The sequence below is a fragment of the Triticum urartu genome, chromosome 4A, assembly GCF_056163025.1.
Source record: "Triticum urartu cultivar PI428250 chromosome 4A, HENAU_Tu73, whole genome shotgun sequence".
Taxonomy (NCBI): Eukaryota; Viridiplantae; Streptophyta; class Magnoliopsida; order Poales; family Poaceae; genus Triticum; species Triticum urartu.
Window position 1 is genome coordinate 191,287,477 of NC_141876.1, and position 72,089 is coordinate 191,359,565.

The window sequence follows — 72,089 nt, forward strand, 5'->3', positions numbered from 1 at the left end:
TCCGTTCTGCGGTACGCCAGGCCTCGTTTCCATCGCCTATTCCATCCAAGCCGGTTGGCTCCCGATGAACAGCACGCATTCCGTTGCCTCCCAATGAACACAACGTATTTCGTTGCCTCCTGATAAACATGACAACGATGCAGTTTCTCTGTTCCGACCCAGCCATGTACACGAGCCCTGGCCATACGTATGCACGAGTAGGCATTCGAGACCCCGCCCGTATGTACGTATGTTGCCGTATTTACTTTCTTGCAACATGGCCACTGTACGTATGTGTACATACTACGTGCACACCTCTACTACCACACGTGCGTGCCTCTACATCGACCAGTATGTACGTACACATTTGCGACCAGAATGACAACGCTACGTACGCTTCAACCAGGTAGGTCCCGACTGTCAGGCACTTCCTTGCGTGCGAAGATGTAGCTGCTGGGTCCCAGCAGTCAGGGGGGGTTTTTTTTCATGAAATACGGTGGCCCGTCTGGTGGGTCTCTGCTGTCAGGTGGAGGAATCATTATTTTCCGCAAAATAAGGAGGCACTTCCTTGCTGCGGTCGTGGACCCAGTTGTCAGCCTTTCCATTTACAGTACTCTTCCGATGGAAGTCGTTCCTTGACCACGTTGACCACGCCGCAGCAAGAGCACCAAGGTTGTGGACGACGGCGAGGCCTAGGAAGGGGACGACGCGGAGATGGGGAAGACACGGCAGTGGATGCCCACGCAGAGAGGAGTATGAGGGTTCACTAGTTCGGCTTCGGTGTGAGGCTGCCATCGCCACAGAATAACAGGGGGTGTTGGTGAGTGGAAGGATGGCCAGGCCAGCGATGGGAGTAGTAGGGGGCGGTGAGGCCTCCGCGACAGCATAGCCGGCCACGGGAGGCAGGATCAGGCGGCACGACTGGCGCTGCTTTGGGCGGCTAGAGCGAGAAGACCAGAGGTTGAAGAAGCACTACGGTCGTTGGATGGACATCGTACGATCACTTGAGCTAGAATCATTCATATTGACTAATTTGACAAAGCCCCCCGTCCCCATCAACTTCCACTATGTTGGGTCGCCGCTAGCAGGGGAGTATTCATTTTTTTTGTGCGTAATAAGGAGGCACTTCCTTCCGGGCGAAGATATAGCTGGTGGGTCCGAGCTGTCAGCGGGGGGAATTTTTTTTCACGAAATACAGAGGCCCTTCCGGTGGTCCCAGATGTCAGATGCATTTCCTTCTATGCGACCGTTGACCCAGCTGTCAGCCTCTCCACGTACAGTCCACTTCTGATGGATGTCGTTCGTTGACCACGTTGACCACGTGTCCACGCCGCGCCGAGAATACCATGGCGGTGGACGACGGCGAGGCCTAGGAATGGAACGACATGGAGCCGAGGAAGACTCGGCAGTGGTTGCCCACGCGGTGGGGAGTACAAGGGTTAACCGACAGGGGGTGTTGGTGAGTAGAGGAATGTCCTGGCCAGCAATGGAGTAGGATGGGGTGGTGCGGCCTATGCGGCAGCACAGCCGGCCACGGGAGGCGGGAGCAGGCAGTCCCATCGGCGCTGGTTTGGGCGGATGGAGCAAGAAGATCAGATATTGAAGAAGCGGCAGGGCCGTTTGATTAACATCCAACGGTCACTGCTGCTAGAATCGTTTGTGGACTAAGTTGACAAAGTCTTTCATACACGTCAACCTCGGTAAATGGGAAGAGAATTGTGGGTATGGTTTTGAAGTCAAACTTGAAGTAGAAAAGACATGGGGAATTTTTTCAAGTGTGTTTATGGATGATTCCGAAAAAATGGAATATTTGATAATAGCTCACTAATATTGGGAGGATGTGTTATAAAGAGAAATCACCATGTGAGTTCCCTTGGTTTAAATAGATCAAAGATCTATGAAATTTATTTAGTTGAGCTTTAAAAAATTAAATGACATGATGGCATGATGACATGATGCGATGCAAAAATAAATAAATAGAGCAAGCAAAAATGAAACACACGATGATCATGAAAAAATATGGAAGTCTTCTGGAGCGTCGGTCTTGGGGTGTCACAACTCTCCCACACTAACAGAGATCTCGACCTGATATCTAAGGATGGCACCGGGGAGAAACGGAAGAGGAAGAGGTAAAATAAGTTGCTTCTTTGACAAACGAGTGAAACCAATGAACCTTGAGAGGTTGAAAACTTGAAAGAAAGAACACAACAGAGTTGAACGAAATTGAGAGCACTCTGATAGCAAATAGAAATAAGGAACATCATGTGAACCTTGGAGGTTGCAAAGCTATGAATGACGAGCACAATGGACAAGAAGGAATTGAAACCACTCTGGTTGAAACGAGATAAACAAGGAACAAGGAAGAACAAATTCGAACAACGCTCTGGTTGAAAGGAGATGCAAGACTTGATAAGATGAAAAGAACTTGAGCAGAGGACACAACACTCCTACTAAACAGATAAGCAAGGAAAAGAACATGATATTTACAAAATGAGATGATGGGTCGAAGAGGTTAACATCACAATGCCTCCCGAACTAATGTAAGAATGGAATCAAAAGAACGGAGAAGAAAACAACATGTTCTACCTGAAGTGAATTTAAGAGAGCATCCTCAAACATAAGGATTGCACGGAGTTGTTGGAAGATCAATACAAAAGGATATGATCCTCATGGGCTTATGGGCTTATGGAGACATCTCAAAATTTTGAGGTGCCAACCAGCCACTACCAAAAGATCGATTAGCTAAGTTGAATGAAGAGATGGAAAAACTTCTTTCACCGCGAGAATGGGAGGAAACTTGGATCATTGATAAACACCATAATAGCAACATTCCTTAGGGAAGGCTTTAGGTGAAATATAACCCAAGATAACTCCAATGAAGAGATTGATGGGTTGCAAAGGATCTCCTGAACAAATAGAAAATGATGGGTTTAAATATCTCATTCTTAACAACTTGTGGAACTTGAAACACGAAGGGAAATTGTCAAGAATGACATAACAACACCTCAAAAGATAAGGTAGAAAGAATTGCACTTCAGGATGCACGATGAAGAATGCTTGAGTTCCTCCAACAAGAATCTTGATGAACACTTCGAGAATGAAGGAAATCCTTTATGAATCACCATGTTGAGCCTCCATGAAGAACCTCGGATAGGAAATGATAACATAAAAGAATGGAAGGTTGAAGCGAACAACATTGAAGCCTTGCAATGATTGGATGGAGCTTCGCAATGATATAGCCGAGAAAACTTGGAACTCCGGAAAAAAGTAAGATGCAACAATTGAAATCGAGAATTTTTATGAACCTCCGGAATAAGGAATAGAATTTACTCGATGAAACAAGAATAAGAATTAAATTATGCTTATCCTTCATCAATTAAATTGATGACCCACAATGGATTTGGCATACCACTCATTCTCATTGAAAAGGATTAAGGAGAGATACAACGCAACTTGGTAAGGTCTTCAACTAACCACCGGTAGGACTTGAAAAGAAATAAATGAATTGATACTAACACAAGGGAAGAGAAATCTTGAACGAACCACCATAAGAATTGAAAATTAATGTAACAAAGGCACAATTCACTTGGAAGAATTAGAAAACGAATAAAGATATTTGATAGAATTTAGATACGTGAGAATGAAGAGATCACGAGATAACTAGAGAATACTTGAACGATGCACCAGAACAATTGGGGAATGAGAGCTGAACATTGAGAACGAATAAATCTGAAACGATGGCCTTCGTCGGAATAAAATGGAAAGAACTCATGAAATGCTTCGGATGGGTATGAAAAGAATTCTCACGATTGGAAATGATTTGAGAGGATGGCATGAAGCTAGAACCACGAATCCTGAAGAGAACGGACAAGGATTTAAGAGAAACTCTCCTTCAGTCTTCAACATTGAGAATCACGACAAGAAACACCACCAAAATTATTGAGACACTCCGGAACAATGAAAAATATTAATGTTGAACCAAAGATGAAAAGACTTTGAAAGCGATCTCGGAGAAGGCATTTGACTCATGAAGATTCATTCTTATGTCAAACTATGAAAAGAATTTGAGAATAGCTCCGGGAAAAAAATTAGAAGAGTCAGGTAAGATCCTAGGAAAGACCTGTGGGTTAGGGCCCACTCAAAGACACACCGTTGAACGATTTTTAATGAGAGGCTGCACCGGTTGAATTAAATAGCCTGAATGAGATAACAACCATGAAATGGAACAAGCGGATCACGTATCTTCTGAGATGTCTTAAGCACTCCAGTTACAAGTATCACGCGGCTGTAGTCGGTCTTTGAGTGTATTTGCATGATGTATGAATTCTTTATGTATTGTGTGAAGTGGCGATTGTAAGCCAACTCTTTATCCCTTCCTTATTCAGTACATGGGATTGTGTGAAGATTACCCCTCTTACGACAAAACTACCATGCGGCTATGCCTCTAACTCGTGCCCCGGCATGTGGGTGTTGCAAGTTGGTATCAGAGCCATCCCCAACTTAGGAGCCCCCTGCTTGATCGAATCGCTGACGTTGTTGACTCTAGAACAAAATGTTTTGAGTCTTAGGATTATATATATCGGAGAGTAGGACTCTTTTTACTCCTCAGTCCCTTCCTTGCTCTGGTGAGGCCTCCTGACGTAGAAGTTTTGACTTCCCTCTCCTCAAATTTCACAATTTTTTTAGGATCACGCGGGTATCTTGGAATCGTTCCGATAGTTTTGTGATGAGAAAATTGTTCTTGGTGCCTCCTAACATTTAGGGGTTGTGGCAGTGTCCCGGGGAGTTAAGCTCCGAGGTGTTGTCATCGCAATTTTATCACTGCAGTTCTGGAATACCTGAGTTCGCCGACATCGAAAATCTCTTTTATGCAGTTGTTGGTGAGATAACCTCGACGCCACCCAGTACTGGGGTGGGAGTTCGGGAGTATTGCCATAACTCGTATAACGGATGCTTTTCGAAGGTTGAGGTACATGGTTTCCGAAGGTTTCTTGGTTATGTGTTGAAGGATGGATACAACTGGATGTAGGAATTGTTAGTTTGGGTGAGATATTAAGCTTCCCCTGTATCCCCAACACCTGATTGCATAAGCAGAAAGTTTCGGGAGTTTTATAGGTGGGAATTCAAGTAGCTCTAGTATTTCTTCCCGTATATATTTGGTTTGTGATTGGGTAATCCTTACCACTTATTTTTTCATATCCGTACCTTGTTGCTTTATTCATCTACCTTTATCTAAGTAGCTTCTCAACTTAATGGACGTGTGATGATTTACTTTGGAATCCATTCGTTCATCCTTGTTCGAATGTTTATTGTGAAGACTGTATGTTGCAATTCCTATCCATTGATTCAGCTTGAATATCTGTCTTTCAAAAATTCTAACGGATATGACCCAATTCAGGATGGCTCCTCCAACGCGTCAGAATCTGGACCGCAATGATGGGGACCAGTCGAACCCTTCGCCACCACCTCCACCTTCGGAGGCATGGCAAGCTGTCAACGCCAACACTCAGATGCTTTTGAAACTCTTGCAAGAGCGCAACCAAGGTCAAGGCAACCAAGGAAATCAAGGCCAAGGCAACAATCAATCTCAGTTTGCTACCCTCAACCAGTTCCTAACAAACCAGCCGAAGTCTTTCAGCAAATGTGTCGAGGCCACAGACGCCGACAATTGGCTCATGGACATTTGCAAGCATTTTGAATGTAGCAATGTCAGACCTGAGGACTTTGTCAAGTTTGCTTCGTTTCAACTCAAGGACCAAGCTGCTGAGTGGTTTCAACAATACAGATATTCCAAAGGAGGTCGTGTGATTACTTGGGATGATTTCCGCCGACACTTCAAATATCATCACATCCCACCAAGTGTTGCTGAGAGCAAGCGTGAGGAGTTCCGTAATCTCAAGCAAGGCAGCATGTCCATGTATCAATACAATATCCAGTTTCAGAAACTTGCTCGCTTTGCTAAACAAGACGTTTCTGATGAGAAGATTATGATCTATCAATTCAGAGGTGGCCTCAGAGAAGACCTGCAGTTACCTCTCGTTCTTCTTGAGCCGACTAAGTTCGATCAATTCTATAACATGGCACTAAAGCAAGAAGTTGCTCCGCTCAAGTGTGAGGCTTCTAAGAAGAGAGTCGGGGACGCAGTTCAGTCTTCTTCTTGCTCACAAGTGGAAGCTAAGAAACAGAAGTTCAGTCTTCTGCTTGATACGTCTCCAACGTATATATAATTTTTGATTGTTCCATGGTATTATATTATCTGTTTTGGATGTTAATGGGCTTTATTTTACACTTTTATATTATTTTTGGGACAAACCTATTAACCCAAGGCCCCGTGCAAATTGCTGTTTTTTGCCTATTTCAGTGTTCCGCAGAAAAGGAATATCAAACGGAGTCCAAACGGAATGAAACCTTCGGGAGCGTGATTTTTGGAACAAAATGATCCAGAGGACTTGGAGTGGACGTCAAGAAACGAACAAGGTGTCCACGAGGCAGGGGGCGCGCCTACCCCCTGGGTGCGCCCTCCCCCCTCGTGGGCCCCTCGTGGCTCAACTGACCTACTTATTCCTCCTATATATGTTCACATACCCCGAAAACATCCAGGAGCACCACGAAACCCTATTTCCACCGCTGCAACATTCTGTACCCAAGAGATCCCATCTTGGGGCCTTTTCCGGAGATCCACCGAAGGGGGTATCGATCACGGTGGGCCTCTACATCAAATCCATGGCCCCGCCGATGATGTGTGAGTAGTTTACTTCAGACCTTTGGGTCCATAGTTATTAGCTAGATGGCTTCTTCTCTCTCTTTAAATCTCAATACAAAGTTCCCCTCGATCTTCTTGGAGATCTATTTGATGTAACTCTTTTTGCGGTGTGTTTGTCGAGATCCGATGAATTGTGGGTGTATGATCATGTCTATCTATGGAAGGTTAATTAGAGAAATATTCAACAGAACTCACCACAAAAACCCAAAATGTCAATGTCCACCACCGTGTTGCATAGCTATTGTTCTTTTGGGATCATCATTGCATACTTTTAGAGCACCGTTGAAGAGGACATGACTACCTTTGGTACGACCAAAAATATTGCATACATGTATATTTGTGAGGTGATTTCTAATGCAAATTATGCAATAATTTATTTATGTCATCCAGGACAAAAATACTTCACAGACTTTTGTGCCATGTCTAATTGCAGGTGTATGGGACATTTATGCATCCACATATGAAGATAAGACAAAAAGAGAAGTTTATGTGTTGTTCAAAAGGTCCTCTCACGTCACATTTGAGCCAAGAGAAGATAGAGTCCAAGTCTTTCACGTTCTGGATTCAGATTCGTACTACACAGACATACCTAACTTCAAACGTCAATAACTCTTTCATACGGACTTCGAATTGGGTGATTCTTTTTTTTTTGGAAAGTAGATTTCGTGCACTTTCCAACACAATTGGATTCACCTTCAAATTCGTCCGAAGTATTGAGTTATGGACGAAACAATCTGACATTGCAGCAGAATCCAAGTCAAACTACAAGTCCAAAGGTCACCTTCACTTGGGCCCATGAGACTTGTACGACCTAGAGTTGATTTTAGGATGCCTTGGGACGTCCTCCCACATCCTTGGCCATCACCCCTTGCTCCTATATAAGTAGATCCATCTAGTAGCTTTTTCCTAGGGTTTTGTTTAGATTAAAAGTTCGGCATAGCTGCAACTTCGCGTACTTCGTTTGTGTTCAACGACCGAACAAAGGCGTCACAGTACCTCACCTTCATTAATAAAGCTTTCCTCTTTTGTTCGCAATACCCAAATTGCAATCTCAGTTTCTTGCTTGTTCTTCGTTTGCTCGCAAGAAACAGACCCTCGTGGTCAGGTTGATCGTGCTCCGGCGTGGTCAATAACCCCTCGAAAGTTGATTTAGCGATTGCTAAGGCGCGACGTCTCGCACGTTCATAGTCGGATCATCAAGGTCGACTCCCACAGAAAACGATAGCCACCATCTCATCGAAACATCGACTGCCTCGCACCGCCCACATAAGTCACCATTGCCAATTGCAGATGGCGTTCCAGGTCTTCCATCCCCGCCGAACGCGGCAGAATGCAAACATCCGCCCGCGCCAACGAGGGCAGACCGGTGGACACCATGGGAGGGAAGCCGGGTGCAACTGGCAAGGACAGCGCCGGAGGCGTGTCCTGCCTAGGCTCCATCAGCCTCCTCCCCATGGCCGGCGCCGGTGGCGGTGCCGGCAAGGTCCGGCGGGTCTTGGACACCCTGTCGATCACAACCCAAGGCAACTCCTCCACCAAGATCGAACTGCGTGGCACCGTGCACTAGGAGGACACATGTCCCAAGAAACCACAACGGATGCAGAGCGACTCGTTCATGCAATCACGACGCCAGTACCCTTCCTAAAAGCACCTAAAGCAGAGGTCATACAAATCCGGCAAAATCAGACGCCTTTCCAAGGAGGAAGACGACACGCGGCTCCTCTACCTCCTGCTGGCGCTGCCAGAGCACAACGGCGCCTCCAACAGGCCTTGCGGGTCGGACCTAGCCTACGCCACCCTGCCGCCTGCGCCAGGGCCTCCATCTCGGCCTAGACTGCACCAGCCGACAACGAGTAAGCCGACCCGGGCGAGCCGGACAGCCCGAGCCCCGAGACCACCAGCCTCTCATGCTGGAAGGCGAACGACACCGAAGGGGTGGACGCCGGAGCCAGAGTGGCTGACAGCGGTGGGAGCTGAACACCGGCGCCAGAGTGGCGGAGGGCTCTAGGCGAGGGCTCTCCTTAGGAAAATAATAATCAGCTTGTGGAGGTGGAGTCAGAGTGCAGGCCAACACCAACCCGATTACAAATAACATACCCTCTAAGAAGAAATGGGGGCTTTATATCCCTTAAACACAGAGTGGTTGAAAAGCAAAACAAACTTAGTCAAAAGTATCAGACAAATAGCAGTGACCCGGGAACGAAGGCCGTTCCATGGATGATGGATGACGAAGAGAGTTCCCCTACAAGCGAAACGTTATCTTCAACCGTGTGCTTTTAGATGGACAATGTGCCTTTAGATGGACTATCGACGTCTCAGAGCGCATCCAAAACACGAGAACAGGGGAAACACAGCCAACTGTAGTTATCTTCAGTATAAAGAGCCTGAGGGGGCTATGAACATGATGCCATGTTTTTTTAGTCAAATCATTACCTTAAATGTTATCTCACGTTATATCAAAACTTTTCTGGACATATGTGATAAGTACAGGTCAAGGGGCAGACTGAACAGAAGTGAATTAATCTACAGAACAGGCCTACAAAACTGGAAGTCAAATGTTTTCGAATAAGCAATTTTTTTCCAACGGATAGGAGCAGCCTGCTCTGGAGTTAAAAATGAACCTGCAGTAATATGTGACCTATCTTGCCTTCATGTCATCCCTTTTCATGGTTGATCTATTGTCCGACCTCAAAATTCAGGCCCAAGGTGGATGGTCCTCTTCCCTATTCTGTGGGGGGTGTGGCTTCCAACCTGGTTTATCATCCCAGTACATGTCATAGTATATGTGCCCAATTTCACGGAACTCGACACAACACCATATGCCTGTATACCTCTTCACACGATTCCGAAACTGCGTCTCCACAGCCTGGTTTTTCGGAATTAGAGAAAAATTAAGAGTGCAAGCTTCCATCCAGAAATTTAATCAAAACTGAGGTAAATGATCAGCAGCTTACCGCATCAGCAAAACCTCTGAAGGCATCAACCATAGACGAGAAATGTATGATCTTGATATTCTTATACGATGAAAAGACATCCAAAAGCTGCAAAAAAAGAGGGAGGGAGGGGGGGGGGGGGGGGGGGTCCTTCAGCATAAAGCTCTTAATCAAACCCTGTAATAGATTTTGTTCATTATATATCTTAGGACTCCCAGTTTGTATCTACAGGAATGTTGTTAGGTGTATCAATCTCTGTACACCTTTATATTTACTTCTTTCCAAAAATATGTATGCCACTTTCCTCACTGATGGACTGATAGTGAAACAGAAAACCCATATCGGCACACCTTCAAATTATAGCAGTAATCGCGAGTTAGCAGGAAATGCATTAATTTATTTGCTTCAATTTTATATTAGTTTTTTCCTTGTTTTCATATATTTGATGACTGATCTATGCATATGCATACGAATGCATAACTCTCCTAGAAAGGAAAATAACAATTCGTAAAGGAGTTGATTGGGAGCAACTAATCAAACAAGATTAAAAGAAACATACAGGACATTTTACAATGTGACAAGTGTGACCAAGTGAATGATGTGTTGCGCTGAACTGAAAGCAGACACAACAGTAGGTTCCTCATAATTTACCATTTGTTCGGTGCTATTCCTTGGCAATAGAAGGGCTCTGTGTTTATTGGATCCATTGGCTGTGGAGCATCTGGTGCTATGCTCATTGCAGAGCCGCACCTCAAGAAACGACTCTTTCACCTGAATCAATACTCCAAACAGAAACTATTAGGGGACAAGCCATCTTGTTTCCGGGATAAAGGTGAAATGCCTGCAAACAGCATAGTGTTACCTGTTTAGGCAATGATGGATTCTCAAGAAATGTATATTCTCTGAAATCAATACGTGGCCCAAATTCCTCCTCAGGCAAGTCCTTCAGCATAACATGTACCTATACATGTAAATCACTGAGCTGAAGTAGGAAAATGTTGCTTCATGGTTGATGTACAAAAATAAGTTAGATACCCCCTCCATTCCAAATTAATATAAGTTCTAGGTTTATCCAAACTTAAACTTACTGAAGTTTGACCAAGTCTATATTAACATCTACAACACCAAATTAGTTTCATTAGATTCTTTATAAAATAAAGATTTGTATTATAAATATTTAATGTTGTAGTTCTTAGCAGATTTTTCATAGATTTGGTCAAACTTTAAAAGTTTGACTTTGGACAATCTTAGAATTTTAATTAATTTGGAACAGAGGGAGTACCATATAGAAGCAACTCTAGCAAATTTCCTAAACTCCCCCACCCTTAAAAAACTGCCAATATGAAGGTTAGAGGGCAAAAAAAAAACTGTAGTCGATCAGTTCGGACTTTTGGTTGCGTTGGCTAGTGCATGAAGCTTAACATGGTATCAGAGCTACGGTCTTGAGTTCAAGTCCTGGTTTGCGCAATTTATTTAAAAATTGCTGATAGCCCCCCTTTGTATCCACGTAGAGGCCTCTTGAGTCATATGTGAGTTTTTCACGCCGTCGCTCTCTTCCGGTTGCACGTGTTGACTTGTCTTCCCCGTCACACGTGAGAGGGGGTGTTACAGTATATGTGGATTGTACTAGCCCTTACCATCAGTTCGGGCTTTTGGTTGCGTTGGCTAGTGCATGAAGCTTAACAGCAGGTTCCGCTTAGTCACGGCCAGCATGACCACACCGTGTGGTGATGCCCAACGTCCGTGTGTATGCCGACACCTCGGTCCCACACATCCCCGACCCGACTCCAGACCTCTCCCACCAATTCTCACCCCCCCCCCCCCCCCCCCCCGCGCGCGCGAAACTATCACGATCTCTGAGACATCTCGACACTCTCGAAGACGTCCCAGATGTCGTGGCGCCATCTGCGGAGACGTCCCAGATCTCGCTGCACTCTCGAAGACGATGCAGCATGGAGGTGCTTGAGAGCTCGCACATCCACCTCGTGTGTGCTTGCGAGTCACGCGGATAGCTTGGATCGAGCCACGCGGATGGCCTAGATCTTGCCATCCCGAAGCCTGCAAAGGCCGTTAGGGGGGAAGCTGAGGGGCACGTACTTGCCGCGGAGTCTGTAGGCGGAGCAGTCATAGGCCTGGGCGGCCATCTCCGGCAACAGGGAGTTCAGGCCTGGGATGCCACCCTGAACTCTGGCGGTCAGATGCCGAGCCACACGCACACCCAGTTCTAGGGAGCCGAATCTCTGCAACCCACTTGCCCCACTGCCGCTATCACACAATGTGGTACATCTTCGGCGCCCCCCCCCCCCTCCCCCCACCGTGCCCCGCCGCGCCGGGAGGAAGAGACAGACCTGATGAGGAACCAACGGTGTGGTGGTGGCTCTGCAAGCTTCATGGCGGTGAAGCTGCTAGGGACGTTGCTTTGGCGGTAGTACACGCTGGAACCGAGTGGCGGGATGGTGACAAGGGGCACCAGATGGGAGTACACAGTATTGAGCGCATTGGCGTTACCGGGGGAGCGCAGTTGGGACAACACCGTTGAGCGCACCTCCCGGGGAAGCTGACCGGAGACGGTGTGCAGAGGCTGGCGTAGATGGATGCCAGAGTTTAGGGTGGGCTGTTCTGGGTTTTCACGGGCGGGGTAGGAAGCTCATCATCGAAGGACATCGTATCACCCTTGCTCAGCATTCTCAAGGAAGGACATGACATCATGGTGTGCACGCTTGGGCTGCAACGCTGAGAGTGTCGAGGAGCTCATGCAGGCCGGGATTTGCTCAGCCTTCACCACCGCGCTCAAGGAGCTGCTCACCCAGAGGGGATGCCTGCAGGCCCGTGTGCAGGAGTTTACGATGTGCAGATTCAATGGCGGAGCGGAGGTTACAAAGGGGGAAATGCCAGCCCCAGTGACAAATGGGTCCAGCATGGCAGAAGCAATATAAAGGCTATTTTCTTAGGGTGTCTGAGTTTGCGTGATTGCACGGCAGCCTTAATAAAAATTTAAAGGGTGCTTGGTTTTAAAGGCTCTAAATTTAGGGAATCTGATAGAGTTGCTCTAATTCAACTCACAAGCAAGGCTAGTGTATGAGTATATTTCTTCTCCAAAGTTCAAACTGAAGAGACATGTCCCCAGATATATCAACTGTTACAAACCACTTTATAGACATCCTGTAGTGCTCACTGCACTTGTCTGCCCTATCTATCATGTGAAGTACGACCAACTTTATTTCACTCTATTGTCAACTGGTTTGGTTGAAAGCACTATGTTCTATCAACAGTTTCTCTGTTCAACAATATTTAGCATGCCTCCAAAGAATATGTTGCACTTCCACATTTGTAGGCATAATAATCAAAGGCTTTTTACAATGATAGACCCTCGATGATAACTGATCGAAAGATTAAAATAGTATCTTCGGATTGGGTTCAACAAAAAATGGTGCGAAATTCTGTAGTGTGAAGACACAAACTTATGTACTCCCTCCATAAAGAAATATAAGAGCGTTTAGATCACTACTTTAGTGATCTACACGCTCTTATATTTCTTTACAGAGGGAGTATTTGTAAAATGAGAAGTAGAAACCAATTGAGCAGCTACCGTGAAAGCTGTTATATTCTTGCCTGATAGTCATACAATTTTGTTTGCGGCAAAGTGTGAAGGATAATCCAGGTCATTTGACCGCCAGAGGCAGCCATATATGAGTAGTTTACCAGATCACAAAAGAAGGCATTCCTAAAATCAAGTTCTCCAAATCCAGAAGACAGGATTGTAGAACTATCCTTTTGCTTTTGGGCAAATACTTTTGAGCGATCTTCTACATCATCTATACCGAACTGTCATGTCATCACATGATACAACTTCACTTAAAGCTATATTTTTTTACTCTTTTAATTACTCAGTTGAGTTGACCAACAGATGAACCTATTTGTGACAAGCTGTCTGAAACTGTAACTCTTACAGCAACTAGTTACATAAGGGTAGTTAAATATAGCATACAAAATGATAAAGGGCAATAGGTACCTTCCTGACAGCATACATACTAGTATAAATAAAATCATGAGAAACGATTTTTGCTCCTCGAGTAATTACCTCAAATACATGATCCATTGGACAGAGAAAAGGTTGTCTAGTCATTGTGCCTTCCATAACTCCAGGATGCCCAAACCACATCCTATCAAGCCTGCACCATAATGGAGGCATTACCTAGAAGTACCAAAAGTGGTCAGAAAAGGATGATTCACATGCTTGCACAAAGCTCAACAAACAAGATAATGTTATAAAAGGTTCACACTATAACCCCTGAACTATTCGGTTTTGTTCAATCAAACCTGAGTAGCATCAAAAGGAAACTTCACTGACCAGGGTCCGCTTTAACAAGGAAGCCATAGCCAATGCCGTTCTTATTTGCTTCATCTGAAGAGTTTCAAGCAAGTGACTCCTCAGATAGTAAACACACAACTTTTAACAATAGAAGTGCACCCATAGAATTGGTGAAATATAGATATGGCAGAAGATACCTGGTAATTGACCAACGCAAAATGAGATTCAATGGTATGGGCACCATCTAACAGCATTCGTTTGGGAATATTAGGCCTAAATGATAGGAAACCTCCTGCAACATGAGACCACATAATATATGGGCATGATAAAATTGGAATGAGGTAAAAAAATATTATCTATGCAGTGGGAAATGCACCATCCACTGAAGCCTAACAATAATAATAAAAGCGAAAGTGATGTTTGAGGACTGAATCGTGATCTATGAATGATAATTGTCAGGGAAATAGCAACTTGTATTTCCATGAGGCCATAGGATGATATATATATACCCGTACAGGTGTGGTAAATATGCAAATAAAGACCTTGTATGCCGGTTGTAGAAAGCCACGGTGCATATCACCATGGTGCAGCATCGCCCGAACCGGAGGCCAACTAGTCAGCGTCAACAATGAAGTCACGGCTGAAGTCTGGCATGTGCAAAATTATGTTGTACACAACGTCATCTTGAGGGCTTAAAAGGCAGTGTCGGCCTTCATGGACCAGCAGTAACCCTCCTTGAGGAGCTTTCTGAGGGGTGTCGCGGTGGTGCCCAAGTTTTGGATGAATATCCTGTGGTACCCCGAGAAGCCAAGGAAGCCAAGAAGTGCCTGCACCGGCTTGGGTATTGGCCAGTCCACCACCGCTTGCCCTTGCTACAGTCCATCGCAACATTGGCGGCTGACATGACGTGGCACAGGTATGCAACAGATGTTGCACCGTATGTGCACTTGGACTATTTGAGCAAGAGCTCGTGCTGCTGTAGAAGTTGCAACACTGAGCGAACATGTCGAAAATGATCAGCCCAAGATGAACTAAATATCAAAATATCATTGACAAAGACAAGCACAAAGTGGCGTAAGAAGGCCACAGCACTTCGTTTATGAGAGCTTGGAATGTCAACGATGCGTTCATCAAGCCAAAAGCATGACAAGGAACTCAAACAAGCGTTCATGTGTGTGAAATTGGGGACATCATCCAGATGCATGCGGACTTGGTGGTAGCCTGAGCAAAGGTCAAGCTTGGTGAAGAACTTGGCGCCACGGAGCTCGTCCATCACCAGAATTGGGAATTTAATTTTTTGCGGTATGTTCGTTGAGGGCACAGTAGTCCACGCAGAAACGGTACAACTTGTCGGGCTTCCATACCAAGAGCATGGACGAGAACTCAGAGTGGCTATGGCAGATCAGTCAAGGGCTCAAACATCTCCGCGCACTGGCACTCAATCTCATACTTTTGGATGATGGGGTAGCGATATGGACGGACAATGACCAAGCCAGGGCCAGGTTGCAAGTGGATGGGGTGATCACTGTTAGGAAAGCAACTTATCTTTATTGAAGGCCCAAGAGGCATATATATATTACACATGACTTGAGGTGCAAGGAAACTAAACATAGACTAGTAAGGACTCCTAGACCAATACTAATACTCCTTAACACCCCCCCTCAAATGCAAAGCGTATGCAATAGCATTGCATTTGAAGAAGTGTAATACTAAAAAAAAATGATAATCCAAATCCGTGTCTTGAGAGTGTCGTCGTAGCATGAAGAGTCTTCAAAATCTGTCGAGTCGCCAAAGGGGATAATGAAGAGATGGCACATCAGAGGAAGACACCGCACCGATAGAAGATACAAAAGAAGTATCAAGAGAAGATGGGTTGTCGAAAGAAGATGGTCCATCGAGAGAATAAAGCATTGGTTAAAGAATCATGGCCCATGAAAACCAACGGCGAAAGAAGCTCGGCGGCAAGGGAATGGGCTTAGATCAACAATGCAAAGAGAGGCCACAGAAATCCTATAGAGAGGACAATGACCAGAAAAAGGCTGACAGACATAGGTATGGTGGACTCACATGACATGAGAAAACACAAAATATCAACGAATTTGGTGGACGCAGCGAAAAATATAGAAAAAGCACATGCCAGACTAATGCAATGACTAAAAGATCAGCAGCGGCAGCTAGCAAATAGGCTAGCAGGAACGCATCAACTAGCAAGTAGGCTAGCAGAACGCATCAGCTGAGTAGAGCAGCAAAGGGCAGCGGAACAACAGCAGCACGCAGATGGACGTGCGGGAGCAGAGCAGCAGCCAGCCAGCAGGGGCACACGCGGTCGACAGGAAGCAGCAGCGTTGGCCAAGATGAGATCCAGCTGCAGGCAAACGTGTGCGGACAGAAGCCTGCAGCTGCAGGAGAGCAACACGCAGGCTGCTGGAGCTGTACGGGCGGGCCTGCACGTGGAGCGGAGCCTTCCTGGAGCCTGGAGGTGCTTCCAGCCGAGCGCCCCAGCCGAGCGCACAGGAGGCGATGGTCCCGATCTGAGGCAGCCGCCATCGATCCAGGGGCAGGTAGCGGCCCACGAGGTGCCCACGCCGAAGCAGCTGGGCGAGCAGTCAAGGCGCCAGGCGGATCGCGGGGCTGGTGGTGCCATGGAAGACGAGATCGATCCAGAGAAAAACAGATCGATCGAGAAAAAAAATAGTGGATCGCAAGGACGAGTTGCGGCGTCCGGAGACCTAAACCTAGGCTCTAATACCATGTTAGGAAAGCAACTTATCTTTATTGAAGGCCCAAGAGGCATATATATATATTACACATGACTTGAGGTGCAAGGAAACTAAACATAGACTAATAAGGACTCCTAGACCAATACTAATACTCCTTAACAATCACATGGTCAAGCTGGAGGTAGACCATGTGGTTCCGCGTGCAGCATGCTCTACTAGTAGTGCCGCCAAGAGGTTGGAGCTAGCGCGCACAGCAAGTTGGGTTTGGCGTTTTGAGGCATTGGACACCAAGAACAATGTTGAACCCACCAAAGGCGAGTGGTTCGGAGCACCCCATGGACATCACCATGGATCTTACACCAACACCTGCACCTCCAAGTGGACCTTTGACAAGGGCTTGTGCACATGCCATTGAAAGCAAGGTGAACTCACTCCTCTTCGAGCTCCATATACATTTAGATGAGACTTGGCTACTACTCCCTCCGTCCCACAATATAAGACCGTTTTTTGTTAGCTTGAAAACGATCTTATATTATGGGACAGAGGGAGTACCTCACAAAGAGACCCTATGTGGCATTAGGTAAATTGATGAACATCACGAAGAAGCGAGGAAGGAACACCAAGTCCATGAAGAGAGCAAGAAGAACGCACGGAAGACAGTGCCCAGCAGCTGGAGGAGAAGATCAGCTCTCTGGACATCCCGTGCACATGGGGTCGAGGCCCCAGACCCCATGTGCACGGGGCATCCAAAAACTCTCTGGACACCCGTTACCACAGGGTCTTGGACATCGTGCGCACGGGCCACCGCTACAGCTCCTGGACACCCCGAACGTTTTTTTGGGAGTCGCACGGGGCTTGTATCGTGCACAAAACCCCCGTGCGCACGGCCCCCTTACACCGTGTGCACGGGCCTTTGCCTGCATGCAAAGATAGGAAATGCCCCTTGTACCCCCTAGCTCATCGCTTACCTCCAGCCACCTATACATTTCATACCTCTCTCATTTGTTAGGGTTAGCAAAGTATAATAGACCAAAGTAGAGAGGGCTTTACTCATCTATCACTCCTCTGAAGTCCAAGGCCTCCTTTGGAAAAGATCCTCTTGGATTCATAACCTCATCTTCCTCTTGTGGATTTGGAGAAGACTACCCTATCAAGACCTCATCTCCCTAGTGGATTTGGGAAAAACTTACCCTAGCTACTTGTTCCTCTAGTTGTTTATGGATCTTATGTGTCTTGTGTGGATTTGTGGAGAGAGCACATGCGTGATTAGATCTTGTCTTTGGGTGTTTGTTCTTGTGGTTCCGTTTGTTCCTCTTGATCCATCTCCAAGTTGTGAAAGATTTGGCAACCTAGGGCTTGGCCCTACATCACCCTGGTATCATGAGCTTTGGTTGTCACAATTTGGGGCCCTCCCTTTCACCTTTCTAGCCTAATTTTGTTTGTTCTTACCTAAATTCGAAAATTCCCCACAAAGAATAGCCATACCAATTTCTTGCAATTTGTGGTTCCTTGTGAGTTTTTGTTGATTTCAATGCATGGATTTGGTGTTTCGCAAGTGGATCTTGCCTCCTTTGTGTTGCTTTGGCCGAACCATCTTGAATTTGTACAGCCGCCGAGCCCCTATGCCGACGGCCTTGTACCGTGCGCACTACCCCCCCCCCCCCCTCCCTCCCATGCACACAAGCCCTAGAGACCCCGTGCGCACGGCCCCCTAAAGAGTCGGCGCCTTCACCTTCTGTGTGGCATATTTGCAGCGGCATCTTCGCCAACGTACTGGAAACCGTGTACCACTACATCGACCATTTCCATCCTTTTAACACCAACACCGGAAGCAAGGCCAGTTACCCTTCAACCTTGACGAAGGTATACATTCTGTTAACCACTATCTTCCCATGCCATTGAACTTGATAGCCCACTATTCTAGTGATAACTACCTATTTGAGACTAGCTATTTCAGAATTGTCGGGCCTCATACTTGTGCACCATAGTGATAGTACATCATCTTCTATGTTCTAAGTTACTCCGTGCATATTTTAAATATTTGTCGAGCATATTTGCTCGAGCATCAAGGGAAGTGGTAAACAACGAAATATCAAAGAGAGAGAGAGAGCTTTTAACCCATTAGCACGGAGAAATGGTATAGAAAAATGTTGCATTGTTCTTGTAGGTCGGTGCACAAGTGCAAATCTAGACCACGAGAGCAATCAAGCTAGCGTCTCTCCTTGTGTTTGTGCAGCAAGAGCTAGTCTTCGCTAGGCCCAATTTTATATGCCCATTTCTTGTTGCACAAGCCCCATTATCCCACCATGTGCATTCCTATTGATCATCTCCTATACATTTATGATCTATTGCTTGGCATTTTGAGTCCTTTGAATTGATTTCAACTTTTACAATATCTTGGACCTCAATTTGCATGATTTTGTGCCACTAATCCTCACCAAAGTACTCTACAAGCCTTGTTGTGTAGGTGTAAGATTGACAAGATTCGGTACCAATTGCACTCTCTTCGCATTCCATAGTGAGAGATCACTTAATCCATTCTCAACTTTTGGAAGAGGTAACTTTAGTATTGTTCTTTTCAATCCCTACTTACTCCGGTCTTTGATGACCACGAAGACGCCAATCAACTCGTCACCAAGTCACACCACTTCGGACTCAACGAGCAATGAATAACGCCAATGCAATCTTGCATGAGCGCATTCATAGTCTTCGATGCCAAGGTGTGGAAACTCACGGAAATGTTCACCAACTACAAGTCTTCCTCATCTTCATCGTCAAAAAGGCGTTCAAGTCAACATTCATCCGAGCTACAATCCAGCACAAGTACACCACGACACCGTCATCATCTACGTGACTACTGTGAAGACCCTCAAGCTCCAAATCCTTTCCATGGCAATGGGTTACAAGGGCACATTCTTGAGCGTGACCGACGTTGTTGCGAAGAGCAAGAGAATCAAGATGCCTTCAATCGCCAATCGCGTGAAGATGATGAAAGACGTCGACAAGAAGAAACCCGCTTTCGTAAAGATTTAGAATGTCAGGCACACCGGCAAGAACGCCGTGTGGAGCAAGCTAATCTAGCACGCCAAGCTCTCCGTGACGCTACCTACAACCTCCAAGAGCGCAACCGGAGAGCACGAGAAGAGCACCAAGATGAAGAGGTTCGCATCGAGGAACGCCATGAAATGAGGTGTATGGCGAACGCACCTCATTTCCCACATCAAGCACATCATGAGGAGAGTGAAGACTCCTCCCCCGTGTCAAGAGCAACGCCAACTGCACAACAATCAAGAAGGGTGGAGAACAATTTGGCAAGTTCAAGTTCAATATGCGAAGTTCCCTGAAGGCACAGACCAAGTACCTCTCATGGGCAGTTGAAGTGGACAAAATCTTTCGCCTCCACAACTTTGACGAAACGAAGAAGATAGCAATGGCTTCGCTCGAGTTTGATGAGTATGTCCTCATTTGGTGGGAGCAAGTCACTAAACGATGACAAGAACAAGGCGAACCTCCTATCACCACTTGGGATGCCATGAAGCAAGTTATTGAGAGCGAGATTTGTGCCTACACATTACACGCGGGATGTCTACAAGAAGTTGCAAGATCTCAAGCAATGCACAAAGTCCATAGAAGAATACTACAAGGAAATGGAGATTGCAATGATACGAGCCAATGTGAAGGAAGACGAGGAGCAAACTATGGCAAGATTCCTCAATGGTCGCAACTATCCAATAAAGAAGATTGTGGACTTCTAACCATACTCCAACCTTCTCGAGCTCGTATATCAAGCATCAAAAGCAAAACAACAAGTGCAAGATGATATCAAGTACTCCAAGTTCTCCGCCTATCCTTGAAGAAACTTTGGTACCAACAATACTCAAGCTTTTCCAAGTGCGGCACCATACACTCGAGCTACACCCACTAGTGGTGTGACGCCAAATTCAAGGCCACTGGCGACTAATTCAAGTCGTCCACCTACTACAGCAAGCTCCTTCAAGGCCCGCGCTTCATCAACTACAATTACTCCAACGGACTCCACCGACAAAACAAGTTGCATATAATGCTTCACATGCGAGGCTCTTACTCGAAGTCGCCACAAAACATTCAAGTGCCCTACAAGAAGAACAATGATCCTCAACACGAATGGCGGATACGACTATAAGCGAAGATGAATTAGAAGAAGATGAATTAGAAGCGCTGGATCATGTGGCTATGCACCACCAAGTAAATGATGCGGAAGATGGTCAAGTCCTTTGTGACAATGATTCGAGCCCGGCTCTTGTTGTCTCAAAGACTTTGACACTTCAAGAAAACTAAGATGACCAACGATGCCATATCTTCCATACCAAAGCGAGCATACAAGGAAGATCAATCAAAGTCATAATCGATAGAGGAAGTTGCCTTAGTTTGGCTAGTGAAGAGCTTTGTTCCAAATTGCATCTTATCAAGAAGAAGCACCCGCGCCCTATACAAGGTTCAATGGTTGAGCGACTTCGACACCATACAAGTGGAGCACACCGTGGAAGTATCTTTCAAGATCGGCGCCTATGAAGACACATTGGAATGTGACGTAGTTCCCATGTCTGTATTTCATCTTCTTTTCGGACATCCATGGCAATATGACCACTGAGCAAGTCATAATGGACGCACAAACCATCATAGTTTCAAGTGGAAGGGCAAAGAGTGTGCTTCGACCTATGACCCCAAGTCTAGTCGCAACGGACAGACACCAATCTTCAAACCATCATAAAGAAGATTAGGAACCACCATAAAGTGAGCAAGTGTCACAAGCGGAAAATGGGTACCTCCATGATGAGTGGTCAAAAAGATGTAGTTCTCTTTGCCACCAAGATTTGAGGGAAGTGAGTGAGCGCCCATCACATGTTATTCACTTTGTACTCCTGTACAAAGATGAGGTCATTATGACTAACAACTCACAACATCTTCCTAGTGCTTTCTCAAATGTTTTGCAGGAATTCGAGGATGTGTTTCCCTTTGAGCACCACCGAGACTACCTCCTCTACAAGGGATCGAACACCGCATTGACCTCATCCCCGATGCACCCTACCAAACCCCGAGGAGACCAAAGAAATACAATGGCAAGTTCAACACCTCAAGAACGGAGACATCTTGCATACACATGGAGTGCCAAAGACAAATCGTCTCCGACAGCGACGTCAAGTTCTGGAGTTACTTTTGGAAGACCCTTTGCGCCAAGTTAGGAATCAAGCTCTTGTTCTCTTCGGCGTATCATCCTCAAACCGATGGCCAAATGGCAGTGGTCAACCGCACGCTATCTACCCTACTTTGTGTATTCATCAAGGAGTGGGAAGAGTGTTTGCCCATCACCGAGTTCGCCTACAGCCACGCAAGACACTCGACGATGATGAAGTCCCCTTTGAGGTTGCTTATGGCTTAAATCCTTTGTCGCCATTGGACATCCGCTTCCACTACAAGAGCGCACCAATATGGACGCAAGTGCTCGGGCAAACTTCATGAAGAAGATGCATGAAGACACAAGGCTCACCATCGAGCATCAAGTGCAAAAGCATACATCCAAGATCAACACCAACAAGAAGCCCATGGTGTTCAACCCCGGAAATACTTCGAAAGGACCATTTCCCGGAACAACGCAAGTCCAAGCTTCTACCCTGAGCCAATGGCTGTCACGCCTGCAGATCAATCTACAGCGGACTGAATGAACTTGCAACAACGACCTGGTCAGCAGGACCGGGCTAGGCCCACTGTCAGGGGGATGCGTGTGTGTGCCAGTTGTGGCTTGGCTTACTTGTATGCGTGTGTGTGGACGCTGAGGGCATCGAGAATTGAATGAACCCATTTCCTTCCTGTCGTCTATCTCTCTCTCGCTCGCTCTCACCTACCGTCGTCCTTCCTCCTAATAGATCCCCTCTCCCCCTCCTGATCTAGCGATCGGATCATGACAATCTGGTATTCATAGCCCTAAATTTTTTCCTCATCGCTGCCGTCTGCTCACGATCGGTCGGTAACATCCACCGGGTTAGGTGTGAACCGCTCCGGTGAGCTCGCCCGAAATCCTGCCCGAGCTTTGATCCAATCCAACACGAGACCATGGCATCATCATCCAAGCCCTCGGCACAGACTCGTCGCATGCTCGACACCATGTCGGAGACCACGGACAAGCTGCAGAGCTTGCTCGAGACCGTCATCCGCCGCCTCAACGCGAATCAAAAAACCACCGACGAGCGCCACCAAGCATAGATCTCCTACACCGATCAGGTCTCCACCGAGCTCAAGCTGCTCTCCAAGCAGATCGACCTCACACAAGCATATGTGGACGAGGCTCGCAAGTCTGCCCCGACGGTCGATCCCGCGGCGACCACTCCTGGCGTCACATCCCCATCGGGCGTCACGGCAACCGCGGACTCCTCCGTGCACCAACCACCGCCCCCGCATCCACCCCCGCGGATCCGTCCTCCGTCGCTGTCGCTCTACACGGATGGCGCGGCACAGCTGTCGTTCGCCCGACTCGCCAACCACGGACCACCGCTGCTCACCGTGCGGTAACCCACGCCCACGGAGATCGATCACCACGGCGACCACTACATCAACCCGCCCAAGCATGATTTCCCAAGGTTTGACGGCGACGCCCCGCGCATCTGGTTGGATCGCTGCACCACTTATTTTGATTTGTATCGAGTGCCACGGCATAGCTAGGACCACCACGGCGCTATACATGGATGGTCTGGCTGTGATGTGGCTCCACGCCTATCGACAGACACACCCAGGGGTCACTTGGCAAACATTCAGAGCAGCAGTGCAAGAGGAGTTTGGTCCTGAAGAGTTCGAAGTTCAGATGCATCACTTTGTTCAGTTGCGACAGACAGACAGTGTCCAATAATATCGACAGCAATTCAAGACAGCAATGTACCACTTGCTTGCCCTTGACCCAACTCTGAGCTCCAAATTCTTCATATCCCAGTTCCTGATCAGCTCAAGGACGAATTGAGATTGGGGGTTCGACTGCAGGCACCAACCAGCATCACTCGCGCCGCCGTGTTCCCCTTGTCCAGGAGGAAGAGATTGAGAAGCAGCGCACCGCGCGTCCGCGCATCGCACCAGTGGGGAGGCCACCACCACCTGTACCACCAGCGTCCACCGTACCAACTAGCGCAACAGCAGCGCCGCGGCAAGGGGGCGATGACTATGCACGAGAGCTGGGGATCGACTGGCTATCAGCTCACAGCCCCATGAATTGCCACTGGCAGCAGAAAACCATTTCATTTGAAATCAAGGGCAAACAAGTGCATCTGCAAGGGGTTCGTACCTCTGATCTACCCCCCCCCCCCCGCCCCCCCGCAGAGTTGGATGCGTATGAGTTGCACCGGATGGAAATAGCTAATGACATCTGGACCGCGGCTTTGGTTACGGTGGAGCGAGCTGACAAGCCTGAACCTGCACCTCCCAATATTTAGACTTTTGTCCGAATATGAAGATGTGTTCTTGCCACCAAAACGGCAGTATGATCACGCAATCAACCTGGAGCCGGGCACAGCACCTATCAACACCAGGCCCTACCACTACTCACCAGCCCAAAAGGACGAAATCAAAAAGCAAGTGCAGGACATGCTGCAATCTGGGGTCATCGCGCACAGCCTGAGCCTATACGCCGCGCCGGTCCTGTTGGTCAAGAAGAAGGACGACACTTGGCGCTTTTGTGTCGATTTCCGGCGTCTTAACACAGCCACGGTCAAAAACAAATTTCCATTGCCGGTGGTGGACGAACTGCTCGACGAGCTCAGCGGAGCAGCATATTTCTCCAAGATGGACCTAACCGGCTATCATCAGATCCGCATGCGCGAGGAGGACGAAGAGAAGACGGCCTTCAAAACACACCATGGCCATTACCACTTCAGGGTGATGCCGTTCGGCCTCTGCAATGCGCCGGCCACATTCCAGTGTCTAATGAACTCGGTGTTCGGTCGCCACGTCCACAAATTCATCATCTTCCTCGATGACATTCTGGTCTTCAATGTTGATTTACAGGAACATGAAGAACACCTGCGCACTGTCCTCAACCTCCTGCGGGCGCACCAGCTGTACGCCAAGGCCTCCAAATGCTCGTTCGCCTAGCAGAAGATCGAATAATTGGGACATGTCATCTCCAAGGACGGCTTCGCCACCGACTCGAGCAAGACCAACGCCATAAGTGCCTGGCCCGTGCCCACGACGCCCACGGAACTCCGCGGCTTCCTCAGCCTTACGGGCTATTACCGCAAGTTTGTGCCACACTATGGCATTATCGCAAAGCCCCTGACGCACCTGCTCACGAAGAAAGGATTCCTCTGGCACGACAAGGCCCAGACCATGTTCGAGATGCTCAAGAAGGCGATGGTGAGCACGCCCGTGCTAGCGCTCCCGGACTTCAAGCGCCCGTTTGCCATCGAGACCGACGCGTGCGACACTGGCGTGGGCGCGGTGCTAGTTCAGGACGGCCACCCCGTCGCGTACCTAAGCAAGGCATTGGGCGTGTGGAACCAAAAGCTCTCTGCGTACGAGGAGTTTCTCGCCGTGATGATGGCGATCAACAAGTGGCGTCCCTACCTCCAGCGCGCACCGTTCGAGATCGTCACCGACCACAAGAGCTTGTGTTCCTTGGGCGACCAGCAGCTCGTCACAGATCTTCAGCGCAAGGCCATGTCCAAGATGGTGGGCCTGCAGTTCACGTTCCGCTACAAGAAGGGTGCGGACAACGGCGCAGCCAACGCGCTCTCCAGGGTGGGGCACCTACTGTCGCTGGACGCGCTCTCTATGTGCCAGCCCCAATGGCTGCAGGAGGTTGCCAATTCGTACGAGACGGATGCGGACGCGCAGGAGCTCCTCGCCAAGCTAGCTCTCTGCGACACTGACGACCAAGGCTGCACGCTGCAGCAAGGGGTGATCCGACAACGGGGGCGATTGTGGATCGGCGCCAACACAGCGCTCCAAACCAAGTTGATCGCCGCGCTGCACCACAGCGCGGTGGGAGGACACTCGGGCGCCATCGCCACCTACTAGCGCGTGTGCAAGCTCTTCGGCTGGCTGGGCTTGAAGCACGCCGTCAAGGATTTCGTCAAGCAGTGCAGCATTTGCCAGCACGCGAAGCACGAGCAAACACACCCCGCGGGCAAGCTCCAACCGCTTCCGATTCCTCAAGAACCGTGGCAGGACATCACCATGGATTTTGTAGAAGGGCTACCCAAGTCGGACGGCCATGTCGCGATCATGGTTGTCGTCGATCGCCTCACCAAGTAAGCTCATTTCGTACCTCTCCGACACCCTTTCAATGCCGCTCAAGTTGCACGTGCCTTCTAGGACAACATCATCAGACTCCACGGCGTACCGCACTCCATCGTCTCCGACCGCGACAAGGTGTTCACCAGTGTGATGTGGTGGGAAATTCTTGTCGCCGCAGGCACCAAGTTGCCATACTCCACGGCGTACCACCCCCAAACCGACGGCCAGACGAAGCGTGTGAATCAATGCTTGGAGATGTACCTCCGGAGCGACGTCCACGACACACCCAATCAATGGCGCCGGTGGCTCTCCGCGGCAGAGTTCTGGTACAACTCCTCACACCACGCCTCGCTCAATGGCTCCCCATTCAAGGCTCTGTACGGCCGAGAACCCAACTTGGGTGGTCTTCCCGCGGTCAGCACCACCATTCCTGCGGACGCGCCCCTCGACGAGATCGACTAGGCGACCCACACCAAGCTGCTTCGCGCTCAGCTCAAACGCGCCCAGGCACGTTTCAAGAAGCAGGCCGATCGTCAACGTGTCGAGCGCGCCTTCGACGTGGGCGAGCAGGTCCTCAAGCTTCAACCCTACGCGCAATCCTCCGTCGCCAACCACCCGTGCCGCAAGCTGGCATACAAGTTCTTCGGCCTGTTCACTGTGGCGAAGCGCGTTGGCAACCTGGCGTGCCACCTGCACCTACCTCCAAACAACCGCATCCATCTAGTCTTCCACGTCTCCCAGCTCAAGTCGTTCCTCCCCGACTACACACCCGTCTTCACGGAGCTGCCCAAGATACCGGACCTCACCTCCACCGAGCGTGTTCCGGTGGCCATCCTGGACCGCCGCATGATGAAGAAGGGGAACACTCCAGTGGTGCAAATACAAGTGCAATGGAGCTCCATGCCACCATCAGCTACTACCTGGGAAGACTACACCGTCCTTCGACAACGCTACCCCGACGCGCAGCTCTGGGAAGACGAAGAAGCTGCTGCTCAAGAGGGGGCAAGTGTCACACCTGCAAATCAATCTACAACGGACTGAAGAAATGCAAGTTCATAGTTCTGAATTGCAACAACGACCTGGTCAGCGGGACCAGGCTAGGCCCACTGTCAGGGGGATGCGTGTGTGTGCCAGCTGTGGCTTGGCTTGTATGCGTGTGTGTGGACGCTGAGGGCATCGAGAATTGAATGAACCCGTTTCCTTCCTGTCGTCTATCTCTCTCTCGCTCGCTCTCACCTACCCTCGTCTTTCCTCCTCTTCGATCCCCTCTCCCCCTCCTGATCCAACGATCAGGTTGTGACAATGGCCCCTTCAAGGTGCTAGAAAGGATAAACAACAACGCCCATAAGATCGACAAGTACTCCTTGAGTGACATGTTCAACGTCACCGACTTAGCCCCTTACCATGGTGATGTCATTTTTTATCCGAGAGCAGGTCTTCCACAAGAGGAGGGAGGGAGATGGTGCGAAGCACCCCATGGACATCACCATGGATCCTACACCAACACCTGCACCGTCAAGTGGACCTTTGGCAAGAGCTCATGCACGTGCCATTAAAAGCAAGGTGAACTCGCTCCTCTTCGAGCTCCATATGCATTTAGATGAGACTTGTCTACTGCCTCATAAAGAGACCCTATGTGTCATTAGGTACATTGATGAACATCACGAAGGAGTGAGGAAGGAACACCACGTCCATGAAGAGGAGCAAGAAGAACGCACGGAAGATAGTGCTCGGCAATTGGAGGAGAAGATCAGCTCTATGGGCACCCCGTGCCCACGGGCCTTGCCTGCATGCAGCTCTTCCCTTACCTCCAGCCACCTATATATTGCATATCTCTCTCAGTCCATGGCATCCTCCAAGGTGGCCGGGAATTTTAGCCAAACGTCCATGCGTAGGGCCTTCTTCTGGGCTCTCTCGTTCATGATAAGTGTGCGCTCAGTCCATGGCATCATCCAAGGTGGCCGGGTATTTCAGCAAGATGGCAAAGGCTGCAAAGCGAGCTGTGAGTGAACCAAGGGGTCGGGCGTATGAGGACCTCTACCAGCGATTAGACGCGAAGGCGAAAGGGACATCTATAAGATGGCCAAGATCCGAGAGAGGAAGACAAGGGATGTAGACCAAGTCAAATGCATCAAGGACGAAGCAAACCAACTCCTGGTGAAGGAATAAGAGATTAAGCATAGATGGCGGGAGTACTTCGACAAGTTGTTCAATGGGGAGAATGAGAGCTCTGCCATTGAACTGTACGACTCCTTTGATGATACTAGCAGGCATTTTGTGCGGCGAATCCAGGAGTCGGGGGTCAAGGAGGCTTTAAAAAGGATGAAAGGAGGCAAGGCGATGGGCCTTGATTGTATCCCCATTGAGGTGTGGAGAGGCCTCAGAGACATAGCTATAGTATGGCTAACTAAGCTTTTCAACCTCATTTTTCAGGCAAACAAGATGCCAGAAGAATGGAGACGGAGTATATTAGTACCAATCTTCAAGAACAAGGGGGATGTTCAGAGTCATACTAATTACCGTGGAATTAAGCTGATGAGCCATATAATGAAGCAATGGGAGAGAGTCATTGAGCACCGCTTAAGAAGTATGACATGCGTGACCAAAAATCAGTTTGGTTTCATGCCTGGGAGGTCAACAATGGAAGCCATTTTCTTGATACGACAACTCATGGAGAGATACAGGGAGGAAAAGGACATGCATATGGTATTCATTGACTTAGAGAAGGCCTACGATAAGATACCGCGAAATGTCATGTGGTGGTCCTTGGAGAAACACAAAGTTCCAGCAAAGTACATTACCCTCATCAAGGACATGTACGATAATGTTGTGACAAGTGTTCGGACAACTGATGGCGACACTAATGACTTCCCGATTAAAATAGGACTGCACCAAGGGTCAACTTTGAGCCCTTATCTTTTCGCTCTAGTGATGAATGAGGTCATAAGGGATATACAGGGAGATACCCCATGGTGTATGCTCTTTGCTGATGATGTGGTGCTAGTCGATGATAGTCGAACGGGGGTCAATAGGAAGTTAAGAGTTACGAATGTTTTAGACTTGTACAACTAAAACCGAGTACATGAGGTGCGGTTTCAGTACTAGGCATGAGGAGGAGGTTAGCCTTGATGGGCAGGTGGTGCCTCAGAAGGACACCTTGAGATAATTGGGGTCTATGCTGCAGAAGGATGAGGATATCGATGAAGATGTGAATCATCAAATCAAAGTCGAATGGATGAAATGGTGCCAAGCTTCCAGCATTCATTGTGACAAGAGAGTGCCACAAAAGCTAAAAGGTAAGTTCTATAGGACGGCAGTTCGATCTGCAATGTTGTATGGCACTGAGTGTTGGCAGACTAAACAGCGACATGTTCAACAGTTAGGTGTGGCGGAGATGCGCATGTTGAGATGGATGTGTGGCCACACAAGGAAGGACCGAGTCTGGAATGATGATATACGAGATAGAGTTGGGGTAGCGCCGATTGAAGAGAAGCTTGTCCAACGTCGTCTGAGATGGTTTGGGCATATTCAGCGCAGGCCCCCAAAAGCGCCAGTGCATAGCGGATAACTAAAGCGTGCCGATAATGTCAAGAGAGGTCGGGGTAGACCGAACTTGACATGGGAGGAGTCCATAAAGAGGGATCTGAAGGACCGGAGTACCACCAGAGAACTAGCCATGGACAGGGGTGCGTGGAAGCTTGCTATCCATGTGCCAGAACCATGAGTTGGTTGCGAGATCTTATGGGTTTCACCTCTAGCCTACCCCAACTTGTTTGGGACTAAAGGCTTTGTGTTGTGCGTGTGTGTGTGTTGTGTATCCGTCCGGAGGGGATTGTGGAGGCCAGCCACGAACAACTCCACCTTGTGCTGCTCAACGAGTCCTTCGCACTACACATGAGGGTGAGAAATTTTTCTTCATACTCATCTGCCGTATCGGTCTGCTGCAGGTTCTTGATTGTGCCAAGTTGCGTGTTTCGGATTTTAGGTTCAAAACGGTGAGTGATGCGTTCAGCGAACACAGACCAGGACGGGGCGTTGTGGGAGATTTTGCAGTTGTGGTACCACAGCACCGTGTGACCAGCCAACTGATATGAGGCCAGCCACACCTTACCCTGCTCAGGTGTGCCCTGCCCTTCGAAAAATTGGTCCACACGGGTTAGCCATGGGAACACATTTTCCGAACCATCGAAGGTCAAAATTTTCAGCTTCTGGAACTTGGGAGCACCTTGCCAAGCATCATCACCAATGTTGTACCGCTTGCTGTCACTAGTCAGCAGCTCGCTCGCCTTCATCGCGCTCGGCCCACCTTGTGTTTGGAACAATTTGGTCACGTCTGCCATCAGCTTGCGGAGATCGGTCTTGAGCTCAAGAGTGTCGGTAGACAAGGCAGTAACTTGGTCAACAAGGCCGGCAAACTTGCTTTTGACAATGCCCTCCACATCATCCCGGACAGCGGACAGCAGTGATCCCACCTTCCTGCACACGCGTGGCCTAGTAACTAGGAACGAGAGCATATCCGTGCAGATCCTTGTGCGGTGTAGGCGCGGGGATGTTAGGGTTTGGGGATAACTAGAGGCAAGCCTCATCTTTTCTTCTTTATTGATTCTCTGATGCCCACGTACTAGGCCTAGGTCCCTTCATATATAAGGCCGGGCCGGCTGATACAAATTCAACTTAATTTTCCAATTAAACCAATCATTATCTATGGAAATAATTAACTAACTTGGCATACAATCAAATTAAAGATAATGCCTCTCGCTAAGCAGATTTGAGACCCTCCTTGTTCATGCACTGGAAGTGCTGGTCCCACATGACACATATACAGAAGAAGCATACAAACACTAGGACACACGACCAAGAACTGCTAGCCTGAACTTTATTTCCGAAGGTCGACTATTGTAATATTTATGATGGGAGTGAACAAACCTGGTGAGTCATAATAAGATGGTTGATCAAAGAAATGCATTGCCTCCCGTAATCTGTGGCGCTTTCCTTCAGTACCTGCATACTGGAAAGTAGTGTGCACGGCATATGGTTCTAGCCGAAGCTGCTGATGCATGCCCTGTCAATTAAACAAGAGTATACAGAGCAGTTAGATATCAATAGCACTATGAGTTCTAAGTACAAAATGGTGGAACAAAAGAGTAATACCCAAGAATGGAATAACATAAATGGTAACAAAAAATGATTCTTAGTCACCAACCTCAAACAAAAAATGCTCCTACCTGCACAAAGTAGGTATGGCCGCTGCAGAATATACTTGCTGGTAGGACTCCAAGCTTCAATTTTCCATCATATGAGTAGACAAGTTCATCTTCTCCTTGAACAGGTTGTCCAAAAACTTTGTGTACGAGATCATTAAAAGCATTCTGGTCCCATATCTTATCATCAGATATGACAAGGTCTTTCCAATCTTTTGCCAGCCTTTTAGCAGGTTCAGTGGGTCGCCAATGGAAAATACCAATATTATATGCCCCAGTTACTGTGGATAAGGACACGAACAAATAGCAATGAATTGTATCCTTAAGTTACAAGTGTCAAACTTTTTATAACTAGGAAACATCAAGATACCTCATGTCAAACTGAAACAAATTGCTGGTAACTGATGCTAAACAAAAAAAGAAGGTACTGTAATCTTATTAAGGTGAATCGCAGTAGATTTCCGTAATGATATGAGAAACCCTGTAATGAAAGTACTATTGTAATTTGTGTCCTTGTTCTCTGAGGATTTGATGATATATGTTGGCAGGCACGAATATCTTCAGCAATGGTATTACACGAACTAGACCAATATAGTGTAAAAAGGTATTCGCTGACATTTTCCAATAAGCTGGCTAAGTGAGTTCCTCCTTTCTTTCACCGACAAAATCTTGTTTAATCAAATGTTTGGGTTACAAACACTGAAATATTAGTTTCGTGGTTGAACTAAATTCATTTGAATTTCAAGGGCGAGGGGTAACAAGAGATGATAGATCCCACATATTTGGCAACGAGTATAGTTTTACAGCATTTAATTTAATAGTCTGAAAAGCGCAAGGAGACACTTCTCAGTAATGCTCAGTTTTGATAGTACTAGCGGGTGGTATACAACACCTTTGACAGATTGCTATCAGCTTATCATCGGATGAAAATCAAAAACCAATGTCTCTTCACGACATTCATTCTTAAATGTAATTGCAACATGTTTTTTAGAATAACAGAGAGAGCTCCCCGGCTCCATTTTCATAGAAAAGAAGCCTGATAAAACAGGTTCACATCACCATTATTACAGCAGCCCTAAGTCTGGGACACAAAACAGTTTTAGCTAGGAAAGAGTTAGAAGCTCAAATATAATTGCAACATGTCAGCGTGCGGGTAGATTACCTTCCCTCCAGTTCTCCAGGCTGTCGTCGGTGACTGTGGGTATGACCTGGTCGCTGGAGGTGAGGAGATCCGCACTGGGGTAGCGGGCGAGATATGGCAACGGGTTCTTGAGCCACACCATGTCCGTGTCGCACATGAGCAGTTCGTACCCGAAGGGCAGGAGCTCGTTGATGAGCAGCACCTTCTCCCTGCCCATCTTGTGGAAGGTGGGGGACCCCCAGCCAACATCCTCCGTGACCATCCTGCTGCCCATGTCGAAGACGGGCACGCCCGTGAGGTAGAGTTGCCGGAGTAACTTGGTGTCCATGGCGCCGACAAGGAGATTGTCTACCCCGAGGCCTGTGAGGTGGCGCACCCAGGTGAGGATAAAGTCCATGAAGGCGTAGTTGCCAAAGGTGACGACGATGACCCCATCGCGGGCGCGGGCGCGCACCATGTCGCGGGTGAGGCGGAACGCGCGCGGCGAAGGCATCCGCGACCCCCGAGCCGGGGGTTTCCAGATAGGGCGGTTGTACATGGTCTCCGGCTGGGCGGTGGTGGAGAGAGCAGAGAGGTTGGTGGTGGTGGTGACGACGACCGGGAAGGGGAGCGCGGGGGCGGTGATAGAGGAGAAAGAAAGGAGGAAGAAAACGGCAGAGACGGCGAATCCGCCGACGATGGCGCCGAAGATCCCGATGAAGGCCGGCTTGGTAGATTCGGCAGGGCAACACGACGGCATTTCGCCGCCCGGGGGAGGAGGGCGGGGGATCGGGGTCGCCGGAGCAGAGGGGGTCAACTGGCGGTGGGGACGGGTGCTCCAGTCATATCGCGTGGGGCAGCCGCGGAGGGGCGTCCGTTGGACCCATTGGACTGTGGGTTTTCCTTCAACGCCAATATCCGGGGAACGTTCGCTCGGACCGTTTTTTCAGCGAACAGTTAAATTGTCACGCGGTTTCAACCAAAGTAGCGCAAAATATGTCAGCGATTTAAGAAAAATGTCATGTGCGTGATCTTCCAAGAAACGTTCATTTAACTTTGACGGCTACTACAAGTCAGTCATCCGGCTAACTAGCCGTCCGATCTGACACTGGTGACCGTTTGATCTCACCAATACAACTTGCACGATGTAGGGTAGAAATCCTAGGGACGATCTTTCATGATTTGGAGGTGATCCTACGACAAACACGAAGAACACAAGGGAAAACACTTAAATCAACGGAAACGTTCACACATGTGCTAGATCCTCAAACATAAAGAGTGATACAAGATCCACGATAACGATACAAGTAGCAAGTTCTTCTTCGTGAGAAGGTCTTGAGGGGTCTTCCCGTGAGGGGTCTTGAATCCACTTAATTTCCAAAAAAAAATTAACAATGGTCATTTTTATCTCGGATATACCTTTTTTCATATATTTCTGATTCTTAAAAACACAAAATGAATCAAAAAAGGTTAAGTTTCATTAAAATTATTAGCAATGACCTCTTTTTTACGTTACTAGAAAAAAAGTCCATGCGTTGCAACGGGATAAAAAGTATTCCTACATCATCCTGTTAAAAAGAAGAGCCTCAGTCATGGTTAATGATAATATCTTCTCCGTAGAGGTTGTGAACTCCGATGAAGAAGTAATCAAGTGGATGAGCAAAGCTCTATCTCTCAAATGAGCTATCACTTTGCTAACCTTAGAAAGAGGGGGGAGGAGGAGTATATATATCCTATGTGGGTGAAGGGGTACATGGGCTTCGGCCCAACACGCGTGCACTCACAGGTGTCAGACGTCCGACAGTTACCAGTCGTCCGGTGTCTCGCGGAGGAGCGGACGTCCGGTAAGTGTCGGACTTCCGGCGTTTTGGCTCTGTTGGGGTCCTGTCGGACGTTCGGTCGTGGTCGGCCCCGGTGGGTCTCGGACTTCTGATGTTTTGTCTCTGTTCCGGAGGTGGAGGATTTCCGGAGGGTGTCGGTCATCCGGTGGCTGGGGGACGTCGGTCGTCCGGTACTTGTCGGTCGTCCGGTCGCTGGAGTCTTTGCTGGCTGGTGTTTGGGCTGACCGGTAGACGCTCCAGGCATCGGATGTCTGACGAGGACCGGTCGTCCGGTGGCTGTCAACTTTAGGGAGTTTCTTCTCTTGGTCCTTGTACTTGGTGTCCTCGTCGTCTTGTCCGTTGGGTGTAGCTGATCCGTGGCCTTCCTCCAAACACATGATCACACATAGGGTTTCCGTTTGATGTAGTAACCATGTCTCATATGTAGGAGGTGGTAGTTCGGAGAGGAGCGAGTTCACCTTATCTTTGATAGCCTTTGCTCGAGCCCTTGTCATTGGTCCAAGTGGTGTCGTGGGAGCTGTAGGTAGGTCCATGGGGATGACCTTGGGATGCTCCGCATCAACCCCCCCCCCCCTTGGGAAAGATCCGACCTCGGATCAAAAGCCTCATCACCATGGTTGGTAGAAAGATCTTTGACGTTGAAGATGTCGCTAACGGAGTACTTGTCGCAGAATGTCGATCTTGTAGGCCTTGTTGTTGTAGCATTCAAGCACCTTGAAGGGTCCGTCGGCTCGAGGTAGAAGTTTGGATTTGCGTTCGTTGGGGAAGCGGTCCTTGCGAAGGTGTAGCCACACAAGATCTCCAATGTTGAATATCATGGGTTGCTTGTTGATGTTGAGCTTGGTCGCAAGTCATTGTACTTCGCGCTGGATGGTGTGCCTTGTATCTTCATGCATCTTCTTGAGATAGTTCACTCGTGCACTTGCGTCCATATTGCTGCTCTCCTGTAGTGGTAGAGGGAGAATGTCCAATGGGACAACGGGCTGAAGCCGTAGACGACCTCGAAGGGGGACTTGCCGGTAGTCAAGTGTCTTGCGCGGTTGTAGGCGTACTCGGCGATAGATAGGCACTCCTCCCACTCCTTGATGTTCTTCTTGATCAACACGCGTAGTGGAGTCGAGAGTGTCGGTTCGTGACCTCCGTTTGGCCGTCGGTTTGAGGATGGTTTGCCGAAGAGAACAAAAGCTTGATTCCAAGCTTGGTGCATAAGGTCTTCCAAAAGTAGCTTAGAAACTTGACGTCACGGTCCGAGACAGTCGTCTTTGGCACTCCGTATAGGCGCAAGATTTCCCTACAAAAAAGATTTGCAACATGTGAAGCATCGTCTATCTTGTTGCATGGGATGAAATGAGCCATTTTAGATAATCGGTCCACAACAACAAACACGGAATCTTTGTCATTTCTAGTTCTAGGCAAACCAAGCACAAAATACATACTAATATCTTCCCATGGGTGATATGGAATAGGAAGTGGCATATAGAGACCATGGAATTGAGCTTTAGACTTAGCTTTGCGGCATGTAGAGCATCGGTTGGTGAAGTGTGAGACGTCGCGGAACATCTTGGGCCAAAAGTAGTTCTTGGAGAGCGTAGCGAATGTCTTGTCACGTTCAAAGTGTCCCCTTAGTCCTCCTCCATGAGCTTCTTGCAAAAGTAATAAACAAACAGAAGACTCAGGGATACATAGTTTGTTAGCTCCCATAAGATAATCATCCTTGATGTAATATTGTTACCAAGACATATGCGTCAAACGTTTGGCATAAGGGATAGCAAAAGTAGGATCATGCGCATATAAGTCTTTTATGTGCTCAAAGCCAATGACATTCAATTTAAGTTGGGTAACAAGCATGCATCTATCGGAAAGTGCATCCGCCACAACATTTTCCTTACCTTTGATGTATTTGATGACATAGGGAAGTGACTCAATGAATTCATTCCACTTAGCATGACGCTTATTCAACTTAGTTTGACTCTTGAGGTACTTAAGTGTTTCATGATTCGTGTGAAGAATGAACTCATGAGGTGTCGGGGAAAATATACAGGGGTATGCATTTTCCCCTGACTCGTGCACGGACAAGCCAAGACCATGCCAGAGCACAAGGAGTCAAAAGATTCGGAGGACCAGCATGCAGCTCAGAGAGACCAAGGCCAAGCCTAAGAAGCGAGATATCGCCAAGAGAAGGCCCTCCCTTGCCGGACAGGCGAGCCCGGCAAGGGGCAAGGCCACCCCCCAGAAGCAGACGACCAAGGCACCCCGGCAGGGCCCTGCCGGGGGCTCGCGGAGGCAAAACCACCTCACCAACCACTCCAGCACGACCCACTTCGTCCATCAGTGCGGTGTCAAGCCGCAAGATGATTAAGTGGCATCCATTCGCCACATGACAACCATTTCCTACAGAAGAAACCCACAGGTGACACCCATCCTGCTGTCAATAGAACAGGTGCGGGGCTGGCAAGATAGCCCGACAAGCATTGTCGGGCGACCAGTGATGTGACACTAAGCAATGCATTTAATGCGCCTTGTCAGCCCGCAGAGTTAGGTATGATGGCACTGTTTGCTATCATATCAATGCATAATGACTACTTTGCCATTGTGGTGACCGCTTAATCTATAAAAGGAGGCCCGTGGCAACCATAGAAAGGGTTGAAAAGTTGATGAACCCACACCCCCATACGCGCGTAGTTGCTACTGCCCTTAGGCAACCCCTGCCGGGCAAGTGTACTGCGCTTCACCACCTCCATTCCACCATAAATTGTAACACCCACGATGCGGCTATATCTCCCACGTGTCGGAGCACGACTTAGAGGCATAGCCGCATAGTAGGCACGTCGCAAGAGGGGTAATCTTTACACATCCCATGTACTGAATAAGAAAGAGATAAAGAGTTGGCTTACAATCGCCACTTCACACAAGACATAAATATAGCATTACATCATCCAGAATACAGTCAAGGTCCGACTACGGAACCAAAATAAAGACAACCCCAAATGCATAGGCCCCCGATCGCCCCGACTGGGCTCCACTACTGATCAACTGGAAATGAAACAACACAATCGAACACGATCTTCATCGAGCTCCCTCTTGAGCTCAGTTGCGTCATCTGCACGTGCATCATCGGCACCTGCAACTATTTTGGAAGTATCTGTGAGTCACGGGGACTCAGCAATCTCACACCCTCGCGATCAAGACTATTTAAGCTTAAGGTAGGAAAAGGTAGTGAGGTGGAGCTGCAGCAAGAACTAGCATATATGATGGCTAACTTACGCAAATGAGAGCGAGAAGAGAAGCAAAGCACGGTCGAGAAGCTATAAAGATCAAGAAGTGATCCTGAAACTACTTACGTTCAAGCATAACACGAAACCGTGTTCTCTTCCCGGACTCCGCCGAAAAGAGACCATCATGGCTACACACGCGGTTGATTCATTTTAATTAAGTTAAGTGTCAGGTTTTCTACAACCGGATATTAACAAATTCCCATCTGCCCATAACCGCGGGCACAGCTTTCGAAAGTTCAAAACCCTGCAGGGATGTCCCAACTTAGCCCATCACAAGCTCTCATGGTCAACGAAGGATATTCCTTCTCCCAGGACGGCCCGATCAGACTCGGAATCCCAGTTACAAGACATCTCGACAATGGTAAAACAAGACCAGCAAAGCCACCCGAATGTGCCAACAAATCCCAATAGGATCTGCACATATCTCGTTCTCAGGGCACACCGGATTGTCCAAGATTCCGGTAGGCCAACCCAGAGTTGCCCCTGGTGGCCATCGGCTCCTGACAGGTTGGACCAACACTCAGAGGAGCACTGGCCCGGGGGTTTAAAATAAAGATGACCCTTGAGTCCGCGAAACCCAAGGGAAAAAGGCTTAGGTGGCAAATGGTAAAACCACAGTTGGGCCTTGCTGGAGGAGTTTTATTCAAGGCGAACTGTCAAGGTGTTCCCATTATAACCCAACGCGTAAGGAACGCAAAATCAAGGAACATAACACCGGTATGACAGAAACTAGGGCGGCAAGAGTGGAACAAAACACCAGGCATAAGGCCAGCCTTCCCCCCTTTACCAAGTATATAGGTGCGTTAATTAAATAAGAGATATTGTGATATCCCAACAATAATCATGTTCCAACAAGGAACAAACTCCATCTTCACCTGCAACTAACAACGCTATAAGAGGGGCTGAGCAAAGCGGTAACATAGTCAAACAACGGTTTGCTAGGACAAGGTGGGTTAGAGGCTTGACATGGCAATAATGGGAGGCATGATATAGCAAGTGGTAGGTATCGCAGCATGGCAAAAGAGCGAACAACTAGCAACCAAAGATAGAAGTGATTTCGAGGGTATGGTCATCTTGCCTGCAAAGTTCTCCGAGTTGACGAAAGCTTGATCCTCGTAAGCGTACTCAACGGGTTCCTCGATCATGTACTCGTCTCCTGGCTCTACCCAAGGCAAGAACACAAGCAAAGGAGACAACAATCAACCATGGTGCAATGCGCAAGCAACATGATGCAAAACATGGCATGATATGCGGGATGTGATATGCAATGCATATGCATGCTCCGGAAGGAAAAGATTGAATCAGGCCTCAACTTGGCAAACCAAGAGTGCCGCTGGAAAGATGAGTTGATTTCGATCGAAATCAATATAAAGATCACCGGAATCGGATGCACGGTTTGCAAATGGCAAGCAAAACAAGAATGGCACAATTCTGCAGTTAACAGCATGATGCCATCTAGAATGCAACAAGAAACTAAGCTACTGCACTCCAACATAACAACAAAGCACATGGCAGTGATCTACTCAAGATTCTTGACAAAATATGAACACTGAGCTACGGCTAAATCACACAAGATCAGTTTCAAACAATCATGGCAAAAGTGCAAAAGATATCAGCTTCTCAGACTTAGAGAAAATAACATGTCAGGAATTAACATCAGGAAGCAAAGTTCAGAGCAAGATAACAACATTCTACAGGATCAGAACATAGCAAACAAATGCATGACATGAATCTACTCAAAGCATATAACAAAAGTCCCTTACTGACCATAAGCCAAAAAGGAACATAAAATATGATGGCACCCACGTAAACATAGCAAGTTTCGTTAACAGATTCAGCCTTAGCAGAAAACTGGACATGGCATAAACAGAATTATGAAGGCATGTTTGCGAGCTCGATGCACTCACCACAAGGCATTGCATGACAAGCTAAGCATACTACCAGCAAGAAGACATGTTCATGAAGCTAACCATGGCAAAAACAATCTCATAGCATGCATGGTTCAACTACAACAATCTTGGTAAAATTGATTAACACGTAAACAATCTGCCAGGAACATTTTATAGCAAAAGTAGAGCAAGATTGAGTCATGCTAGGGCACTCCATAAATGCAAACAGGGGCATGGAGGGATAGAGCACAACCATATTCCCAAATCATCCTTACTGAACATACTCAAAAGAGGCATGGATCTCTTTGTAGCAACATGAATACATGGCATAAAAATAACAGCAAAGCAAAGACTTAGTGAAATTCTAAGTCCCTGAAATCAGCAACATCACGAGAGCTACTTTGCATGCTTGTGCTAGTCACCGCATTGATCACAAAAATACATGGCATACACCCCTGTAAAGATGGCATGGCATATCCCAAAACACATGTAGAGATCATGCTCATATGCATCACACATTAATCATGGCAAAAATGACAAATGCTCATAATCTGATAAGAATCAGGAACTAACATTTTATAACACTCTTGCAACAACAATTTGGGCATCAAGATGGACTCAAACAAGCATGGTGCAATGGAACAAAATGAAGAGGACATCATGATGAACATTTTGATATATGGCACGCTCAAACGGAGCTACGGGTGCAGAGTTATGGCATGATGAAAAATGCTACAGGATGCAAAAATAAAAGACTTAGTGGAAAAAAGGAAGTCAACCCTAGGGTTTTGTAACACCCCGGATGTAACTTTCCCAATTTGTACTCCAACTCTTGCCGTTTCAGGCGTTAAGTTATTTTATTTTCTCGGGTTCGGGTTTTTGTCTCCGTGTGTTGTTATCATTGTCATGCATCTCATATCATGTCATCATGTGCATTGCATTTGCATACGTGTTCATCTCATGCATTCGAGCATTTTCCCCGTTGTCCGTTTTGCATTCCGGCGCTTCGTTCTCCTCCGGTGGTCATTTCTATCTTTCTTTCGTGTGTGGGGATTAAACATTTCCGGATTGGACCGAGACTTGCCAAGCGGCCTTGGTTTACTACCGGTAGACCGCCTGTTAAGTTTCGTATCATTTGGACTTCGTTTGATACTCCAACGGTTAACCGAGGGACCAAAAAGGCCTCATGTGTGTTGCAGCCCAACACCCCTCCAATTTGGCCCAAAACCCACCTAAACCTGCTCCATCATCTAGAGCGTTCGATCACGATCGCGTGGCCGAAAACCGCACCTCATTTGGACTCTCCTAGCTCCCTCTATGCCTATAAATAGGTCCTCCTCGAAAATCTCGGATCCCCCTCTCTCGAAACCCTAGATCTCGCCCTCCACGCGCCAGACATTGTCCGAACCGCGCCGGACATCGTCACCGCCGCCAACCGCCGCCTGCCATGTCACCGCCGCCAACCCGCCATCGCCCGAGGCCCGCGAAGCCCACGTCGGGCCCCCGCAAGCCCGAGGCCGCCGCCGCCCGCGCCCTTCGTCCCGCCGCCGCCTTCAACCGCTCTGGCCACCGCACTCCCCCGCGCCGCCGCCTTCCACCGGAGCCGGCCGCGCCCGGCGCCACCGGAGCTCGTCGGCGCCCGCTGCCCGCGCCCGCCGCGAGGCCCGCCGCCGCACCTCCGCCGTCCCCGACCTCGTCTCCGGCCGCGGGAGAGCCGGATCCGCCGCCGCCGGCCCCGACCGCCGCCGTCCTCGTCTTCCCTGGCGAGCAGCGCCGCCGCCTCGGTTCGCGCGCCGTGAACAGTAAACCCTAGATCCGGAGGTGTTTTTTTCTACTAAGTCCCAAAGATTCCAGATCCAAGTGCTCCTGTTCATAGCCTCATAACTTTGCGCCCGTAGCTCCGATTCATGCATATAGCATATCAAAATGTTCATCTCAGAGAGTACATCATTTCATTCCATTGCATAATTTTCATTTGAGTTCATCTTGATGCCCGAAATGCTGTTGGAAGAGGGCTACTTGAGTTAATCGTCAGATCTGCTACTCCATTTAGACTTTTGTCATTTTTGCCATGATTATTGTGTGCATGATATGCCCTGATGCTCTACATATGTTTTGTTAAGGGGTTTGTCATCTTTCCAGAGGTGCAACCCATGTATTTTTGTGATGTGTGTGGTGACTAGTGCAATCTTGCAAAGTGAGTCACTTGGTAATTCTGTTTTCAGGGACTTAGCATTTCCACTAAGTCCTTGACCTGTTTAGCTCATGTTGTCATATGTTCATGTTGTTTTCGAGTGATCCGTGCCTCTTTTGAGGATGATCAGTAAGGATGTTTTATTAATATTGTTGTTCTCTATCCATCCATGTCTTTGTTTGCAATTATGGAGCATGCTATCTTGAGTCAATCGAGCTCTACTTTTGCTACTTTGCGAATCTGGGCAAATTGTCAACTTGTTTGCAATTTTGCCGATGATGTTGTAGTTGATCCGTGCATGCTATGCTATTGTTCTTGCCATGTCTAGTTTGAATTTTGTGTGTTCTTGATAGATGTGTGCTTAGCTTATCATGGCTTGCACCGTAGTGAGTGCATCGAGCTCGTAAACATGCCTACTTGAGTTTTATTTCAGCATGTGCCAGTTTTCACTAAGTCTGAAAACTGATTATGTTTTTTGCTATGTTCACGTGCTTGTTAGTATATTTTCTGATCCCTTTTGGCTCAAGGTCACTAAGGGAATTTTGTTAAGCTATTTGAGTAGCTCCATGCCATGTTCTTCTTTGTAATGTTCAGATCCTGTGGCATGTAGTTTTGTTGCTCCGAAGAGTGCTATCTGATCTGAGATTCCAGACAAGTGTTAATTTCACTAAGTCTGAGATTTGTTTACCATATGCATTTTTGCCATGCTTGTTTGAACCTGTTAATGGATGAATTAGCCGTAGCTCAGTGCTAGACTTTTGTTAAGCATCTTGTATGCATCCCTGCCATGTATTTTGTTGTCATGTTTGGGTGCTGTAGCATGTTCATCTCATTGCATTTAGATGGCTACTTGCTGTAAATCGCAGACCTGTGTCATATTTGAATCGCTTGCCATTTCCAAACCGTAACTCCGATTCCGGCGTTCCTTATATCGTTTTCAAGCGATTTCATCTAATCTTTCCAGTGGCACACTTGGATTTCCAAGTTGAGGCCAGGTTCATGCATTCCCTGTCATATCTTGCATATGCATCCCGCATCGCATCCCGCATAGCATATCATCTTTGCGTCATGTTGTTTGATCCTTGCACGTGGTTGATTGTGTTCCGTTTGCTTGTTTGTCTTGTTTGGGTAGAGCCGGGAGACGAGTTCGCTAACGAGGAGCCCGTTGAGTTTGCTTTCAAGGATCCAGTCAACTCTGACAGCTTTGCAGGCAAGATGATCATACCCTCGAAATCACTACTATCTTTGCTATGCTAGTTTGCTCGCTCTTTTGCTATGCCAATGATACGATGCCTACCATTTGCTTTCAAGCCTCCCAAATTGCCATGTCAAACCTCTAACCCACCATGTCCTAGAAAACCGTTGACTGGCTATGTTACCGCTTTGCTCAGCCCCTCTTATAACGTGGCTAGTTGCAGGTGAAGATTGGAGACTGTTCCTTGTTGGAACATTTATTTACTTGTTGGGATATCATTATACTGCCATGTTTTCTTAATGCATCTATATACTTGGTAAAGGGTGGAAGGCTCGGCCTCTCGCCTAGTGATTTGTTCCACTCTTGCCGCCCTAGTTTCCGTCATATCGGTGTTATGTTCCCGGATTTTGCGTTCCTTACGCGGTTGGGTTATAATGAGAACCCCTTGATAGTTCGCCTTGATTAAAGCTTTTCCAGCAATGCCCAACATTGGTTTACCATTTGCCACCTAGCCTCTTTTTTTCCTTGGGTTTCCGGAGCCCGAGGGTCATCTTATATTAGCCCCCCCGGGCCAGTGCTCCTCTGAGTGTTGGTCCAACCGAGCGATGTCCGGGGCTACCAGGGGCAACTCTGGGCTGGCCTACCCGACGTCTGGCTCATTTGAGTGTGCCCTGAGAACGAGATATGTGCAGCTCCTATCGGGATTTGTCGGCACATTTGGGCGGTGTTGCTGGTCTAGTTTTAACCTGTCGAAATGTCTTGAAGAACCGAGATACCGAGTCTGATCGGAACGTCTTGGGAGGAGGTCTATTCCTTCGTTGACCGTGAGAGCTTGTCATGGGCTAAGTTGGGACTCCCCTGCAGGGTTTTGAACTTTCGAAATCCGTGCCCGCGGTTATGGGCAGATGGGAATTTGTTAATGTCCGGTTGTAGATAACTTGAACCTTAATTTAATTAAAATGAATCAACCATGTGTGTTACCGTGATGGCCTCTTCTCGGCGGAGTCCGGGAAGTGGACACGGTGTTGGAGTAATGGTTGCGCAGGTTGCTCTCTAGTTTCTCGCTCGCGCTTTGCCTCCTCTTCTCGCTCTCTTTTGCGAATAAGTTAGCCACCATATATGCTAGTCGCTTGCTGCAGCTCCACACATATTTACCTTGCCTTACCTATAAGCTTAAATAGTCTTGATCACGAGGGTGCGAGATTGCTGAGTCCCTGTGGCTCACAGATTACTATTACACCAGATGCAGGGCCTGATGATTCCGCTCCAGGTGACGCGCTCGAGCTCAAGTGGGAGTTCGACGAGGACTCTCAACGTTACTATGTTTCCTTTCCTGATGATCAGTAGTGGTGCCCAGTTGGGGGTGATTGGGACTGTGTCGCATGTTGGGTTTATCTTCTATTTTGGCGTCGTAGTCGGGCCATGAGTGTTTGGATGATGTAATGTTATTTAAGTACCTTGTTTGACATGGCGAGTGTAAGCCAACTATGTTATCCCTTTTATTATTCATATTACATGGGATATTATCGAGGGTGTTACAGGTTTGCACAGATCCAGATCCAGCGCGCGGACTTAGAGGTTTGTCGGGGGTGGTGTTCGCCGGAGTTCTCGCGAAAGACGTGGACGGCGGCCAGCGTCGGAGCTTGTCGGAGAAGGCCGGAGAGGTGGATCCGCGGTCGGCGGCGAGGTGGCAGAGGACGGCGCGGTGGCTCATGCGACACGGTGGCGGAGTTGGCTCCGGCCGGTGAGGTGGCGGACGCCGGCGGGCGGCGGAGGCAGGCGGCGCGAGGCGCGGGTGCGGGCGGCAGGCGGCGGAGGAAGGAGTGGGCCGCGGGGACGGCGCAGGGACACATCGCAGCCCCTGGTAGGCTGCAGGCGGCGGCACGAGATATGTCTGGCCGGACTGGACGTGTCCGGCGGCGCGGGGTGGAAGAGGGCTAGGGTTTGATTTGAGATTTCGGAGGGGAAGGTGTTTTTATAGGTAGAGGGAGCTAGGAGAGTCCAAAGAAGGTGCGGTTTTCAGCCACGCGATCGTGATCGAACGACTGAGAGGATGGAGGGGGCTTGGATGAGTTTTGGGCCACTTTGGAGGGGTGTTGGACTGCAACACACACGAGGCCTTTACGGTTCCTCGGTTAACCGTTGGAGTATCAAACGGACTCCAAATGGCACGAAACTTGACAGGCGGTCTACCGGTGGTGTACCAAGGCCGCTTGACAAATCTTGGTCCATTCCGAGAATGTTGAACACCCTCTCACGGAAAGCAAAAGGGGGTGCCGGAGGACATAGGAGTGCCGGATCGCAAAACGGACAACGGGGAAAATGCTCGGATGCATGAGACGAACACGTATGCAAATGCGATGCACATGATGACATGATACGAAAATGCATGACATGGACAAAATGCAAAACAAAGACAAAACCCAACCACGAAAGGAAACTCATATCGCATCTCCGGAAAAAGGCAAGAGTTGGAGTACAAATATGGAAAGTTGTATCCGGGGCGTTACATAAATCCACCAAAGCAGGAGTAGGGTTTTACGCCTCACAGCGGCTCGAACCTGGGTAAATTGCTTGTGTGCTCTCTGTCGTGCTGTCATGCGCTGGTCTGCTCTTTGTGCAACGCGACGTCCCCCCGCCGAACCAGCAAGGGGCCTCTTGGTCCCATAGGTGGTCGTGGATATCCCACGACATCTTTGGCGTGCCAAGTAGGGGGCTTTCCTGCGCGAACCTGAAAGCATGCGCAGCGCGTCAACTTCCTCATCATCTTCATCTTCAACGGCGCCTTCGATCGTGGCGCCTGCGAAGACGAAGAAGGGAAGCGGGGGCCACTCCCGCGCCATTTTATCGCTCTCTAAGCCTCGTCGTGATAACGACTATGAAAAAAATTGCTGTTGATGGAGATACGCCTGTCGCGGCGGCCCGTACGGCGTACCCATCGTTCGGGAACCGTTCGGAGAAGGGGCGCAAGACGTGCGAGCGTGGGCTCCCTCCTCATCATTTTCCTTCATCAGGAGTAGAACTGCTTTAGCCTTGGCGTCGTCAATGTTGACGATTACCGCGCAATGCTCGGTCCAGTATTTCCCCTACTAGGGTAATCCTGGGCGAAGCGCTGGTATGAGTCCATCGGTAGATACCCCGGCAAGCATATTTCGGCAAGGCTGCCTGCGTTGGTGTGGTCCATGCAATGGCATCCGCTGGACTGACTTAAAAGGAAAGGGGAGAAAGGGGAAGAGGACCAGAGAAGCCCGGCACTACGCTCCGACGCTCGCCAGCCACAAGGAATACGTGTCAGTCCCTGCCGGGAACGAAGAGATCACCTGATTAGCTTATGCTCCTCCAAGCACCGTGGGCACGCCTGGGAGCGTGACCCAGTAGAATAAAAAGGGGGCTCGAAACAAAAGCTAAGTTTACGTTATCACCTCTTATTGACGCATTTCTAGTCTTTGCAGTCGTTTATCCCTTAAACCCTAGTGAGCGTTCATATAGTGAAACCCCTCATGCAAAGGAACTTTGGTCAGTCTCTTTGATCACACCATCATCCTGTCCAGAGCCATGCTCGCACGTCGAGAGGTTGCATCGAGAGCTACCTAGGAAAAACCTGTCGAGACGAATCCATGCCAAGATGATTGTTAAGGGTCGGACCCTTACGACAATCGCGACAATATGATATCGGCAGGCATCCAGAGCATACACAGGAATCGATCATACGAACGCAAGCATATAGGGTTCAAGGGGATAAAACACACATTTAAAGATCCAATTGAGAATATCCGTTCTGTGCGAACACTAGGGATAGAATAGCTAAACACAAAATATTTATCATGTTCCATTACAGGGCCTAGTGGAAACAATAGTGGCCCAATGCTTGGTCTGGTAGCCAGAAGGAACAGCTTAAATGTGAAGGACCCTGTCGGCACGGGGAGCGGCTTTCTTCTCGGCGGTTGCGACGTCAGCACCCGCTGGCGGCTTCTTGAATCCGTCGTCAAGATCGAGCTCTGGATAGCGGCAGGCGATATTGCTCAAGACCATGAAGAGGGCATTGGGAGCGAGCTTCCGGGACTCGGTCGCGAAGCGCTCGGCCCTCCCCTCTCCATGCACCTTCAGCTTCTCGATCGACTCGTCAAAGAAGATCCCCGGCTTGATGCTCGGGACCTCTTGCTTACTGGCTGAGAAGACTGGACCGTCCATGCCCGTCACCGCAGCCTGGGCACCAAGGCATTCTGCGATATCAATCATGCTCTTGATCCAGAGGTTGCTCATGTCAACCTGCTTCTTCAACTTGTCCTCTGCATCCTTCCGAAGACGTTTGGCGGTGTCCAGATCTTTGGATAATAGCTGCTGGCGGGACTCGATGGACTTTGACGCACTCTCCAAGGTGTCGATCCCGGCCTTCAGGTCTATGATGGTGCCGTTGGCTGCATCCAGGCTCTGGGTCTTGGAGGAGAGCTGTGACTGCACATCAACCAAGAGGGTCTCCGCCTGTCGTGCTTCTTCCTTGAGCTTCTCCGCCTCTTTGACACTCCTGGCAAGGTCCTCGTTCAGCTTGGCCACCTGGCGGTCGAGGTCAGTCTTGGCGGCAGATGCGGCGTCCAGATTTTCAATAAGTTTCTTCAGCTCGGCGGCATGGTCAGTAGTAAGGGTGTCTAGGGTAGCTCCATGCTTATCCTCCAATTCCTTGGTGCGTTGCCGCACCAGAGCCTCCAAGCTTTCGTCCTTGGCCCGGAGGGCGGCTTCGAGCTTATCCTCCCAGAGGGAGATCTCTCGCTCTCTGGTGTCCATAGATGCCTTGTGGTCCGCCAAGCGTGCCTCCCGAGCCATGACGTCCTCCCTTGTCATTAGGAGCGTCTCTTGATGCCTCAGGAGCACTTTAAATTGCTTGTCGTGCCACTCACGCAGCTCCAAGCACTTGTCCTTCAGCTTCTGGTCCACCTTGCCGGCAGCCTCACACCGTTCCTTGAGCTCCTGCCACTTCTGACTGTGCCGGGCCTACATTTCCTTCATGCCCACTGCCATGGACTTCATGAAGGACAAATCCATCATGATAATAGTCGAGTCATCGGCCTACCCGACTCCTAGGTACATCGGTGCCAGTAGACACTGAAGCTCTTCATTGAGCTCTGCGTTCGCCGTTGAGGACGGGCCGGGGGCTTCGATATCAGGCAACGACACACACCATTGCCAGCGTGCTCGAGGGGGTGGGATCTTCATCTCAATGGCCACTTCCCCTACCGGGGCGTCCTTAAAAGGGTGCTCCATCACCGCCAAGGAGCCCTGAACATCCCTAGCAGCGAGATCCTGCCCCTCGGCCGCAGCGAGCTCCACGGCTTCATCTGCAGCAACCCTTCCTATGTCAGCCACCACCTCTAGCAAATCTGGTTCTTCGGCTTGAGGGGCTGCATATGAAAGGGCCAGAGAACAATGAAGAAATGGAAGTCTTGAAGCAAATGAAGAAACCAGTAGGGGCAGTCAGAGCACGAATGAAACGAAGGATTATTAAGTAAGATACCTGGAGAGGTCTGCCGGGCAGGAGTCTCTGTTTCACCGGCAATAGCTGTTGTCGGGTCGTGAACCTTGTCCTCTGCCAGGGTAGGCTTGGCGGTCTTCTGCGCAGTCTCAGCCGCAGAAGGTTCGGTGACGGTTCCTTTGGCTTGAGCGACAGGGGAAGCACACCCTTCAAGGAGGGGCTCGCCCTGCGTCGTCTTGCCTCCTCCTCCGCTTGGGGGGACAGAGATGTGGTATCCGTCATCTCCAGCGGGCGGGGCCAAGTCTCCGCTCCCAGGCTGAGGGCCCGACTGGGGGCTCGACATGGGGTCTTCTGCATCCGTCCCCGCCAAGGCCGAGCTCTCCACGCCCTCCAATGACCCTAGGCGCCGGAGCCTCTTCCGAGAACGATGGACGAGGGTCTCTGTGTCCTCCTCCACCTCCCTAATCGGCAACAACAAACAAAGACAAGAGGTCAGTTAGCAAAAGCGTTCAAGTCTGCCTAAAAGGTATCTAGCACAGAAAGGAAATCTTCCTCACTCTTCCGCGATGAGCATGGAGTTCAAGTTGAACTCCGTGAGAGGGGGAGACTCCCTTCCTCTCTTTAGAGGTGGAAGGGTGGAACCCCCGGCAGCCTCGGTGCCTGCCGTGACATCAGAAGCTCCGGGAAAGACGAGCTTTGCAAGGAGCTCGAGCCGGAGCGGGGGCTGGACTCCGCCTACGTGGCCGCGGGCCATGTGGCGGAAGAAGCCTTGGCCTGAGCAAGGCGAGGGGATTGGCGACACGCCACATCGGCCTTGGTAGACTTGGTGGAGGTCTTCTTCACCCTCTTGGTGGCTAGCGCAGGGTTGGAGGTCGTCGCTCCTTGGGCCGCGCCGCGCCTGCGGGTGCGCTGGTCTGGGTCCGGTGCAGGGGCTTGCGGTCCAGCCGTGAGCCACTCATCTTCAGGGGCCGCTGCCGCGTCCTCCTCCCTCTCCTCATCCTCTCCCTCCTGGAGCTCCGTTGCTGCCATAGCTAGGGTATCCAGCCCGGCAAAATCACCCCCGGCAAGCTCTTCCCCGGCAGATCCTTCCGCGGCTCACGCTTCGCTCCCTCCCTAGGACGAGCTTCCATTCCCAACTTTCCCTTTGCCCTTCCCGGCCTTCACGGCCTTCTCCATCTCCGCGAGGTGGGCAGCCTTGTCCTCCTGAAACCTCTTCAGAATATACGCCACCTCCATAGTAGAGGTGCGCTTATACATCACACCCTCAGTCCTGGTGGCTCTCTCCACCAGGGCGCTCGACCACTGGAGCTCTTCATCAAGAGTAGGGAGCTTCCACGAGCCTGAAACCCCTTCAACATTGCAATCCGGCATCCACTTCAGTATCTGGTCCCGGGCAGAGTTGATATTCAGGGGGATGACGGTTGCTGGAAGCTTGAACAACTCAAAGTGGCCAAATAGCTGGTCACACAACCAGCCATGGCCATAAACAGACAAGTTGTTGGCCAGCCCCGGCAACAACCTCTTCCTGTCTGCCGCATCTCCATACAGCCACGCAGGCCTGTCCCTTTCCTGCAGCGGTGAGATACGACGGAGAAGAAAATCTGCCCCCACATGCTCGATGGTTAACCCGGCAGCCGCCAGATGGGTGATCCTATTGATTGTCAGGTGCAACCTGTCCTCGGTAAGGCCCTTGGCGCTCCAATCCTTACCGCTCTCGACGCACTCCTACCGCGCTTCGCAAAACTTGGGGGCTTCTTTGTCCTGGACCCAACACCAGTCCCCTCTCCATTTGTCCCACCTCTCGCGCTGGTATCCAGGGAGGTAGTCCTAGATCTTCCTTGCTACGCGCGGCATCCAGCTGATGATTCCAAAGCGGTTAACTCTGCTCTCCACCCGCGGGATGAAGTAATATAATTCTGGAATAGATCCACATTGGGCTTCACTCCGACGAAATTATCACAAAAATGCGCGAAGATGGCCATGGTCGCCATTGCATTTGGCGTGAAATCGAGGAGGTGGAATCCATAGATGTTCATGGTTGCCTCAAAGAACTCAGAAAAGGGAGGGCACGGACCACAGATGAAGTAAGCAGCAAAGAATCGATAAGAGTCATGGGGATCCACCTCACCCACCATGTAAACTATGGGTGCCCCGTGATCTTTCTCGATGGGCTGCCCCCATAGATACCCGCACTTCATCTGAAGAACGAGGCCGCTCAAGGAGGATGGAACGAAGACGACATCCTCGCTCCGCTTCTTGTTCAGCTCCGCCGACCTCTTGCTCCCCTCGGTGATGACCTCCTTTGCCGCGGTCGACGGCTCCGCGGGTTTCTTCCCCATCCCTGCGACGACGCGGAGGGGGAGGGATTGCTGGGGAACGTATTAATTTCAAAAAAATTCCTACGCACACGCAAGATCATGGTGATGCATAGCAATGAGAGGGAAGAGTATCGTCCACGTATCCTCATAGACCGTAAGTGGAAGCGTTATGAGAACGCAGTTGATGTAGTCGAACGTCTTCACAATCCGACCGATCCAAGTACCGAACGCACGGCACCTCCGAGTTCAGCACACGCTCAGCTCGATGACGTCCCACGAACACCGATCCAGCAGAGCTTCACGGGAGAGTTCCGTCAGCACGACGGCGTGTTGACGGTGATGATGTTGCTACCGACGCTGGGCTTCACCTAAGCACCGCTACGATATGATCGAGGTGGATTATGGTGGAGAGGGGCACCGCACATGGCAAAGGGGTTAATGATCAACTTATGTGTCTAGAGGTGCCCCCATCCCCCATATATAAAGGAGCAAGGGGGAGGCCGGCCGGCCCACTATGGCGCGCCAGGAGGAGGAGTCCTCCTCCTAGTAGGAGTAGGACTCCCCTCTTTCCTACTCCTACTAGGAGGGGGAAAGGATAGGGGGGCGCCGCCCCCCTCTCCTAGTCCAATTCGGACCAGAGGGGGAGGGGCGCGCGGCCTGCCCTAGGCCAGCCCTCTCTCTCCACCAAGGCCCATAAGGCCCATTATTTCTCCGGGGGGGGGGGGGGTCCGATAACCCTCCGCCACTCCGGTTTTCTCCGAAATCACCCGGAACACTTCCGGTGTCCGAATATAGTCGTCCAATATATCGATCTTTACGTCTCGACCATTTCGAGACTCCTCGTCATGTCCGTGATCATATCCGGGACTCCAAACTACCTTCGGTACATCAAAACACAAAAACTCATAATACCGATCGTCACTGAACTTTAAGCGTGCGGACCCTACGGGTTCGAGAACTATGTAGACATGACCGAGACACGTCTCCGGTCAATAACCAATAGAGGAACCTGGATGTTCATATTGGCTCCCACATATTCTACGAAGATCTTTATTGGTCAAACCACATAACAGCATACGTTGTTCCCTTTGTCATCGGTATGTTACTTGTCTGAGATTTGATCGTCGGTATCTCAATACTAGTTCAATCTCGTTATCGGCAAGTCTCTTTACTCGTTCTGTAATGCATCATCCCGCAACTAACTCATTAGTTAAAATGCTTGCAAGGCTTATGGTGATGTGTATTACCGAGTGGGCCCAGAGATACCTCTCCGACAATCGGAGTGACAAATCCTAATCTTGATCTATGTCAACTCAACAAGTACCATCGGAGACACCTGTAGAGCACCTTTATAATCACCTAGTTACGTTGTGACGTTTGGTAGCACACAAAGTGTTCCTCCAATAATAGGGAGTTACATAATCTCATAGTCATAGGAACATGTATAAGTCATGAAGAAAGCAATAGCAGTAAACTAAAACGATCAAGTGTTAAGCTGATGAAATGGGTCAAGTCAATCACATCATTCTCCTAATGATGTGATCCCGTTTATCAAATGACAACTCATGTCTATGGTTAGGAAACATAACCATCTTTGATCAACGAGCTAGTCAAGTAGATGCATACTAGTGACAATCTGTTTGCCTATGTATTCACACATGTATCATGCTTCCGGTTAATACAATTCTAGCATGAACAATAAACATTTATCATGATATAAGGAAATAAATAATAACTTTATTATTGCCTCTAGGGCATATTTCCTTCAGTCTCCCACTTGCACCAGAGTCAATAATCTAGATTACATAGTAATGATTCTAACACCTATGGAGTCTTGGTGCTGATCATGTTTTGCTCGTGAGAGAGGCTTAGTCAATGGGTCTGCAACATTCAGGTCCGCATGTATCTTGCAGATCTCTATGTCTCCCACCTGGACTTGATCACGGATGGAATTGAAGCGTCTCTTGATGTGCTTGGTTCTCTTGTGAAATCTGGATTCCTTTGCCAAGGCAATTGCACAAATTTTCATTGGACCCGATGCACTAGGTATGACACCTAGATCGGATATAAACTCCTTCATCCAGACTCCTTCATTTGCTGCTTCCGAAGCATCAATGTACTCTGCTTCACACGTAGATCCTACCACGACGCTTTGTTTAGAACTGCTCCAACTGACAGCTCCACCATTCAATATAAACACGTATCCAGTTTGCGGTTTAGAATCGTCCGAGCTTGCATCAATGTAACCATTTACGATGAGCTCTTTGTCACCTCCATAAACGAGAAACATATCCTTAGTCCTTTTCAGGTATTTTAGGATGTTCTTGACCGCAGTCCGGTGATCCACTCCTGGATTACTTTGGTACCTCCCTGATAAACTGATAGCAAGGCACACATCAGGTCTGGTACACAGCATTGCATACATGATAGAGCCTATGGCTGAAGCATCGGGAACATCTTTCATTTTCTCTCTATCTTCTGCAGTGGTCGGGCATTGAGTCTTACTCAACTTCACACCTTGTAACACATGCAAGAATCCTTTCTTTGCCTGATCCATTTTGAACTTCTTCAAAACTTTGTCAAGGTATGTGCTTTGTGAAAGTCCAATTAAGCGTCTTGATCTATCTCTATAGATCTTGATGCCCAATATGTAAGCAGCTTCACCGAGGTCTTTCATTGAAAAACTCTTATTCAAGTATCCTTTTATGCTATCCAGAAATTCTATATCATTTCCAATTAACAATATGTCATCCACATATAGTATTAGAAATGCTACAGAGCTCCCACTCACTTTCTTGTAAATACAGGCTTATCCAAAATTCTGTATAAGACCATATGCTTTGATCACACTATCAAAATGTTTATTCCAACTTCGAGAGGCTTGCACCAGTCCATAAATGGATCGCTGGAGCTTGCACACTTTGTTAGCACCCTTTGGATCAATAAAACCTTCAGGTTGCATCATATACAACTCTTCTTCCAGAAATCCATTCAAGAATGCAGTCTTTACATCCATTTGCCAAATTTCATAATCACAAAATGCGGTAATAGCTAACATGATTCGGACGGACTTAAGTATCGCTACGAGTGAGAAGGTCTCATCATAGTAAACTCCTTGAACTTGTCAAAAACCTTTCGCAACAAGTCGAGCTTTGTAGATAGTAACATTACCATCAGTGTCTATCTTCTTCTTGAAAATCCATTTATTCTCGATGGCTTGCCGATCATCGCGCAAGTCAACCAAAGTCCACACCTTGTTCTCATACATGGATCCCATCTCAGATTTCATGGCCTCAAGCCATTTTGCGGAATCTGGGCTCATCATCGCTTCCTCATAGTTTGTAGGTTCGTCATGGTCTAGTAACATGACTTCCAGAACAGGATTACCGTACCACTCTAGTGCGGATCTTACTCTGGTTGACCTACGAGATTCGGTAGTAACTTGATCTGAAGTTTCATGATCATCATCATTAGCTTCCTCACTAATTGGTGTAGGTGTCACAGAAATCGGTTTCTGTGATGAACTACTTTCCAATAAGGGAGCAGGTATAGTTACCTCATCAAGTTCTACTTTCCACCAACTCACTTCTTTCGAGAGAAACTCCTTGTCTAGAAAGGATCCATTCTTAGCAACAAAAGTCTTGCCTTCGGATCTGTGATAGAAGGTGTACCCAACTGTCTCTTTTGGGTATCCTATGAAGACACATTTCTCCGATTTGGGTTTGAGCTTATCAGGTTGAAGCTTTTTCACATAAGCATCGCAACCCCAAACTTTAAGAAACGACAACTTTGGTTTCTTGCCAAACCATAGTTCATAAGGAGTCGTCTCAACGGATTTAGATGGTGCCCTATTTAACGTGAATGGAAGCGTCTTTAAAGCATAACCCCAAAATGATAGCGGTAAATCAGTAAGAGACATCATAGATCGCACCATATCTAGTAAAGTACGATTATGACGTTCAGACACACCATTACGCTGTGGTGTTCTGGGTGGCGTGAGTTGCGAAACTATTCCGCATTATTTCAAATGGAGACCAAACTCGTAACTCAAATATTCTCCTCCATGATCAGATCGTAGAAACTTTATTTTCTTGTTACGATGATTTTCCACTTCACTCTGAAATTCTTTGAACTTTTCAAATGTTTCAGACTTATGTTTCATCAAGTAGATATACCCATATCCGCTCAAATCATCTGTGAAGGTGAGAAAATAACGATACCCGCCGCGAGCCTCAATATTCATCGGACCACATACATCAGTATGATTTCCAACAAATCTGTTGCTCGCTCCATAGTTCCGGAGAATGGCGTTTTAGTCATCTTGCCCATGAGGCACGGTTCGCAAGTACCAAGTGATTCATAATCAAGTGATTCCAAAAGTCCATCAGAATGGAGTTTCTTCATGCGCTTTATACCAATATAACCTAAACGACAATGCCACAAATAAGTTGCACTATCATTATCAACTCTGCATCTTTTAGCTTCAATACTATGAATATGTGTATCTCCACTATCGAGATTCAAAAAGAATAGACCACTCTTTAAGGGTTCATGACCATAAAAGATATTACTCATATAAATAGAACAACCATTATTCTATGATTTAAATGAATAACCGTCTTGCATCAACAAGATCCAGATATAATGTTCATGCTTAATGCTGGCACCAAATAACAATTATTCAGGTCTAGTACTAATCCTGAAGGTAGATGTAGAGGTAGCATGCCGACTGCGATCACATCGACTTTGGAACCATTTCCCACGCGCATCGTCACCTCGTCCTTTGCCAATCTTTGCTTAATCCATAGTCCCTGTTTCGAGTTGCAAATATTAGCAACAAAACCAGTATCAAATACCCAAGCACTACTGCGAGAATTAGTAAGGTACACACCAATAACATGTATATCACATATATCTTTGTTCACCTTGCCATCCTTCTTATCTGCCAAATACTTGGGGTAGTTCCGCTTCCAGTGACCAGTCTATTTGCAGTAGAAGCACTCAGTCTCAGGCTTAGGTCCAGACTTGGGTTTCTTCTCTTGAGCAGCAACTTGTTTGCCGTTATTCTTGAAGTTCCATTTCTTCTTCCCTTTACCTTTTTCTTGAAACTGGTGGTCTTGTTAACCATCAACACTTGATGCTCCTTCTTGATTTCTACCTCCGCAACCTTTAGCATTGTGAAGAGCTCGGGAATTGTTTTATTCATCCCTTGCATGTTATAGTTCATCACGAAGCTCTTGTAGCTTGGTGGCAGTGATTGAAGAACTCTGTCAATGACACTATCAACAGGAAGATTAACTCCCAGTTGAGTCAAGTGGTTATGGTACCCAGACATTCTGAGTATATGTTCACTGACATAACTATTCTCCTCCATCTTGCAGTTGTAGAACTTATTGGAGACTTCATATCTCTCAATCCGGGCATTTGCTTGAAATATTAACTTCAACTCCTGGAACATCTCATATGCTTCATGACGTTCAAAACGTCGTTGAAGTCCCGGTTCTAAGCCGTAAAGCATGACACACTGAACTATCAAGTAGTCATCAGCTTTGCTCTGCCAGACATTCATAACATCTGGTGTTGCTCCTGCAGCAGGTTTGGCACTTAGCGATGCTTCCAGGACGTAATTCTTCTGTGCAGCACTGAGGATAATCCTCAAGTTACGGACCCAGTCCGTGTAATTGCTACCATCATCTTTCAACTTTGCTTTCTCAAGGAACGCATTAAAATTCAACGGAACAACAACACATGCCATCTATCTGCAACAACATAGACATGCAAAATACTATCAAGTACTAAGTTCATGATAAATTAAGGTTCAGTTAATCAAATTATTAAAGAACTCCCACTTAGATAGGCATCCATCTAATCATCTAAGTGATCACATGATCCATATCAACTAAACCATGTCCGATCATCACGTGAGATGGAGTAGTTTTCAACGGTGAACATCAATATGTTGATCATATCTTCTATATGATTCACGCTCGACCTTTCGGTCTCCAGTGCTCCGAGGCCATATCTGCATATGCTAGGCTCATCAAGTTTAACCCAAGTATTCTGCATGTGCAAAACTGGCTTGCACCCGTTGTATGTGAATGTAGAGCTTATCACACCTGATCATCACATGGTGTCTCGGCACGACGAACTTTCGCAACGGTGCATACTCAGGGAGAACACTTGTACCTTGAAACTTAGTGAGAGATCATCTTATAATTCTACCGTCGATCTAAGAAAAATAAGATGCATAAAAGATAAACATCACATGCAATCAATATAAGTTATATGATATGGCCATCATCATCTTGTGCTTGTGATCTCCATCTCCGAAGCACCGTCATGATCACCATTGTCACTGGCGCGGCACCTTGATCTCCATCGTAGCATCGTTGTCGTCTCGCCAACTATCGCTTCTACGACTATCGCTACTGCTTAGTGATAAAGTAAAGCAATTACAGGGCGGTTGCATTGCATACAATAAAGCGACAACCATATGGCTCCTGCCAGTTGCCGATAACTCGGTTACAAAACATGATCATCTCATACAACAAAATATAACATCATGTCTTGACCATATCACATCACAACATGCCCTGCAAAAACAAGTTAGACGTCCTCTACTTTGTTGTTGCAAGTTTTACGTGGCTGCTACGGGCTGAGCAAGAACCGTTCTTACCTACGCATCAAAACCACAATGATAGTTTGTCAAGTTAGTGCTGTTTTAACCTTCTCAAGGACCGGGCGTAGCCACACTAGATTCAACTAAAGTTGGAGAAACTGACACCCGCCAGCCACCTATGTGCAAAGCACGTTGGTATAACCAGTCTCACGTAAGCATACACGTAATGTCGGTCCGGGCAGCTTCATCCAACAATACCGCTGAACTAAAGTGTGACATGCTGGTAAGCAGTGACTTGTATCGTTCACAACTCACTTGTGTTCTACTCGTGCATATAACATCTACGCATAAACCAGGCTCGGATGCCACTGTTGGGGAACGTAGTAATTTCAAAAAAATTCCTACGCACACGCAAGATCATGGTGATGCATAGCAACGAGAGGGAAGAGTATCGTCCACGTACCCTCGTAGACCGTAAGAGGAAGCGTTATGAGAACACGATTGATGTAGTCGAACGTCTTCACGATCCGACCGATCCAAGTACCGAACGCACGACACCTCCGAGTTCAGCACACGTTCAGCTCGATGACGTCCCACGAACTCCGATCTAGCAGAGCTTCACGGGAGAGTTCCGTAAGCACGACGGCGTGTTGATGGTGATGATGTTGCTACCGACGCAGGGCTTCGCCTAAGCACCGCTACGATATGATCAAGGTGGATTATGGTGGAGGGGGCACCGCACACGGCTAAGGTATCAATGATCAACTTGTGTGTCTAGAGGTGCCCCCTGCCCCCATATATAAAGGAGCAAGGGGTGGAGGCCGGCCGGCCCTCTATGGCGCGCCAGGAGGAGGAGTCCTCCTCCTAGTAGGAGTAGGACTCCCCTCTTTCCTACTCCTACTAGGAGGGGGAAAGGAAGGGGGAGAGGGAGAAGGAAAGGGGGGCGCCGCCTCTCCTCTCCTAGTCCAATTCGGACCAGAGGGGGAGGGGCGCGCGGCCTGCCCTAGGCCAGCCCTCTCTCTCTCTCCACTAAGGCCCTTTATTTCTCCGGGGGGGGTTCCGGTAACCCTCTGGCACTCCGGTTTTCTCCGAAATCACCTGAAACACTTGTGGTGTCCGAATATAGTCGTCCAATATATCGATCTTTACGTCTCGACCATTTCAAGACTCCTCGTCATGTCTGTGATCATATCCTGGACTCCGAACTACCTTCGGTACATCAAAACACAAAAACTCATAATACCGATCGTCACCAAACTTTAAGCGTGCGGACCCTACGGGTGCGAGAACTATGTAGACATGACCGAGACACGTCTCTACGAAGATCTTTATCGGTCAAAACGCATAACAGCATACGTTGTTCCCTTTCTCATCGGTATGTTACTTGTCCGAGATTCGATCGTCGGTATCTCAATACCTAGTTCAATCTCGTTACCGGCAAGTCTCTTTACTCGTTCTATAATTCATCATCCCGCAACTAACTCAATAGTTACAATGCTCTCAAGGCTTATAGTGATGTGTATTACCGAGTGGGCCTAGAGATACCTCTCCGACAATCGGAGTGACAAATCCTAATCTTGATCTATGTCAACTCAACAAGTACCATCGGAGACACCTGTAGAGCACCTTTATAATCAGCCAGTTACGTTGTGACGTTTGGTAGCACACAAAGTGTTCCTCCACTAATCGGGAGTTACATAATCTCATAGTCATAGCAACATGTATAAGTCATGAAGAAAGCAATAGCAGTAAACTAAAACGATCAAGTGCTAAGCTGACGAAATGGGTCAAGTAAATCACATCATTCTCCTAATAATGTGACCCCGTTTATCAAATGACAACTCATGTCTATGGTTAGGAAACATAACCATCTTTGATCAACGAGCTAGTCAAGTAGAGGCATACTAGTGACAATCTGTTTGTCTATGTATTCACACATGTATCATGTTTCCAGTTAATACAATTCTAGCATGAATAATAAACATTTATCATGATATAAGGAAATAAATAATAACTTTATTATTGCCTCTAGGGCATGTTTCCTTCAGGGATTCGATGGAGAGGGCGGCGACAGAAGGAGGAGCGAGGAAAAGAACTGTCGCTTGGCTTGCGGAGGAAGAAGATGGAGGAGCGGGGCGAGAGACAGGTGAATCATGCCGCTCTGATTTTTCCTACTCTTAAGGGGGAAAAGCAGGGCAGAGGTGCGACGATTCAGAAAGTTGCCATTTTACCATAACTACAACAGCACCACGACCCCACGACGCGCGGTAATTGCACAAGGTGGACATTGGATTGACTGGTCACCATGGCGAAACGGCACGCACAGCCTCCTCCTACCACATGCCCGTGCACTATTTGTGGCCTAACCCAATGTGCCATGCGACACGTATGGATCAGGCCCGGGGACTTATGTAACACCTCGGACGTAATTTACCTTATATGTACTCCAACTCTTGCCGTTTCCGGCGCTAAGTTATTTTATTTTCTCGGGTACGGGTTTTTGTCTCCATGTGTTGTTGTCGTTGTCATGCATCTCATATCATGCCATCATGTGCATTGCATTTGCATATGTGTTCGTCTCATGCATCCGAGCATTTTCCCCGTTGTCCGTTTTGCATTCCGGCGCTCCTATCTCCCCCGGTGGTCCTTTCTACCTTCCTTTCATGTGTGGGGGTTAAACATTTCCGGATTGGACCGAGACTTGCCAAGCGGCCTTGGTTTACTACTGGTAGACCGCCTGTCAAGTTTCGTACCATTTGGACTTCGTTTGATACTCCAACGGTTAACTGAGGGACCGAGAAGGCCTCGTGTGTGTTGCAGCCCAACACCCTTCCAATTTGGCCCAAAACCCACCAAAACCCTCTCCATCATCTAGAGCGTTCGATCACGATCGTGTGGCCAAAAACCGCACCTCATTTGGACTCTCCTAGCTCCCCCTATGCCTATATAAAGACCTCCTTCCCCAAAAAATCTGGGCGAAACCCTAACATACCTTCCCCTCTCCACGCCGGACGTGTCCGTCCGCCGCCGGACACGCCGCGCCGCCGCCCGCGCCCAACCACAGGGTGCCACGTGGCACCACCAGCCTCCTCCCGCCGTCGGCCCGCTCGGCCCGTGCGGGGCCCCCGCGGCCCGCACCGCGTCCGCCTGTACCGCGTGCGCCGCCGCCTCCCTCCGCGGCTCCTCCGCGCCGCCCGCCGCCCGGCGCCGCCCCTTCCGCTACTCCGGCGCCGGCCGCCGCCGTCACCCGATCTCCGCCGGCCCGCGCCGTTGCCGGTCTCCATCGCGCCCGCGCGCGCCTCCCCGCCGCCCATCGCCGCCCCGACGAGCTCTCCTCCGACGCCGGTGAGCTCCGGCCACCACCACCAAGTCCGGCGACGTCCAAGCTACTCCGGCGACTCTGAGCTCTGTTCCAGCGATCCTCGATTCACGTGCACGATCTGGATCCAGATCTGGATCTGAGGTTGACCTAATCTTGCCCGAAAACCTAATATTTTGCGTTTTCATCATGCTACAACTCCGCATCCGTAGCTCCGTTTTGAGTGTGTGGCATATCAAAATGTTCATCTCAGAGAGTACATCATTTCATCTCATTGCCTCATTTTCATTTGAGCTCATCTTGATGCCCGAAATGCTGTTGGAAAAGAGCTATTTGAGTTATTTGTCAGATCTGCTGCACCAAATAGCTATTTGTCATTTTTGCCATGATTAATGTGTGCATGATATGCTCCTGAGCTCTACATGTGTTTTGTTATATGCCATGCCATCTTTACAGAGGTTCTATCCATGTATTTGTGTGATTTGTGTGGTGACTAGCACAAGCTTGCAAAGTAGTGCATTCGTTAATGCTGATTTCAGGGACTTAGAATTTCTCTAAGTCCTTGATCTGTTTTTATCAATATGCCATATGTTCATGTTGTTTCCTAGCGATCCGTGTCTCTTTTGAGGATGATCAGTAAGGATTATTTGTTAATCTTGTGGTGCTCTATCCATCCATGTCTTTGTTTGCAATTATGGAGCACCCTAGCTTGAGTCAATCGAGCTCTACTTTTGCTATTTCGTAATTCCTGGCAGATTGTCTACTTGTTAGCGATTTTGCCAAGGATGTTGTTGTTGATCCGTGCATGCTATGTTGTTGTTCTTGCCATGTATAGCTTATATAATATGTATTCTTGATGGGTGAATTCTTAGAATGTCATGCCTTGCTCTGTAGTGAGTGCATCGAGCTCGTAAATATGCCTAATCGTTAACAGATTTGCATGCTCCAGTTTTTCTCTAAGTCCGTAACCTGATTGTGCTTTTGCCATGTTCACATGCTTGCAATTGTATTTTCTGATCCCTTTTGGCTCAAGGTCACTAAGGGACTTTTGTTAATCTCTTTGAGTAGCTCCATGTCATCCCTTTCTTTGCCATGTTAAGTTCCTGTAGCATATAGTTTTCTTGCTCCAAAGTGTGCTACCTGATCTGAAATTCCAGGCTTGTGTTAATTTCACTTTTTCCATGCTTGTTTGAACCTGTTAATGGATGAATTGGCCATAGCTCAGTGTTCATCTTTTTTCAAGAATTATGAGTGGATCCCTGCCATGTATTTTGTTGTCATGTTTGAGTGCTGTAGCATAATTATCTTGTTGCATTTAGATGACTACTTGTTGTTTATCGCAGACCGGTGCCATATTTGTTTTGCTTGCCATTTCCAAACCGTGCATCCGATTCCGGTGTTCTTTATATCGATTTCAACCGAAATCACCTAAACTTTCCAGTGGCACTCTTATATTTCCAAGTTGAATCCAGGTTCAATCATTCCTTGTCAAATCTTGCATATGCATCACATATCGCATGCCGCATAGCATACGATGTTTGCATCATGTTGTTTGAGCTTTGCACGTGGTTGATTGTGTTCCTTTTGCTTGTTTTCCTTGTTTGGGTAGAGCCGGGAGACGAGTTCGCTAATGAGGAGCCCGTTGAGTTTGCTTTCGGGAATCCAGTCAACTCTGACAACTTTGCAGGCAAGATGATCATACCCTCGAAATCACTTCTATCTTTGCTGGCTAGATGCTCGCTCTTTTGCTATGCCTATGCTACGATGCTTACCACTTGCTTATCATGCCTCCCAAATTGCCATGTCAAACCTCTAACCCACCACGTCCTAGCAAACCGTTGATTGGCTATGTTACCGCTTTGCTCAGCCCCTCTTATAGCGTTGCTAGTTGCAGGTGAAGTTTGGAGACCGTTCCTTGTTGGAACATTGTTTATTGTTGGGATATCATTATATTATCTTGTTATCTTAATGCATCTATATACTTGGTAAAGGGTGGAAGGCTCGGCCTTTTTGCCTAGTGTTTTGTTCCACTCTTGCCGCCCTAGTTTCCGTCATATCGGTGTTATGTTCCCGGATTTTGCGTTCCTTACGCGGTTGGGTTATAATGAGAACCCCTTGATAGTTCGCCTTGATTAAAGCTTTTCCAGCAATGCCCAACATTGGTTTACCATTTGCCACCTAGCCTCTTTTTTTCCTTGGGTTTCCGGAGCCCGAGGGTCATCTTATATTAGCCCCCCCGGGCCAGTGCTCCTCTGAGTGTTGGTCCACCTTGTCAGCCGCCGGTGGCCACCAGGGGTAACTCTGGGCTGGCCTACCGGAAGTTTAGACAATCTGAGTGTGCCCTGAGAACGAGATATGTGCAGCTCCTATCAGGATTTGTCGGCACATTCGGGCAGTGTTGCTGGATTTGTTTTAACTTGTCGAAGTTGTCTTGTAGAACCGGGATGCCGAGTCTGATCGAAATGTCTCGGGAGAAGGTATATCCTTCGTTGACCATGAGAGCTTGTCATGGGCTAAGTTGGGACTCCCCTGCAGGGATTTGAACTTTCAAAAGCCGTGCCCGCGGTTATGGGCAGATGGGAATTTGTTAATGTCCGGTTGTAGATAACTTGAAACTTAACTTAATTAAAATGAATCAACTACGTGTGTTACCTTGATGGTCTCTTCTCGGCGGAGTCCGGGAAGTGAACACGGTGCTGGAGTAATGTTTGCCGTAGGTTGTTCTATAGTTCTTCGTTCGTGCTTTGCCTTCTCTTCTCACTCTCTTTTGCGAACAGGTTAGCCACCATATATGCTAGTCGCTTCCTGCAGCTCCACATATTACCTTACCTTTCCTATAAGCTTAAATAGTCTTGATCGCGAGGGTGCGAGATTGCTGAGTCCCCGTGGCTCACAGATTACTTCCAAACCAGATGCAGGGCCCGATGACTCCGTTCCAGATGGTGCGCTTGAGCTCAAGTGGGAGTTCTACGAAGACTCACGCCGTTACTATGTGTCTTTCCCTGATGATTAGTAGTGGTGCCCAGTTGGGGCGATCGGGACCATGTCGCATGTTGGGGTTGATCTTTTATTTTGGTACCGTAGTCGAACCATGAGTGTATTGGATGATGTAATGATATTTATGTACTTTGTGTGACATGGCGAGTGTAAGCCAACTATGTGCATTTCCCCTTATTATCTATTTACATGGGTTGTTGTGAAGATTACCTTACTTGCGATATTGCTTTCAATGCGGTTATGCCTCCAAGTCGTGCTTCGACACGTAGGAGATATAGCCGCATCAAGGGCGTTACAGCTTATGTCGGGGAAAATATACAGGGGTATGCATTTTCCCCTGACTCGTGCATGGACAAGCCAAGACCATGCCAGAGCACAAGGAGTCAAAAGATTCGAAGGACCAACATGCAGCTCAGAGAGACCAAGGCCAAGCCTAAGAAGCAAGATGTCGCCAATAGAAGGGCCTCCACTGCCGGACAGGTGAGGCCCGCAAGGGGCAAGGCCACCCCCAGAAGCAGACAACCAAGGCACCCCGACAGGGCCCTGCCGGGGGCTCGCGGAGGCAAAACCACCTCACCAACCACTCCAGTACGACCCACGTCGTCCATCGGTGTGGTGTCAAGCGCAAGATGATTAAGTGGTAGCCATTCGCCACATGGCAGCCATTTCCTACATAAGAAACCCACAGGTGACACCCGTCCCGTGACGTGTCAAGAGAATAGGTGTGGGGCTGGCAAGATAGCCCGGCAATGCAGCGGTGCATTTAATGCGCCCTATCAGCCCGTAGAGTTAGGTATGATAGCACTGTTTGCTATCATATCAATGCATAATGACTACTTTGCCATTGTGGTGACCCCTTAATCTATAAAAGGAGGCCCGTGGCAACCGTAGAAAGGGTTGAGAAGTTGATGAACCCACACCCCCATACGCGCGTATTTCCTACTACCCTTAGGCAACCCCTGTTGGGCAAGTGTACTGCACTTCACCACCTCCATTCCACCATCAATCCACCAAAGCAGGAGTAGGGTTTTATGCCTCGGCGGCCTGAACCTGTGCAAGTTGCTTGTGTGCTCTCTGCCATGCTGCCGTGCGCTGGTCTACTCTTTGTGCAACGCGACGCCCCCTACCGTACCAGCAAGGGGCCTCTTGGTCCCATAGGTGGCCGTGGATATCCCGTGACATGAGGGCGGAGATAATGCTCCCAAACATGCAAGACTCTAACTAAAGCATATAGTTCTTTATCATAGATGGGATAATTGAGTTGCGCTCCAAAAGTTTCTCACTAAAGTAAGCTATGGGGCGCTTCTCTTGCATCAACACACCTCCTATGCCATAACCTCCAGCATCGCAATGGACCTCGAAAGGTTTATCAAAGTTGGGTAAAGCAAGCAAAGGAGCATGTGTAAGCAAATTCTTAAGCTCATTGAATGCAGTATCTTGGGATGGTCCCCAAACAAATGGTGCATTTTCTTACTCAAAGCATGTAAATGTTAAGCAATGGTACTAAAATCCTTCACAAATCTACGATAGAAATCGGCTAAACTAAGAAAACTACGCACTTGTTGCAAGTTGGTTGGTTGGGGCCAAGTTGTAATAGCTTCAATCTTAGATTCATCTACATGAACACCCTTGGAAGACACAACAAAACCCAAGAAAACAAGCTTATCAACACCGAAAAGGCATTTATCCATATTGGCATAAAGGTGCTCTTTCCTAAGGGTTTGCAACACGGTTCTAAGATGGGTGACATGATCTTTAAGAGATTTGCTAAAGATAAGAATATCGTCAAAATAGACCACAACAAATACACCAATGTATGGCCTAAGAACAAAATGCATGACTCACATGAATGTGTCGGGTGCTTCGGATAAACCCATTGGCATGACGAACCATTCATACAAGCCAAACTTGGTTTTGAAAGCAGCTTTCCATTCATCACCTTCTTGGATGCGTATTTGGTTGTAGCCACTTTTATGGTCAATCTTAGAGAAAATTGTTGCTCCGCTAATCTCATCTAGTATGTCGTCTAAGCGTGGAATGGGGTAACGGTATCTAATGGTGATAGCATTGATAGGATGACAATCGGAACACATGTGATATGTACCATCTTTCTTGGGAAAAAGGATTACCGGGACGGCATGTGGGCTCAAGCTTTCTCGTACATGGCCGTTGTTGATGACTTGTTGTTTTTGCAGTTGGATGTCCTTGGTTTCCTTGGGGTTGACGCAGTAGGGAGCCTTGTTAGGAAGAGGTGCTTCAGGGATGAGGTCGATGCGGTGTTTGATGCCTCGAAGATGAGGTAGACCCGGAGGTAGCTCATCGGGGAATACATCTTGGAATTGCTGCAATAGTGAAGATAACACTAAAGGTAGATTGTGAGGGGTGTTAGTTTTTGTTGCCTCATCCTTGCACAAAAGGCATAGTGCATAACACTTGATGGGTTCTCACACACTTTTCTCATCTCACTTTTGGTGGCAAATAGCACTAAGTTTTTCTTGTCGCTCATCGTGGAGGCACTCAATTTGGGCTTGTGGCGCTCACTCTCTTTTTGGTGGTTCACTCTCTCACTATTCTCTTCATGATGGGTGGCTTGCTTGTCGGCAATCACTTGGCTTGGAGACATAGGTCGTAGCACGTACCCATTTCCTTTCATCTTGAAGCTATAGTGGTTTGTTCGCCTGTTGTGAATGACACCTCGGTCAAATTGCCATGGTCGTCCAAGAAGGAGGTGGCAAACGGACATAGGAACAACATCACACTCCAAAGTATCTTCGTATGCTCCAATCTTGAAGGAAACTTGCACCATGTGCTCCACTTGAATAGTGTCGGAGTCGCTTAGCCATTGGACCTTGTAGGGGTGATGCTTCATCTTGACCAATTGGATCTTGGCGCATAATTCTTCACTCACCAAGTTATGGCAACTTCCTCCGTCGATGATGACTTTCACGAACCTTCCATTGATGCCGGCCTTGGTGTGGAAGATATGGCATCTTTGGTCTTCGTCTTGTTGATGTTGAAGGGTCAAGACCTTGGAGACAACGAGAGCGGGGCTCGAATCTTCATCAGAAAAGACTTGATCATCTTCATATTCATTCGCTTGTCGGTGCATAGCCGCATGCTCGATGGCTTCCATTTCTCCTTCACTCATGAAGTCGTATGTACCATCGTCGTTGAGGATCATGGTGCGCTTGTTGGTACACTCGAAGGACTTGTGGCCTCGGCCGCCGCATGTGAAGCACTTGATTGAACTTGTCTTGATGGTCTCATCGCTTGGAGTAGATGATGATGAAGCTCTCGGCTTGAAGTTGCTTGTAGTAGGAGGACGACTTGAGTTGTCGACGTTTTCTTGGAACTTGACTTGTCGTCGTTGCTTGTAGAAGGTTTGATTGAGGTGGAAGGCGTTGGAGTCGTTGAAGCTTGGTTGTTGTAGCCGTATGTCTTGGAAGAGCATTTGTCATACTTGAAGTCATCTTGCACTTGTCGTTCCGCCTTGGTAGCTTGGTGTAATAGCTCAATGAGGTTTGAGTATGGTTGGAAGTCGGCGATCTTTTTGATAGGATGATGGAGTCCATTCAAGAAACATGCCATAGTTTGTTCATCATCTTCCGTGACATTAGCTCGTATCATGGCAATCTCCATTTCCTTATAGTACTCTTCAACAGTCTTTGTTCCTTGCTTCAGGAGTTGTAGTCGCTTGAAGAGGTTGCGGTTGTAGTATGTTGGCACAAAACGTGCTCTCATGACATCCTTCATTTTCGCCCAAGTTGTGATGGGTGGTTCACCTCTTGCCTCACGGTGCTCAATGACTTGCTCCCACCAAATGAGGACGTAGTCTTGAAACTCAAGGGATGCCAAGGCGATCTTCTTCTCTTCCTCATAGTTGTGTAAACGAAAGATTTTGTCGACCTTCAATGCCCATGAAAGGTACTGTTCGGGATCATTGCTTTTGGAGAACTTAGGCATGGTGAACTTTAGCTTGCCATAGCATTGCTCTTCATTGTGTTGGGGTTGAGGGTGATGACGTCCTTGATGGGGAGAATTGTCTCCCTGATGCGGAGCATCCTACGGACATCACCATGTCAAGAGTTTGTTCGGCAAGTGACACGTGCCACACCTACTTCATACATACAAAGGTGAATCATCTCCTTTGCACGTGTCCAGTTGTACCTTTCGTGGATGGTATACTACTTGACCCCTCTCTCGTGTGCATATGTAGGTGTGAGCGGAGCTACACATTCATCAAGGAGGAGTCCAAGAAGAAGAGAACATCTACACCATCCAAGAGGGAAGCCTGGAAGCAGAGAAGGAGGCGCCAAGAAGAACGCATCAGCTCCCAGCTGACCCCGTGCGCACGGGCCCCTCCGCCCCCGTGCCCATAGGCCTCCTAGGCTGGCGGTACTGAAGACCCCGTGCGCATGGGCGAGTACCGTGCCCACGGGACCCCCGTGTCCACGGGCCTCACGGACCCCATGTGCATGGGCTCATGCGTCAGGTCTCTGGAGACCCCGTGCACACGAGCTCCACTTACCCTGTGCGCCCCCCCGAGTGTTGCTGCGGGCTTTGCCCATGTAATCCCCATTTCGCCCCTGCTTACCCCTTCATCCCTTGGACCTATATATATACTTCTCTTCCTCCTCCATTTAGACTTAGCTAAGAATAGATCTAGACATTAGAGCTTAGCTCATGTGTCTCCCCTTGCGGGATTCCTCTTGAGAGAGAGAGAGACACTCCATTGGAGTTCAAGGCCCCCATTGGAGAAGATCCCTAGCGGATAAAGCCCCCTTGAGGGAAGGATCTACCTAGATCAGCAAGATCTCATCTCCTTTGGATTTGAGATGAACTTTACCATGTATCCATGTTCCCCTTTGATGTAGGGTGGAACCCTAGATGGCCGATCTTTCATGGCAGGAGCGGATCCCGAGATGAACACGAAGAACACGAGGATAAATCACGAAGGGAAACACGAGAGAATCACTCAAACCAACGAGATACGGTCACACATATGCTAGATCCTCGAAACACAAAAGGAGATACAAGATCCACGATCAACAAGGGCCGATACAAAGGTAATTGGTCCTTCTCCGTGAGGAGGTCTTGAGGGGGTTCTTCTCGTAAAGGGGTCTTGAATCCGCTTGGGGGATCTTCTCCAAAGAGGCCGTGGACTCCAAAGGAGAAGTAACCAAGTGGATGAGCAAAGCTTTATCTCTAATATGAGCTATCACATTGCTAACCCTAGAAAGAGGGAGGAGGATGAGTACATATAGTCTAGGGGGTCGAAGGGGTACATGGGCCTCGGCCCTACACTGTGCGTAGACAGGGGAGGCCGGATGTCCGGGCGTCGGGCCGGATGTCCGGGCTGGAGGGGCCGGATGTCTGGGCTGGCGGGGTTGGTCTTGATGCATTCTGGATGGAGGACGCCGGGTTTCCGAGCTTGGGCCAGATTTCCGAGCTTGGCCGGATGTCCAGGCTGAGGCCGGATGTCCGGGGCCTGTAGGTTCTTGGCGGCTGTCGTGGTGGATGCTCTAGGGGCCGGATGTCCGGGGTCATGGCTGGATGTCCGGATCCTGGAAGCTGCTCTTGACTCCTTCCATTGGTTCTCTTCATCCGTGAACTTGGGGACTTGTCCGTCATCACGTGCATCTTCGGGAGGGTCCTCTTGGTACCTAATCATGCACAACATTCTGGACTTAGGTAGAAGCCATGTCTCGAGTGGATCATATGTGATGTCACTAAGGAAGGAAGTCACCTCGGTCTTGAGAGCTCTAGCTCTAGCTCGTGTCATAGGTCCTCTTGGTACTTGGTGAGACAATGGTGGATACATGGGGATGACCGTAGAATGCTCTGCACCACCCTTGTTGTTTATGTACCTTTGTGAATCTTGTGTGGATTTGACTCTAGTGGATGTGTGATTGGACTTGTTCTTGAGTGTTCCTCTAGTTTTCCCCCTTGTGTTCTTCTTGTTCTTGGGGATTTCCCCTCCAATTCGTGAAAGATCTCCATCTGGGGTTCCACCCTACAACATCTTGGTATCATGAGCCATGATTTCTCACGAAATTGAAGCCCCCCTCTTAGTTTTCTAGACTAATTTTTCTTGTTCTTACCCAATTTTGAAAATCCCCACAAAAAGAGCCATACCAAAATTTTGTGATTTGAAGTTTTTGTGAGTTTATGTGTATTTTGATCCGTGGATCTGATGTATAGCAAGTAGATCTACCCCCTCTTGCATCCCCATACCCTAATTTTTCTTTCCCCCATCGAATTTGACTAAGTAATCACGAATTTTCTGCCTATCCTGTGCCCACGGGCTCCCAACCCCGTGCCCACGGGCCCATGCGTAGTCCCAGGTGACCCCGTGCCCTCGATACATGTACTGTGCGCACGGCCCTCCCAGAATCAGTCGCGTCCACTTTACGTTTTCGGTCATAACTTTCACTCCTGAACTCCGATGTGGGTGTTCTTTGGTTCATTGAAAAGCTAGCGACGTGCTCAAGCTTCTAATCTTGGTTTTACCACCATTTGACTCCATCAAATTTTGTCCATTTTTGCATCTTTTGGATAGGCCCTCCGCCATAACTTTCGCACCACCCCATACAACTTCTGCAAACTAATCCATTTTGGTTCTTATTGCATTTGTGGTTGGTTGAGTTGTGATTTGAGTCTCCTAAGGTGTTTTGACTACTTAGGGATGGTTACATCTTCATCCACCACCGGTCACTTGTATCGTTTCATTGACTACATCCACCACGAGCTTCCACATCGACGACGACCATCCATCCTTTGAGACCATCTTCAACTGGAAGCAAGGCCGGTTACCCCTGACTTCGTGAAAGGTTAAGTGTGATGAAGGTATCCATTCTGTCATAAAATTTTCCTTCCTTGCCATTACACCTTGATAGGCCCACCATCTTTGCGAATACCTTCATACCTATTGAGACTAGCTATCCGAGTATTGTTGGGCTTCATGAAAACTTGTGCACCATAGTGATACAATATCATATTGTTGCATCATTGGATATCATATAGTGCAATTGCTTACTCCCGTGCATATCTTGTAATACTTATCTCATGTTTGTGGTTGAGGATCAATAAGCATAGTGGAAAGGAAGAGAAGAGAAAAAAAGAGACAAAAAAGATTTTAAACAAGAAAAGAAAGATCATGAGCTTATAAGCAAAAGAGAGTTGAGCATGAAAAGAGATACCTGTGCATGAGGATACATGGAATAGGAAACATTTTGCTTGCATGCATATAGGTTGGTGCCAAGTGGTGAATCATGCCCAAGTGTGCAATCAATCTAGTGCTCTCCTAGTGTTTGTGCAACACGAGCTTTGTCTTCATTAGGCAATTTTGTATTGCTCATCCCTATAGTTGCACAAGCCCCATTATCCCACTGAGTGTGATTCTTTATTGCCCTCCTTTGTATTTGTGATCACTTGCTTTGCATTTTGAGTCCTTTGGATTTATTTCAACATTTACAATATCTTGGACTTCAATTTGCATGAAATTTGTGCCACTTGTCCTAACCAAGCCACTCAATAAGCTTTACTTTGTAGGTGTGAGTGAACAAGTCCGGTACCAATTCCACTATCTTCCATTTCACATTGAGTGACACGATATACATCCTCAACTTTGGGAAAAGGTAGCTTGGTATTGTTTATCTCATTTCCTACTCACCTTTGCTCGAGTATTGTGATGGATAGGCAAGGCACATCATCTCCGGTCTACAACCACGATGACGAGTTCGGTGCTATGAAGAACTCCATCGACGCCAAGATGGACAAGCACATGGAGGAGCTCAAGGTCCTCATCAAGAACCGCAAGCGGTCTTCCTCATCTTCAAGAAGATGCTCAAGTGCAAAGACTCCTGATCTACCATCTCCGGCAAGTACACACAAGCATCGACATCGACAAGACAATGAAGAACGATCTTCTGGACAAGAGTTGGCTTCTCTGCCACCCCCGTGCACACGGGCCTCCGACCCTCATGCACACGGGACCCCGTGCACATGGTCTCCTGCAACCCCGTGTGCACGGGCTATACAGAGACGCGACATCGACCCCAAGACTACGGCTTCTTCAACAACATTGGCATCTTCACCAAGTGACTTCAAGGCATCTTCGCCTTCAGATGTACGACATCTTCGCCTACTCCCCAAGCACAAGTCCGCGACTTCCATGAGCTACCACTACCTCGACACCGAGCATGCGATTCCTTTATATGGGACTCCAGAACCCGAGGAGTATCTCGAGTGGGAGCGCTTCATGGACGACTACCTCAAGCTACATCAATTCCCCCCCCCCCGAAGATCAAGTGAAGTGAGTTGTAACGCCTCGAGACCGTTGCGCCAGGTATCTTCCAGTTATTCGCTGTTGTTGCCTTGTCATTTGTTTGCATGTCATGCATTTCATACCATGTCATCATGTGCATATTATTTGCATACATGTTCGTCTCATGCATCCGAGCATTTTCCCCATTGTCTGTTTTGCAATCCGACACTCCTATGTCCTCCGGCGCCCTCCTTTTGCCTCTTTTCGTGAGCGGGTGTTGAACGTTCTCACAATGGACCGAGATTTGCCAAGCGGCCTTGGTATACCACCGGTAGACCGCCTGTCAAGTTTTGTGCCATTTGGAGTCCGTTTGATACTCCAATGGTTAATCGGGGAACCGTAAAGGCCTCGTGTGTGTTGCAGCCC

General features: G+C 48.2%; 1 protein-coding gene across 2 annotated transcripts; it reads right to left on the bottom strand.

The window, feature by feature from the left end:
- Positions 1-9,171: 9,171 nt before the first annotated feature.
- XEG113 (xyloglucanase 113) lies at positions 9,172-33,152 on the bottom strand. 2 transcript variants are annotated; one of them, XM_048715204.2, is made up of 10 exons: positions 32,326-33,148; positions 31,188-31,444; positions 30,889-31,024; positions 14,185-14,279; positions 14,027-14,080; positions 13,757-13,870; positions 10,538-10,636; positions 10,327-10,446; positions 9,697-9,783; positions 9,172-9,608 (listed from the first exon to the last, which is right to left on the bottom strand). In XM_048715204.2, exons 1-10 carry the CDS (start codon positions 33,041-33,043, stop codon positions 9,438-9,440), a joined length of 1,851 nt encoding a protein of 616 aa, XP_048571161.1. In that variant the 5' UTR covers positions 33,044-33,148; the 3' UTR covers positions 9,172-9,437. The 2 variants fall into 2 exon arrangements, with proteins under 2 accessions (XP_048571161.1, XP_087374253.1); XM_087518127.1 differs by lacking the exons at positions 9,172-9,608; positions 9,697-9,783; positions 10,327-10,446; ... (2 more) ...; positions 14,027-14,080; positions 14,185-14,279 and adding an exon at positions 15,003-16,618 and having other exon boundaries at positions 32,326-33,152.
- Positions 33,153-72,089: the final 38,937 nt, after the last annotated feature.

What these genes read in the sequence shown, in the direction of transcription:
- XEG113 (XM_048715204.2), bottom strand. Translation starts at nt 33,043, where the DNA reads ATGCCGTCGTGTTGCCCTGCCGAATCTACCAAGCCGGCCTTCATCGGG. An exon ending in GCCATACCTACTTTGTGCAG is followed by an intron (nt 31,025 to 31,187) that starts GTAGGAGCATTT and finishes TTTAATTGACAG; the next exon opens with GGCATGCATCAGCAGCTTCG. An exon ending in CAATGGATCATGTATTTGAG is followed by an intron (nt 10,637 to 13,756) that starts GTAATTACTCGA and finishes TTACATGTATAG; the next exon opens with GTACATGTTATGCTGAAGGA.